Raw genomic sequence first — 72,089 nt, forward strand, 5'->3', positions numbered from 1 at the left:
AAGGACAATGCTTTGTCTGCCTATAACACTGCTGGATGTCAAATATAACCGCAGCTCTGTGGCTCGTAAAGCTGCACAAAAAGACAGAAATAGATCAAACTGGAGAACCACTCGGACCCTTTGCTCTATTTGATTTATTCAGTCGATTGTTTTCTTGACTGCTCATTTATATGATTCATCCGTCATTAGCCAACAACAAATTCAATATTCTGCAATAACCGAACAGCATATAACACCACGATATGTTGACCTCATACACAGTACTCGAGTTGTAAAAATAATCAGGGGGGATGGTGGATTTTAACGTTTAGGGACAGATCATGTTGTCATATGGTGGGAGACACACGGTGTACCCTTTTGATTATAAGAACAAAGATAATTATTATATTCTATTACTCTAAAACAACGTGCATGCTATGGATACCAGTATATTATGTGTCAGATGCTCCTGTCATTGATCTACATATTAAAAGAAAATATCTTGTAAAATATCTAATGTCTTGTGTTTCCTCCTTCCAGCTCGGGTCCTCTACCAGAGAACCGGGTTCTTCAGTATCTCAGCTGTTCTGAGCTCTGAGCTCTTCTGGAGGTCTGGGATGTTTTTCTGGACTCTGCTGGACCCACTGTCCCAGTTTAGCCCAGAGTGCTCAGATTACCACTGATGCCTTTACTCTCCACATCTTTTTTAGCTCCTCTTTCAGCTCTTGGTATTTTTGAGCTTCTGATGTTGCCGTCTCTTGTTGTAGCTCCATTTATCACGACTGCTGTTTGTTGGTTAGCCGTCACCAGTTCATCAGTCTGGATCTGAGAGTCCCACAGGATCTTAGCTTGGTCATTCTCAACCACCTTTGGAGGTGTCTTCCATCCAGCCCATAATACCCAGCACACATGTTCCTGTATAAACACAGTATGCTTTATATAAAATCCATGACGGCGACGGCCAAAATAGCGAACTCGAGGCTTCAAAACTGTAGTCCACAAACCGATGATGTCACGATGGCGACATCCTCATTTTATATGGCGTCCATGTTAACGATGCATACTAGTGAGTGACAAACGGGTCACATGACTAGCGACACTGATGATTCACGTGACTAACAGCTGATGTGACACGATGTCCACTAGACTTTAAGTTTCTGACAGGACGCCGGTCACCTGTCCTGTGTGAATCTCTCTTCACACACAGTCAGCTGCTGTCGCTGATGCTGCAGGTAGGCAGGTCGGTGCTGTTTGAGGCGTTGGGAGTGTGAACAGGTTGTATAGAGGAGGAGGAGTATGGAATGTGGCTGGAATCCAAACAATGTGGAAACTATCCCATTAACGTGTTTTATCTCTTACCGTCGATGTGGATTAGAGGCATAAACATGAAAGTCACCTTCTAAGCAGCAATACATCTCCAACAGGCACTTCTAGCATGTAATTACACACATGATTATCGTTGTGGTATCTCTCCTTATATGAGTGGATGTCCCTGTGACCTTGTGTTCAGATCAGATGGGCATAGAACAAACACAATCTTTCTTTTGTCCTCCCTGTCTCTTAGATAGTGAGAGTGTGAGACAAGACAGGTGGAATATTAGTCTCACCACTCCACTGTCACTGGATGAGATACGCTGCCTCAGACGCAAATGCCGCCAATCTGAGCGACGGTGGAAGTCCACTAACCTTCAGGTGCACCGTTTGTTTTTACAGGAGCTATTGAGGGAACTCAACAATAGTGTAAAGAAGGCAAGGGCCGCCTACTTTGCAACCCTCGTCAAAACTAGCAGGCGAAACCCAAGGGTCCTTTTCCAAACCATAAACACAATCGTCAGCCCCCCTCTCCCTGTAGTCCCAATTGCATCCAACCAGGACTGCAATGATTTCCTCTCATTTTTTGTAAATAAAGTCTCGGATGTGAGGGCCAGTATCACCCCCTCTACAGTCCCCCGCTTCACCTGCCCTGCTAGGCAGGTTTCTCTCAACAACTTTGCCTGTATTACCCTGCAAAACCTCATCAAGTTAGTCGGCTCAATGAAATCCTCCTCCAGCCCCCTAGACTCTATCCCCACCTCCCTGCTGAAGGAGGTTATTGGCTCTGTTGGCCCCAGCCTGGTCTCTATCATCAACACCTCACTGCAATCAGGTTGTGTTCCCTCCTCCTTCAAACAAGCTGTCATCAACCCACTTCTCAAAAAACCCAATCTAGACCCATCACTGCCTAAAAACTATAGGCCCATTTCCAAATTGCCATTCATCTCCAAAATTCTTGAAAAAGTTGTTACCAACCAACTCTCCTCCTTCCTGGCCAATCACGACATCCTAGATAAATTTCAATCCGGTTGCCGTCAGAAGCACTCCACTGAGACAGCCCTCCTCAGAGTCTCTAACGACATCATGATGGCATCTGATGCTGGGGAATGCTCCATTCTGGTACTGCTGGATCTGAGCTCAGCCTTTGACACTGTGGACCACCATATCATGTTAGACAGGCTTAAAGACTGGGTAGGTGTCTCTGGGAACGCCCTGAAATGGTTTACCTCATACCTATCTGAGAGAAGCTTTACTGTGGCTGCCGGCCCTCACTCATCTGTGCCCGCAGCCTTACATTGCGGCCTGCCTCAAGGCTCTGTGTTGGCTCCAATCCTTTGGGCTCTCTACCTGCTCCCCCTAATCAATAGTTTCAAATGTATTTCCTATCATTGCTATGCGGACGATATCCAGCTATATCTGTCTTTTAAACCAGATAACTTAGAAAAAATAAATGTTCTCTTAGAATGCTTAGCTGCCATTAAGAACTGGATGGCAGGCAACTCCCTCCAGCTAAACCCAGAAAAAACTGAGGTTCTCATTGTTGCTACTGATCCCGTCGTAGCCAAGGTGACTGCCCACATGGGGGCCTTAAGCTGTAACATCCGCTCCAGCCTGAGAAACCTCTGCGTTTTATTTGACCAAAACATGCTCCTAGACAAACACATCAAAACCCTATCCCGCACCTGCTTCTTCCATCTCAGAAATATTGCTAAACTCAGAACCATGGTATCCCACTCAGAACTCGAACTGGCCATCCACACTTTCATCTCATCCAGACTCGATTACTGTAACTCACTGTTTACCTGCCTCAATAAATCATCTCTGGACCGTCTACAACTAATACAGAACGCTGCTAACTCGCTCACAGAACTCCTGCCATATCACTCCTATCCTCCGCGCCCTACATTGGCTCCCCAAAGCTTTTAGATTCCAATTTAAAATACTGGTAACCACCTTCAATGCCCTGCATGGGTCTGCCCCAGCCTACATCTCCGACCTCCTCCAGCCCTACTCCACAAGCCGGTCCCTAAGGTCCTCCGACCAGGGGCTCCTCGCTCTGCCCCGAACCAACCTTAAAACGAAAGGGGGCCGAGCCTTTCGTTCGGTGGCCCCCAGACTCTGGAACGCTCTTCCCCCAGACTTAAGAGCCTCTGCGTCGATTGAAGCTTTCAAGGCGCAGTTAAAAACATACCTGTTTCGACAGGCCTTTGAACTGCATGGCAGTTAATTACTGTCGTTGTTTTATTCTTTGCTGCTCTTCATCTTTGTATATACTGTGTTGTCTTATTATGTTTGGTGAAGCAGTTTGTGACTTTGTGCTGCGAAAAGTGCTATATAAATAAATAATAATTATTATTATTATTTTTATTATTGGTCCCAATGCTAAAAAGAAAAAAGGACACCGCTCTGAATCCTTTAGGACACTTTGCGTCTCCATTCATCACCCATTATGACAATCTCAGCGTCTTTCTTTCTTTCTACAGAGATCATATCACACAGAGACTATATGCTGTCGTCCTGTGAGGAAACTGGATGTCAGTCAAAGATGATCGCTTTCTCAGTTCTTGGTACAGATGCCTGATGTGTGATATTTGTTAACTTGAGTTGGACCTTGAACACTGAATAGTTTGGATGCTCGGCGTCCCACAGACTTCACACGGATAGTTTTGTGATTGAGAGTATTTCAGAAAGTGAATAGTCCGTGTGTCACTTATAGAAATCAGAAAAAGACAGATATGAGATACTTTTTGAGTTTTTGAATTGAAAATAAAGGAAAATGAAAGCACCTTGATAATGTAAAAGCTCTTTGCTGAACCTGACGGAGTTCAAAAGAATCGTATTATTATAATCATTAATTATGGGCTGTTTGTGCTGTTATATAATTGAATTCTTCACATGTTGGACTGTAAAAGCTGCCAGGTTTTGGTTATTGGGGAACAGGAGGACGCCCAACTTCCTCCAGCATGTAAGCACATTATCACGGAGGCTCCATGCATCCCAAATGGCATGACAAATGCTGATGACTAACGATAAACAGCCTCTTAGACCTGCACCACCTGCTCACCGAGCGACTCCACAGAGGGCTCCTGCTTCAGGGAAGGAGGGATTTTGAGTGGCATCCTGTTGCTAGGTAGCCAACACATTCTCACCTGCTCGTCACATGGGATCCTTTCAAAATAAACTTTACATTTAGTTATCCACGGGACACAAACAGTGGTCTCCTACACTGTTTAATCTGCATGGAGTTAGTTGCTCTTCATACTGAACGTCTAATAATAATAATATTACGATTTGTTATTTCAAACATTTCAAGATGAATACAAAAAGCTATGTACATAAAACAAAGTATTACACAACTAGAAAGCATAGAGATTTATGAATACATTTGTTTTGACATGTCTGAAAAGGAGCTATACACTTATTTAATCCCACCCCTTCTCCATCATTCATATCCTCTGTTTTTAGTGAATTATTAGATTGTTTTTTAACTTCACTTAACAAGTATCTTACAAATAATTTTTTTTCATGTATTCCTATCAGATGTATATCATAGTTTCTTCCATATTCATTTATTTTGACAAAAAAAATATAAACGTATTGAGATATTTTAGTATCCAAACTATAAATTAATTCAGAATTTAAAATAAATAAAGTAATAACAAAAAATAACAAATAGTACGACGACGTATTAGTACGTTAGGGCCACTGTCGAAAAAAAAAAAAAAAAAACGGAGCCGAGAGAGGTGGGCAATATTCTGAGATTAAAAGTCACAAATTTGCTAGTTTTAAAGTGGCAAATTTGTGAATTTGCCACTTTAAAACTCCAAGTGTGTTGCAGAATTACGATAACGCCAAAACTCAAAACATCTTGAATTTAATCATTAATGTTTTAAAAAAAAACACACACAACCCTAACACACTCGACTGCAGACAATTAATTGTTTGGCTAATTAATGGTGATGGTAAAGTAACTCAAATATGATATTTAGGACTAAAATACTTATTTTACTGCTTTAAATCTCTCCTATCTTTCTCACATATTGTCGTATATGATGTCAATCAGAAGCTGATGATAAAAGAGGATATATATAAATAAAGAAGATATTTTTCTTTCTGTTTCAGCTCACTGTTAGAAGTAAAGGAGATGAACATATTTAAAACATTTAAACACAACTCCAGGGATCAGCCGTTCCACTGTGACACCACTTGGTTTAACCCATATGTAAATTCACAATGCATTAATTCAATAGTAAATCACAGCCACACAGAATAGGAGAGCTCAGTGCTGACTTTAAACACCTGTGTTTAGTTGCTGTGTCATGACGAGATAATCACACTGTCATTCCAACCATTCAGGCCGGCACACTACTAAACACTGTTGTGCCTGTTGGCATGGTTCTGTGACTGTGGGAAATAAAATGAGCCCAACAGTCCAGGTGGCATTTAGAGAAAAGTGTGTATGAACATTTAAAGTGGGCCTGCTTCAAAGCTCTGGGGTCCACACGTCTTCATTCGTGTTAATGCAGTCTTCACACTACGACGACTCCGTCCATGTGCCAGACATTTAATGGTTTGAAGTTCAAATCCACACTGGGAACGATGGGCGGCATAACTATGAAGGAGCATTTTACAGCTTTTGTGTGATAGTTGCCTTCTTGAAAATTAAGTCAATAACGGCTTGTCAAAATGAATATTATATAAATATATATAAAAATCATGAAAAGGTGTTCAGTAAGTTCTACAGAATACAAGCAGTGAATGGATGTAAATGGACCAGTGAACCGTGTGCTCCTGCAGCTGGTTTATATTGACAGTGACATTTAAAAGAAAGGAGTTGTGTGTGTGTTGAAAGGCAAAAGAAGCTAAGCCGTCATTGATAGAGAGCGCTTTGTGAATGTGCTTTCCAGTGCAGGGAAGAGAAGTTGATCAATAACGTTTATGATCGATAACCTTTCCTCCGGCACAAAGGATATCATTTGTTACACAGCATTGCATTTGTTTGCCGTCACAAAGCCGTGTTTAGGATGAAAAATAACGTCTATATGAATTGAAAATGAATCCATCATCATTAGAATGAAAGACCATGTTTAAGCTTAGTGTGTCATTTTTTCACTCGTTAATTATCTCAGTATCTGAGTCTATTTGTGTCCATCACACAGAAAAAGGAAAAGGCCCAACAGAGACCACATTCCTGCATCATTTAAAATGTTTTTAATGCTAACTAAATTTGATGGAGATATTTCTCTGATCTATCGCACAGTCAGTCATGCCCTCATGGATTTATTGATATGGGAATTTAAATGTTTAAATGCAACTTTATGCAACTTTGGCATCACTGGTGAGGTTTAGCCTCACATGTTAGCCTGCAGATCACATGGAAAGCGTGCCTACCAGACGAAATGTTACGTCCTGAGATGAATCCAGGGGATAAGAGGTGTAACAAAATAATGTAACCCCGGGGAAACTAACAAATCTTCAAAAAAGGAACTCATTTCTAACAAAAATATGATGAAAACGGTTCCAAACAGGGAAAACGAAGCAGACACACCTGCTCCTTTAATGGGGGAGTGGATTCAGGTGTGTGTGCCCCACAGATAGGGAGGGGGAGGAGAGAAGAGAATCCCAGCACCACACACACACACAACTAGGGCTGTAACACTATATATAAGACCAATAACAGAAAAGACACATATAAAAACCAACATCCATGAAAGCTCAGGAATTCCTTCATTCAGTAAACAGAGCAGGTGGAGCTGGTCCCCGTGGAGCTGGAAGGGTCTACCTCCCAGACCCTGCAGGAGGGGAAGGTCCATATGTTTGAGTTGGAACAGAAGCACAGCGGTTAAGTTAATGTGCTGATGCGTGGAATAACATGTGGGTTGGTGGTTCAGGACCAGAGGAGCACTGTGACCTGTGAGGGCTCTCCGTCACCCACTGCTGGACTTCTTCAGCCTGTTCACTGACCTCCATGATCCCTGTGGGTTCATTCATTAATGTGCACCAGAGTCCGTCAGAACGTGGTCCAGCTCACTGTTGAGAGACCATATACATAGGTTTTGCTTTGGCTCATGGGCACATGATTTCAATAAATCAGGGTCCTGCAGGTCATCTATTTGTGGTTTGGATTTTGCAGATCATCCTTGCGTGGTATACAGCATGGCTCACATGAACAACACTCGTGTTTTCACACTTGGTAAATGGAAGTGCATTTATTCAGCGCTTTTCTAGTCCTCAACCACTCAAAGCACTTCAAGCTCTTTCATCACAAACACACATTCACACAGTGATGGACGAGGCTGCCAGGCAAGGTTCACCTGCCCATCAGGATCTAAAACACATTCACACCCCATGGCACAGGCTTCGGGGACCCTTCCATATGTGGACTGGTGGGCCGGGGATCGAACCTACGATCTCATGACGGGAGGACGACACGCTCAACCTCTGTGTCTGCATATTAACTGGAGTGCAAATAAAGTTGATTTACATATAGCCTAATCTATAATTTATCTATATATATATATATATAGTCTGTTCTCATCACCCCTCACACGAAAGTAATAATAATTGTAAATGATTAGGAACACAATACATAATAATAACAACAACAATAACAATAATAATCCCAATGACCTCAAAACCATCCGTCTACAACCTAAAGATACTCAGATCAACAAGATAGAAAAAGAAGGAGGAAATCTCCACAGCTGAGAGGCTGAAAAAGCATCACAGAATCTTGCATGAAAACTTATTTTAAACGATCAGTTGATTAGCCAAACGACCATTAATCCCCTAATCGACCCGTCTGTATCAATAAGTAACACTAAAATACAACATGCCAGTGAGGTGTGTTGGTGAGGACAGCCCCGACCAGGAACAGAAACAGTCCAACAGTTGGTTCTAGACTTGTTATTTTTCACAAACGTGGACTGGATTCTCTGGATCCTGAGATACTGTAGTTCCCGCCAAAACGCTTTGCCATGCAGGCGTTTTACAGCCAGGAACCACCTCGATACCCTTCAACGTTTAACGTGTATGTTCACATCATTTTCTATGATAATGACATGAAAACGCTGAGAGTTCTTCCAAAAGATTACACCGATAACAAAACCATAAACCAGCCCGTGTTTCTCTTCTAAATGCTTCAAGAAATGAAAATCAAGGTTGTATTGCCATCTAGTGGAGACACGACACATTGCAGACAGACAGAGTGGTGGAGAGCATGGCACAGTGCACAGGTTTCACTTCTCTTCTGCTGCTATGTGTTGATATGTTTAAACACAGGGAGACATTTAAAGTTTGCTTCCATGCGATCAATGCGTTGACATGTTTATACATGGAAGGATTCATGAAGGTTCTTAACTTCTGTTTGTATTCTCAAAGGGCTCAGTCAAAAGTAGAGCTGTCCCTGTGTTGCTTTGCCTTCTGATCCTGATTCCTTAATATTGAATATTTTAATTCTCTTATATTTATCTAGATATTTATTGGAGTGTCTTGTTATTATGTGTAGCAGAGGGGGACATTCTGTATGTCCTGTATTCCCATTCTCTCCTAATCCATCAATTACCTCTAAACATTCTCTTGTTGGATTACATCCAGATTCACATCAGTACCTGTATGTGAAACTGTTTTGAACAATAGCCCAACTCAAACGTTTGAGCATAAATGCACACAGACAGCTTTTCTAATCATACTTTCCTTTTGACCTCTACCACACATAACACAGCTGCCCTTACAAACAACAATACCATAATGCAGAAACAGTCAGGGGCCTACTAGTGTTATAACATGGCACCTTGAACATTGACCCTCTTGCTCTTACATCTGCTGCAGAGGATTGTGGGTCAGAGTAGACAACATGCTAATAGATGATGTACATCCTGGTATCTTTTACTGCATACTGTATTTGACATACTATGTATTGAGACATGCTAAACGTTTGGTCTGTTTTATTTCTAAAGTTACTCTACTTATATGTCACATGTCGATCAGGGCAGGAAACGATTTTGGTGGTCATGGTGAAATGCAACAGGCTCATAGGAACCATTTGTGTATTATTGTGGCAAACACTCTAAAGCCTTTATGGACACTTTCCACGAGTCTGCATTTTTTACATTTTATTTTACTTTTGCCTTTATATTATGGAGAGGACGCTAAGTCAAAATATTGACTTAGTATCTAAAAAAGAATGACTTATTATCCCAAAATTTTGACTTAGTATCTAAACAATATTGACTTAGTGCCTAAAAAGTAATAACATTGTATCTCAGAATACTGACTTAGTTATTAATACTTAACATCTAAAAAATAATGAGTTAGTGTAGTATGTCATTATTCTGAGCTACTAAGTAATTGTTTTGGGCCGTTGAAGCCATAATACGCGCAGGGACTCCATTACCCAGAGTGCATCAGCCCTCGCTTCAGTCGGCAGGATTGGCTTGCCGTGACCCCGCCCCCTGCTACTCCCCCTAGGTTAACTGACATGTTGTACTGCAGAGAGGAGCCCCGGTCGGCCGCGGCGGAGCTCGGAGCTGTCAGAAAACAACAGTATGGCGACACACGCTCGCATGTGCTGCCGCTTGTTGGACACACGGAGCCGGTTAACGGCTTTCAGGAAAGTCGTGCGCGCTCCCGTCCTGCGCGGCGCCGTCCCGCGGCTGTACTCCGGCGCTACGCACAAGGAAAATGAACTTGAATTTGGAGAGTCGACCTCATCTGGAGCCAACTTCGCCTCATCTCTGAAAATGAGGTCCAGACAGGTAACGTTTACCGTCATAAACCGACACCAAGTAGTAGTCGGTGCCGCCGGTTTCACCGTGGAGGTCTCACCCCGTCTAGTTCAACCACCGGACTTATAGCTAGTTTTTACCTCGTTGGGTGAGTTGTGTCAGGTTGTGACGTAGCCATAACCTCTGTCCAGTTCTGGGCCTAATGGCTAAACAAGCTAACGTAAACTCTGTTAGGGGTTCAACACCCAGCCAGCACCGTAATGACTGTATTAAACGGTCATTAGGTAACTCAATGAGATTACAGCAGCTATGGCAGCCATGACAGCTGGTTGCTTTGTCTTTGAGAGTCTAAAGCATTCCTAAGAAGTCATGAATGAAGTGGTTGTTTGGAGGGAAATCCAGAGGACCGATGGATTTGAACTACAGCAGCTCTGTCTTTACACAGGAATACACGGGATGCATAGATATATTGTATCTGGCTTGGTGCTGTAGTTCAATGAAGTGTGTTTTTGCCATAGTAATGGCCCACTTTTGACAGTGTGGAAGAAAACTCATCAGGTCCAGTTCTGTGGCTGGTGGAGGTTTAATCAGTAGGTGCGTTTCCATCAGCTGTTTAGATGCGCATCTAGATGTATCGCATCGGAAAATGATGATGGAAACGCCGTGATTCGCATTAAAATCCCCTGATTCGCACAAAATGAAATACGCTCGCTATGGCCGGGTTTTGGTTGATTCGAATGGGATGGAAACAGCTGTATGCGAATCAAGTGTGACGTAGCGCACTTTCACCCCGACTGCTTCCGGTGTTTGACATTTAAATAGAGACCTCAACCACGCCGAACTGTCGGGACTCTCACCGTCAGAGCTTGCTGAAAAGCCCTCGGACATCGGTCAAACACCGGCCCGCCCAGCCCCACGCGAGTCCACACAGGCGGACTCTCCGTCGAACGCGAAACGCCAAGACGCGCAGCACGCAAACCAGCCGGGAGACAGACAGCTGAACACGGCCGAACTCGGGCCACTTGTGCCCACAAGGCTGTGTGAAAAGCCCATGGAGCTCGCCCAAGCACCGGCCAGTCCAGGTCCGCGCCAAGCCACAATTACGCACCGCGAAGCCGGACTTCGGCTCCGTCCATAGACCCGTAAACCCTCGTACGCGTTGCGGGGATTCCCGCGGGTAAATAGACGCAAAAACCCAGCCGAACTGTCGGGACTATCACCCTCAGAGCTGGCTGAAAAGCCCGCGGACATCGGTCAAACACCGGCCCGCCCAGGTCCACAAGAGTCCACACAGGCGGACTCTCCGTCGAACGCGAAACGCCAAGACGCGCCGCACGCAAACCAGCCGGGAAACGGACAGCTGAACACGGCCGAACTCGGGCCACTTGTGCCCACAAGGCTGTGTGAAAAGCCCATGCACCTCACCCAAGCACCGGCCGGTCCAGCCGGTGTCACCGGCAGGAAGACGACGGAATGTTTACAGGCTGGTTGCCATGCCAACCCGCGGAAAATCTCGCGTGACTTAGAAAACTCGCGCGAATTTGTAGTTTTCACCAAAGTCCGTTCTTTTGATGGAAACACACATGATTCCAATTTCTTTTAATGCGCATTTCCCAGTAATTCGAATAACTTTGGATGGAAACATGGCTACTGACAGCGTTTCCATGAAATCCTTTCTGACGAGTGTGGGGCTAGTCAGAGTTTTATACCGTTTACAGACAACATGGAGGAAGGTGTGATGAGTGGATCTGCATTGACTCAATAAATGTCTGCTTCCAAGAGGAAGAGAGCTGCTCTCCAGGCAGCCTGGTTTCTCTACACAACGTCACAACGGGCCATTCATCGGGCCTCGATCAATCAATGTGAGATAAGGAGGATATCAGGATAACAAAAGTTAACCACAGTCAGATAGGAGCAGCAGGACATTTGAAGTACAAGTACAAGAGAAAGGAATATTAGGATGAGATGAAAATAAAACTGTGAGGTAACACATTTTCTTCTACAACAGGTCAAAGGTCAAAGCCATCCACAAAGCCACGTGCAAACTCCCTGTGTGACTTTTCAGTGTGTTGATTTATTTGTTTATTCAGGATTATTTCACATATCTGCCTTTCCCCTCACAATTAGTGTTTCCTATCTTCCTATAAATGCACTAACATGAATGAGACATGAATACGGATCTAATAAATAATAATAACTGTTCTTTATCCCCAGGAGAGGCTGAGAGATGAGAGCGTACTTCCCTTCTCGGCGTTCTTGACTGACAGCTTCGGCCGGAGGCACAGCTACCTGCGCATCTCCCTGACTGAGAAATGCAACCTGCGCTGTGAGTAGAAGCTCTTATCCAGCTAACTGAAGAAACCACATTCAGTAATAAAAGCTACGACGAGCTACAACTCAGGTCGGAGATTTTGTAGACAAGACTGCAGGAGATTTATCATTTAAAGAATAACTGCAAACATCATCATCACCTGTTTAGAATAATGTGTACGTATTTAAATTGAATGAAACTCTGTATAGCAACAGACAAAAGTTCAGTCTATCCAAAATTAGTTCTTGTCTCTAGAGTGAATATTGAGTGCTGAAAATAAACCAGAAGAAAACATCTGTTATACAGGTCCAGCTTGTATTTAATGACAACCCGCCCATTAGAATTCAGTTGGCAACCATTATGGATCAGTGAGCAGGTTTCCGGCATGTTGTTCATCAATAGTTGCAGTATAATCTGGAGTATGATGATGACACCTGAGAACATGTCAATGAAAAGAAAAGCAGGGCTCATTTTTTTCTAAAACCTATGAAAGGTTGAATAACTCAATAAGATGCAAACATCTGGAACAACAGCATAATCATTTTCATACAATCTATTTATTTCTTTGTACTAATTGCTTTATAATATTCAGGTAAATGACAGGAAGACAAAAGGATACTACCATTTAATTTAACATCTGTAGTTTCATTTTATATTGTTATATGCTTATAATATAAGTAGATCCACGTCTGTAGGTTTCATTTCCCACCAGAGCCCCAATTATTGGACAATCCGTGAACTTGTGATGATGTAGGATAGAAACATCTTTGGTGTCTGGGTGTTTTCAGGTCAGTACTGCATGCCGGAGGAGGGGGTGAAACTCACCCCGCGGGGCCAGCTGCTGTCCACCTCCGAGGTGCTGACCCTGGCTCGCCTCTTTGTCCGTGAGGGGGTGGAGAAGATCCGCCTCACTGGAGGAGAGCCCCTCATCAGACCCGATGTGCTGGATATCATCGGTAAGCAACTCATGAGCCATTGTTTCAGCTTACTTAGTGTGTTAAGGTGCGTGTCTTTGGCGGTATTCTGGCAGGCAGTACTGGCAGTACTGGATATTTTCGGTACAGGTTGTTGGGTTTGGTATGGGAATGTTCTGCCCTGTGAGATTTACCCAGAGAGTTTTGGCAGTGCACCAGCTGTTGTTAGTGGTAGCATGCTCGTTGGTTTAGTTGGTTAAATCAGCTCAATGGACCACGATGTGCAGACACTGTTAAACCGACGGCACAGTAGAGAACACAGAGTTGGATCATAGGTCGCTGCAATGAGCCTTCACATGTGTATTTTATAAGTTACAGCCCAGTTCAGAATCAGCAGGTCTTAATCAGAGTCTAATGATGACGGTAACATTTACATTAAAGACATTTCTATTATTTCTTTGACAACATGCCCGTTTTTGAGCATCTTGTTAAAGTTAGAATTATGGCCAATGAGCTAATATTTTAGTTTTTCCCTGTTCCACCAAAAACTGTGAATTGTGGGAGCGTTCCTCCTCTCGTAGTGACAAATGACTAATACATAAGACTTACATACATAAGTAGTGATGCAGGCGGAGTCACGCTTGTTGATTTCTTCACTCACATAACAGCCCGTTTCCATGCGTCTCCACTATTTCCCGACGTGGATCAGTCACTGTGTTATGTAATGTGTATTCAGGTGTCACATGCACAGTAACGTTCCTGGTATTTAGCATGCTCCATGCTGTCTTTAAACAGTTCATACCTCCCCATTGTGATGCACTGATTTGCCTCTGAGCCGATGCTTTTGTGTGGAGATCCAAAAACAGTTGCTGAGGGCTGAAGTTGTGCAGTGTGAAGAGATTCACCATGCATGCTTTAAGGTTAAGACATATTTCTGGAAAGGAAAATGATTAGTTACACCGCTGCAACGTGCTTAGTGTAATGACACAATGTTACAGCCTGAACTGTAGATTAACCGTGTCAGCCGATCGTGTGAGTGCGAGCAACATTAATCCATGACATCGATGAACAAAGCAATGTGGTGTGACTGATGGGTAATGTCCTTGTAGAAAGAGGATCACAGGCTCCCAGAAAGAGCAGCAGTTATTTGTGTGTCATGTGAAAAGGCTGTGACCTCACATGACCCTGTTGACTGGAGTCTACTGGAGTGAATGATTTGCATCAACCAGACTTTTGATCTGCTGTTTGTTGCTTTTGTTTACTGACAAAAGTGTTCAAAATGAAGAGTAGAGATGTATTTAATGTGTTTAAGGGATGGTCTTCAGTGATGCGTCCGTGACATTAGTGGGGTTGGTATGTAAAGCTTTTATCAGTCATGAGATTAACGAACATTTAATGAGGGATTCTCTCCTGTGATGATCAGCTCAATATATAGTGAGTAGTGAGTGATTTTGGACACAGCCATAGAGTTTAAATCACTTTTTAGGAAACATCTGCAGCACCGTCCATTACAATGCATTTGGTATATAAACTCTAAGTGAATATAGAATCAGTATAGCATCACAAGCTGTAACAAAACCAGCTGTTTATATATATATATATATATTTTTATCCAGTCACATTGATGGTAATGCATGAAATAAAACGATATCTCTGGTTCTGCTGCATCAACTTGTGATTTGTTTTGCTCTGCCTCTACAGAAGAACTGAGGAAGCTGGAGGGCCTGAAAACCATTGCCGTGACAACCAACGGCATGAACCTGGCCAGACTTCTGCCTAAGCTGAAACATGCTGGCCTCGACCTGCTGAACATCAGCCTGGATTCACTGGTCCCTGCCAAATTTGAGTTCATTGTCAGGCGGAAAGGTACAGAAAAGTATTGAGTCATGAGGTGTGTGTGATACAGCCTGAAAGCCACCAGTGAGCATATCTCGGACTTTTACAACACGTGGTATTTATTGTGATTATGAGAACTGTAGATGATTAAACGTAAGCCTCACCTCCTACAGGGAAGGTCGTGTCAGCCTGGATGTGTGGGCTTTGTGCACATGAAAGAAATGTTGGTCTAACGTTGGCAGTTAAAAGGCTCCGGCTGCTGTTGAGGGATTAGTCGTGGATGTTTACATATCAGTGGTTTGTTGATGGTCTGATGTGAAAAGGCAGTCAACAGAGAAATGTGCTCTCTCACTGATTGGTGTATAGCTCCGTACATTTTTACCTCAATCTTCCCACCAACCACACACCATCTCTACCTTAGATTCATATTGGTAGCAGAGATTTAAATATCAAGGCGTAATGTATATGTTGATGTTATACAAGTTTGAACATTTTATTCATCATTCATTTCCATTTTAAAGGGTTCCACAAGGTCATGGAGGGCATTGATAAGGCCATCGAAATGGGCTACAACCCTGTCAAGGTATTCTGATCATCTTTTTATACAGCAATTTTATTTATTTTGAAATGTTTCTTAATTTCTATCTTTTAAGTGGCATTTGTACAAAACATAGATATCTAATATGGAGGATGGTTACTGCAAAACAAAGTATTGTGGTTACTGAGGCATACTTGGAATGGAAAACATGCCAAGAAGGAAAATAAATAAATGTGACTAAGAAGTATCTTCAGTAAAAGTGTCCCCTGGTTGTATTCATGAATGCGGTTTCAAATGTTGATATTTCAAATATTTATAGATAAGGCTGCTGGCTGTTACTTCCTTGATGCTGAAAGTGCTGTGGCAGCACAGTGTCGCAACAGAATAGCTGAATCTAATATTTCATCCATGTCCAGACACCTGATATGCTGTATGTGACTAATCACTGCATACCGTATCCCTCATTACACTTCACTGTGCACGGAGAAAAAACCCGTCTAAACAGGCTCACATAGCCTGGCTTCCATCCCGAGACCTAATACCACCGGACAAGTGTGATTCAGTTTGGAAAGCAATCGAGCCCAAACAATTACTCCAGTTACTGGATCACAAAAAGATTCAGGCTGCAGCCCTAGAAAGCAAACGAACCATCCCCGTGTTTACTGCCAAGTTGTCTCACGTGTTGAGGTGCGGCCGCGGACTGATAAGAGAGAAACAAACTGAGATGTGAGATTACAGCTGCTGCTGTTTTAAACTTTCACATTCTTTCAAATCCTGAAGAACACAAGACTGCAACATTCTGGAGGAGTCGGAGACGTCGGTCTAATTAAAAAAATAAAACCTGGATTCATCCGCCAGGTGTATTCCAGCAAAGTGTGGAACAACTGCTGTGTTATGTATCCTACTGAACCCACAGTGACCTAGTTTTCACAAACACTGTAAATATACTGCATGCACATTTGACAGAACTGGCTAATTTAAAAAATGTAAAGGTACATTTCAATCCATGCTTTAATGACGTCCTATGTTCCACTTTAAGTGCTCTGACCACATTTCTTGCATTTATATAAAGAAACTTGTGAAAATATTGTGACATAAATATCAATGTGACGTCTTTTATCACAGTAAGAAAAAATAATAATGCGCTTCTTTCAATTTATTTTGCTGATTGAATTGGTTTAATTTAATATATACATTCTGTTCTTGAACTCAAAGCACATTTAAACAAATGTACTAATTTCCAGCAAGTCATTTTAAATAGACAGATGCCTGAGTTGTTGTGTGGTTTTGGCCTTACAGTTGAGAAACAGGCCTCTGAGGAGAGGAATGTACGACTGATTAATCAGTGGCCTGTCGTTGTGCTGCCCCCTTTAGGTCAACTGTGTGGTCATGCGTGGGCTCAACGAGGATGAGCTGCTAGATTTTGTGGCGCTGACGGAGAAGAAGCCTCTGGAGGTGCGTTTCATCGAATACATGCCCTTCGATGGTGAGTCCCTCCACAATGTCTGATTACACACAGTTGGAAAGTTATCTGTAGAGCATTTTCATACATTATCTGTACGTTGTTTAAACATTCAAACAAATTCAATTTGTTTGAATGTTTTGGGGGGGGGGGGGGGGGAATTAACCAATCATTTAAGGGGATTAAAATGATTTAAAGTCGAGCTGAAATGATAAATGTGTGCACCTATTTAACAACATAGGCTAAAAAAAATTATCTAAAAAAATCTATTTCTTTGTATTTGGCTCAAAATGTATTTTTCACTGGCAAAATGAGACGTGTCAGCTTGTACCAACCAATAATATCCATCCATCCATTAATGAGTCTTTGGCTCTGCACAGACCTCGAGAAGGTCGTGAGCCGATTATTTCAACCATAAATCAAGTTCCTCCCAAACACTATGGAAAATGGCAAAGTAGTGTCTACAATACTTTATTACTTAACAATTTCCATGTTTTATGCTGGTATAATACTTGATGAGTCAGTTCGCCTGCTGAAACACTATAACACAATAACCTCTGACCTTCTCTCCTCTCTAAGGCAACAAGTGGAACTTTAAGAAGATGGTGAGTTACCAGGAGATGCTGGACGGCATCAGGCAGCAGTGGCCCGACCTGGAAATGCTTCAAACTGGAGGCACAGAAACGGCCAAGGTCAGTGTCCAACTGCACTATGTTTCTCAATTATTCATTTGCTGCTGTCGGGAGCTGCACCGCTGGTGAGGTTCACTCATTTAGCATCAGGATTTTCCTGAAAATTAAATAAGGAATAAATAAATTTACTGTCTATATAACAATTTACATGACAGCTGGACACATAAAGACAAATGCTCTGTGGCCTGTGTAGCCCGAATTCAGTAACGATGAGTCATCTGATCACAATCTAGAGAGACCACCTGATCGGGAATGTCAGCTGATCGGTGGCTGTACCTGCAACCTGATCTAAGACATTTAAAACACAAAATATTTCAAACTGGCTGGATAAAGCCCTTTAAAATGTAGCAGCAAAGCTCATTGAGTCAGTGGAGTGCCGGAGTAAATAGAGTCTCTGTATGTCATATCAATTTGGCTTTTTTTGTTGTTTTTTTAAAGGAAATTTAACCAAAAGTGACATTCTACTATAAACTTAAAAGCTCTATAAGTCAACAAAACATGGAAACACTGACCCCTGGTGGCGGCTGCTTGTGACTACAAGACATTGCATCAATTCAGCATCATAGAAAGAGCAGCGTCTGTATTTATGACGGCTTGTATGTCTAAATATTGTGCAATACTGTATTATTTCACAGATTCACAGTCTTCTTACATATCTAATTAATGGCTGGGATCATTGTCTCCTTTTCTTGGAACAGACTTTTAAAGTGCCAGGCTTCAAAGGCCAGGTGGGCTTCATCACCTCCATGTCGGACCATTTCTGTGGCTCCTGCAACCGCCTGCGTATCACTGCAGATGGCAACCTCAAGGTAAAGCGCCAGCTCTATGCTAGGCTCCAGTAGCGCCCACTCTGTGTGTATGTGTGTGCATTTATATTTATTCTGATCCTTTCTTTGGTTTGATAACATCCGTGAATCTGATTTGAGTGTCTTACCTCCTGCCTGTCTGTCTTCTCTCAGGTGTGTCTGTTTGGGAACTCTGAGGTGTCTCTGAGAGACGTCTTGCGTTCTGGAGCGTCGGAGGAAGAGCTACTGGAAATCATTGGATCTGCTGTGGGCAGGAAGAAGAAGCAACATGCAGGTAGACTTAGTGATCAGGTAGTTGATATGCATCGTTTGTACCCACAAGGTGACTGTAATCTCGTTTGTCTCCTCAGGCATGTTTAGTATCTCTCAGATGAAGAACAGGCCAATGATTCTCATCGGTGGGTGACGTGGCTGTACGTACAAATCTCTCGTCACAATTTATTTGTGATGCTACCATCACGGGCTGCTGTACCACCGTATCCTTTCTACGGCAGCTACCGATGCATTTCCATTTAAACCGATTACAAACTTTAATCTGTGAATAATGCATCATCTAAAGTCACCCTCTTTCCAACAGGCTCCGACTCCCAAAGGCCTTTGTCTCTGCCGAAGTCACAAGACAGCCAGAGAGCTTCCCCCATTGTTTCCCATCTTACAAACACCATCCTCTCTCCAACAGCAGCTCCTCACATGTGCCGCCCAGGCAGCAGGAGAGTCCTGAATAGAGAGAGTTTCTTGTGCCTTCCGGACTGCACCGCTTCCTCACATGCAGCCTTTGTTTGCTCAATGAGCAGGGCAGCCCATGTTCGGTCACATATCGACAAAGACCGACCCGACGCGACGGACGGCCTCCACAGTGCAGCGCCCCTTCACCCCTCTGAGTTTGGTAATAGCCTCCCTTTCTTCAGTGGTCACACTAAGACCGCACGCACAAATGTCATGAGCTACTCTAATGAAGACTGTCTCAGGTACGCACAAGCCGGGGGTTCGAATGCTCTGACCAGCCACCTACTCAGGACCCCAAGAACACCTACTCTTTGCACACAACTACTGAATGCCAAAATAAATCTTCAACGACACAACGTCAGACTGTTTTCCACTCAAAGCGAAGACCCCAGTGTCAAACTCGGAGTGAGTGAGCAGACACAGTCGGGCACAAACACTCATCCTGATGAACCCACCGAAGCCCAGCTGACACATACTGACGCCCAGGGCCGAGCCGCCATGGTGGACGTTGGGGGCAAAGTTCCCACGCGTCGGACGGCCACGGCCCGCGCCACCGTCATCCTGGGCCCCGCCGCCTTCCGGCTGCTTCGAGATAACCAGCTGGCTAAGGGCGACGCCTTGGCCGTGGCGCAGTTGTCCGGCATCATGGCTTCTAAGCAGACCTCGACCCTCATCCCGCTCTGCCACCCGCTCCCTTTAGACCACTCCTCTGTCACCTTTGACCTCAATGAGCCGCAGAACGCTGCGGTCGTCACAGCAACGTGTAGCACTACAGGCAGGACAGGAGTTGAGATGGAGGCTTTGACGGCCGTTTCCGTTGCTGCGCTGACCATCTACGACATGTGCAAGGCCGTGAGCCATGACATCATCATTACAGATGTGAAACTGGTCAGTAAGACGGGCGGGAAGAGGGACTTCCATCGTCATCCTCCCCACCATTAAACCCAACCCAGGAAAACCCAGCATTAATGGACCGTATGCATCATGAAGGCTTTCACCAGAATTGTAGTATTTTTGTACAAACTCACATTTATGCCAACAGAATCATTGTAACGATGCTCTTATCACATAGAAAATGGAAACTTAGGGCAACCTCTGCCAGTAGCTTACTTATTTCCAACTGCAGTGACATTTTACAAAAAGTTGAATCACGATATGAATCATTTTATCTCAACGTTTTTGTTAACTTAAATTAAGCAGTAATATCAGTGTCACATGTTCATGTTTATTTCCTTATAAGTGCCGGTCACTAGAGGGCACTCAAGTGTTAGATTCCCTCCCTGGAAGAACAAACTGAGGGCAGCCTCAGCGCTATGCACACCTTGATTGTATTATATTAGCCTACATCAGCTTCAAGGTTAATTCCATTTAAATGAAGGTTGGGTACAGAGGAGTGTAGTCTTAGTGTCTTTTCCCAGGTCTGCTGCTACACCAAGTCTTAACTGTGAAATACCACATACTCTCCATGTCCTCTGCTTGCTTGTGTTGCCGTAATTAATAGCACTATGAATGTGTTTACAATTTGAGTTTTTTGTTAATTCAGTCGCATGAAATGTATCTTATCAGATGTTGCTTTCATCAATTGTCACTGATGGTAACTGGTAAAGAATTTGCTCTCAAGTTGTGCGTTTACTGGTTTTCATTTGAGCTTTTATTATTTTCCTTACTGGAAACACTGGACATACACACTCAGTTACACACACACAGTAATAATATATCACTTTATTGATTGTTCTAAAAGTTGAAGGCCAAAAAGTAACCATGTAGATTCCCCAAGTTTGTCAAAATAACGTGTTTTGAAATTGTCTCACGTTTTCGTGAAGCAATATCTCTAATCTCTTTTTAAAGCACCATAATATTAAAAAGTCAACCTCAAATCTTTTAATTGAAGTGTTTGATTTTCAACATGGTTGTAGTCAGATAGGTAATAGTAACAATTTAGTGTAGTTTTCCTTTATATATACACTGCTCAAAAAAACACTTAAACAACACAACTCCAAGTCAATCACACTTCTGTGAAATCAAACGGTCCACTTAAGAAGCAACACTGATTGACAATCATTTTCACATGCTGTTGTGCAAATGGAATAGACAACAGGTGGAAATTATAGGCAATTAGCAAGACACCCCCAATAAAGGAGTGGTTCTGCAGGTGGTGACCACGGACCACTTCTCAGTTCCTATGCTTTCTGCCTGATGTTTTGGTCACTTTTGAATGCTGGCGGTGCTTTCACTGTAGTGGTAGCATGAGACGGAGTCTACAACCCACACATGTGGCTCAGGTAGTGCAGCTGATCCAGGATGCAGACTGATTTCATGAAGTGGCGTGTGTATGACATGCCAACTCGTATGCCATTATGGCGTGTTATCAGTACGCACAATCGCCTTTTCACGTGTTTATCAACGCCGAACCCTAACCCTAAAGGGTGTTTACATACACGCGGATGTGATGGAACGAATTGCGTACAGATAACACACCACAGGAAGTGGCGTGTATATTTACGAAAAGTCATGATGCCACGTTGATCACGTTCATCATCAACATGTCCTGTTTAAACGTCGGTTGACAGCTTCCCATGTTTTCCTAGATCGCCATCCCCAACAATATCCATCTGAAATGTGTCTCCTGGAACAAAGACCAGGGCTTCATTGCCTGTGGAGGAGACGAGGGTCTCCTCAGGGTGCTCAAGCTTGAAACTCAGACCGGTGAGTTCAGAGGTTGGAGCTAACAACCTGCACAGTCCTGGTTCACACGGTGCTGCACACCTGTCTAGCTGCCTGACTGCCTTAGATGGTAAAGACTCAAGTAAACAGCCTTTTGAATGAGAATAAGAATCTAAAAAAAATACTACACACAGAACAGAACAATTGTACACATAACATGCAAAGTTGACACAAAGTGGTTTACAACATATAAGTGTGAAGTCTGCTGCATAAAAACCAACCCATACGACTGGTTTACCGTCTCTATTTCATCCATTTAGTTCCTTACTAAAGGGTTGAAATACTTGATGACATCATTATAATTATGATTGTAATAATAGAAAAATGATGATTAATCAATGTTTATATTTTACCAGGGGTTAAACTGGGCTCGTGCTGATAGTCTTTGTAACTGTCACAGTATGCAGGTCCCTAGACCAGAATGCAGGTCTCTAAACCAGAATTCAGGTCTCTAAACCAGAATGCAGGTCTCTCAACCAGAATTCAGGTCTCTGAACCAGAATGCAGCTCTCTAAACCACAATGCAGGTCTCTGAACTAGAATGCAGGTCTCTAAACCAGAATTCAGGTCTCTAACCCAGAATGCAGGTCCCTAGACCAGAATGCAGGTCTCTAAACCAGAATTCAGGTCTCTAAACCAGAATGCAGGTCCCTAGACCAGAATGCAGGTCTCTAAACCAGAATTCAGGTCTCTAAACCAGAATGCAGGTCTCTAAACCAGAATTCAGGTCTCTAAACCAGAATGCAGGTCTCTAAACCAGAATGCAGGTCTCTAACCCAGAATGCAGGTCTCTAAACCAGAATTCAGGTCTCTAACCCAGAATGCAGGTCTCTAAACCAGAATGCGGGTCTCTGAACCAGAATGCAGGTCTCTAACCCAGAATGCAGGTCTCTAAACCAGAATTCAGATCTCTAAACCAGAATGCAAGTCTCTAACCCAGAATGCAGGTCTCTGAACCAGAATGCAGGTCTCTAACCCAGAATGCTGGTCTCTAAACCAGAATGCATCTTAGCCGGGTTGTCTAATCTCTAATAGTTCATCATAATATATTGGTGATTATATTTTGGGTTATTATTCTGAATCTGCAAAGTAATTAAAGTTATGAAATAAACGTAGTTCCATCACAATTGATCACCTGGAAAGTAAAGAACTTCTTTTTACACGTGTGTACCAACTTGTTAATTTTAAACTATTACAACGTCTCCTTTGAATGTAAATAAGATACCAGAGCTTGTTCATCAAAAACCTCCCATGGTGAGGACCTCCCTGGACCCCTCTACCCAACCAGGGCCCGTTTTAACCCCTGTGTGTTCCAGTCGAAGACTTTATGTAATACCCATGTGATTGAGATTGAACATAAGCTTTTGGCTCCGTTCTGGTGCCTCAGTCAAACCACTGCAAGTAGAAACCGTACCGCCTTGTCCACTCGGTCTGTTGGACCGACCCACTGGTGTTACGCTGTTATGTTGGTCAAAACAACCAGCAGCAAAGTGAAAGAAACAATAAATGCTGGTCTTAACTATAACCTCATTGTGAGTTGCTTGGGCATCTCTTTGACTGCTTTCTCAACAGATGACGCCAAACTTAAGGGTCTTGCTGCGCCCAGTAATCTGTCAATGAACCAGACTCTGGAGGGACACAGTGGTAAGCTATGTTCAGCAGTTACCAAATCATTGTGGATCAGAGACGTGACGTGAGACAGAAACATGAGCTGACACTGATTGCAGGCGCGGTACAAGTGGTCACGTGGAACGAGCAGTACGAGAAGCTGACCACCAGCGACCAGAATGGACTCATCATTGTGTGGATGCTCTACAAAGGTGAATACCGCCCTCAAATATAACAATGCAAGTTGTCTCGTAATCGATTAAAGTTGTTTTTCTTTGCCCCTTCCAAAGGCGCGTGGAGATGACCACCACCTCTGCCTTCTTCCACATGTTCATTTACTGAACAGGATGTTAGGAGACAGGATTTGTGTTAATCAGTAGGTATCTGTTGGTGGTAAAAGCTGCTACAAGCTGAAATATCCACTGAATAAACATTTACCTTGTTTAATATGCAGAATATTACTAAAACCAGAGTAGGGAGCAATCACTGAGACTGTTTTATAACCTATATTCAGGGTTTCACTTCAAAGAATAATTCAACTCAGAGTTCAGGATTGGGCTTTGAGTTTGTTGAACCTCCTTTCTGTATTACTCCTGTGATGTACTGTTCTAAATACTATGACTATGCTGTGTGACTTACATTATCTCGTGTCTATTCGATCAACAGACGCTGTTCTTCTGGAGTTTCCACAGGCAGGTGTCTGATGTCGCGCGTCCATCAGACGAAAGTGTAACAATGAGCAGTTCAGCCAAAAATAAGGAACATAATGTGTGGTGTGTGTTTCTGTATGGTGGGAGGGGTGATGCATGCAATATTAAGGAACGTTGTTTTTCATTGACTATTTTTCAGTGTTCTGTAAAGTTTGAGTAATGTTTAGGTCTACTGCCTGAAATGGACCTATTTGTACACGGTGTACTAAAGTATTAAATACCAATATTTGAAAATGTTTAAAAGCCATAATGTAAATGTTCATACATATGCTGTATAAATGTATTTACAATGTACTATTCTACTTAGGATATGTAACAAACACATTAAAATATATTTTTTCACCTGGAAGTATAGTCCCGCAAGTCTTTCAGCCTTAAGTATAAAGGTAATACATTTGCAAAATGTGCAAGGTAGAAAGTAATACAGCAAAATATATTGAATATGAACTGCAAAGTATACTTCTTTAGTAATTGGAATAAGCCAAAAGTACAACTACGCATATTCTTAGCACGGTAAGAATATACTAAATGTTAAGCTTATATATTTTTAAGACACTCATACATAATTTTTAATGTACTTATAATACAAACAAAGTACACTTTAATTTGACTAATTAAGCATATATTAGTACATATAAAGCCATATGCTTAAAGTATACAAAATATGCTTTAAGTTGTTCCACTATAGCACATAAAAGTACACTAAATACACTTCAAGTTGAGCTTTTCTACAATTGAATTACAATTAAAATTTATTTAGTACAACATTAGTTGTTCCAAAATAGCATGCTTCAAGTTAACTATTCATGAACGCACTTGTACACAGTGTAGTAAAGTATGCTACATTTTAGTACACTTACTACACTTATTTTTCACTTGGGAAACGATTCATTCTATTTATTTATTTTAGCAGATCGATTTAATTGAATATATAGGACTGACAATCGATTCATCGAAGTAATCGTTACACCTCTAGATAGCCTATTTGTGTTATTTTCGTATTTCTATGCCGTGATTTGATCCTTTATATTTCATGAAGGTTACTGTAATCACAGTGACGTCAGAGCTATTAAAACCCTCCACTGGGGAACAAGTTATACGGGGTGTTTCCAGCAGGTGAGTTTGTGTGTGAATCGCATGATTTAAAGTTAATCTAAGAAATAGTTTTTTATACTGACGTCCAAAGGGATTATGTATGTCACTGATGTAGTTGCTATTTGTTTAATTTAACGTAGAAACCTTGAATCTCTGTCAAACTTGAACCGTTGGTCCCGTGATTTACTAACGGCCATTGAACTCAGCACAACGCAAATCAACGATGAGTCAAGTAAGTTTCATTTGATTAGTGTTTTTATCTCATAACGAACCAGTTAGACCGGGCTGTTACCCTCCAGGTGATTATGCCGAAGTGCTTTTAAGCAATGAACCCTCTGTGAATCGCCGCCGTGGTACGTTAACGTCAACGCAGAGACGTTGACGGTCCGCTGTCATCGCAGCGACGAGCTGCCCGCTAATTAAGCTAAATGTGTTATATATTTCTAATCGTTTGTCATGTTTAAATACACGTTAAAGACACACTGTGAACGTAACGGAGCACAGTCACGTTGTGATTTCTTATAATGAGCGATATGTATGCGCATATCGCATATTGGTCATACTGTGATATTTTGCTATTTTCGGCTAGGAGTAGCAAGAGGGTGTCATGGCGGCAGGTAGCGGCAGTGGCAGGTGCTGCTGTTTCACCTCTCCCAAAACACGGGGAGACCGCCTGATTATCAAACTTTACGTGGTAGCGGGGTGCCATGGCGATATTACTCTCATGTCAAAACGGAGGAGTTTTTGAACAAGAGTTACTGTCATGTTCACTTTTAGAGCTCAATGCTCAGAACCCGATGATGTTAATGTGTGTAATGTTCACAGGTACTCGGACACGGGTATACTTTATCCGCATTTATTGTGGAGAACACACGGTCGTTATCACGGCTATGACCGAGCCGAAACTGCTGTTCATTGTTTTTAATAACCCGCGAACTCGGCAAGAGAGAGACGACAACACTCTAACTCTTCTATTGAAAACCTGGCATCCCCGCCCCCTGCCTACTCCCTGCAGCGCCTCTACAGGCGGTTAACGTAACATAGACCCAAGCACATAGACAACACAAAGCCCCTTAAACATTAACACACATGGGGCACATTATACACAACTTGAACTGCACACATCAAACACACCCAGGTTACATGTGGCTTAAAGTGATGCCGTATCCTCTCTCCATTAGATAAGCTGCAGGTCTTAAGAGAGTACTTTAAATACACCAGTTACTGTCCTGTAGATCGGTTCAATCACAGTGTGATTCTGCTCAGTAATATTTCTGTCATGAAGTATACAGCAGAATAAACCATGACTGGTTTTAAAGGTCATAAATATGAACTTTATCCAAATAACTGTATGTATTTATTCTGTATTTATTCCAGCAATATGAGGATACAGTGCCGGGTGGGGGGCTGGGGGGCTTAGGAACAATTAGGGGTAGCTCCAGCCTCCTTAAAATATGCCGTCACATCTGTATCAGAAGATCAGATTCAGAAGAAAACATTTTGTTGAATGCTGAAATGTGTACATGAATGAGACCCTATGTATTCCGTTTGGTTCAGTGTTTTAAATTGAATTTAAAGGGCCAGTGTGGAGAATTTGGCGGCATCTAGGGGTGAGGGTGCGTATTTCAAACAAATGGCCAGGAAACCAACTCCCAACTGAATTATGTCCTTGCAGCACTCGATAGTAAAGCCAGAAATCTCAACACAAAACAATTCTTTAGTAACTTGATTAAAAATGATCCCTTGAATACAGATACCCCGTATGAACCCCAGGGAAATATAAAAATGCAGCGGGGCAGAAAGACATTGATTTCTCCCTTTCTCTTGTTTAAACAGCATCTGAGAACTCTTAAAGTGCCTGGAAAGCAGATGGCAGGAGTCGGCTGGGAGGGAGGAGGCCTGCGGATCGGCCTGGCCGTGGACTCCTACTTTGCCAACATCAGACCCGACTACAAGGTACATGGACACACTTTGGCTGCTTTAATTAAGGCTTTTGGGAATTAAACAGGTCTTACTTATAAAAACAGAAAACTGAACTAGAGAAGTTGTGAAGAAGTTGCGGTTGTGAACTGTTGATAAGCTGAAGCCAAATGTGGATTTCTGCCTTTGAAAGCTTTGAAAAATGTCTAGAATATATAAAACCATGAAATAATGTAGGGTTTGTTGAAAAGCTAGTGATATATTTAAACTGTGACTGTTTAGTTTCTATCTGGAAGTGTGAATGACTAGATGAGCTTTGAAATGCTTGAAAAAGTTTGAATATTTAATGTTAATATAAATAATCTTTTGAAGATTCCGTAATCTGCTTGAATGGGAAGAAATGGCTGAAAAACGTAAAATATCTCTGAAATTATGAATTTTAAATGAGAAAACTAGACGCAGTCGATTCCCAATTGAGCTGAATATTCTGTGTTTGAATGGAGTGAATACGTTGAAAAATGTTTCTGACCTGGAAGATATAGTAAGAAAAATAAAGAATTCCATGTGCAGAAGAACGTTATGAATGCCTCCTGCATTCACAAGCAATAATAAATACCACCTGAGTAACCTGAGTAAAGTGCTGACCAGTTACTACCATGGTATTCATCAGGGCAGAGTAAATAAAAACAAATTAAATAATCACAGTAATAAATAAACCAGCCCTGTTTGTCTTTAAATATCTATGTTTGCATTTTATTGGAAATTGTTTACAAGTTCCATTAATTTGAAAGTGTCTAAAGGTTCTTTTGAATAATGGTTTTCTCTTTCATCTGGTTGCAAAAATAAGTCTGGTTGTATAGAAGTCTCTGAGAAAGTGTTTAAACTTCTCTCTGCTGGCCACCAGGGGGCGACTCCTCTCTGGTTGTATAGAAGTCTATGAGAAAATGGTCCTACTTCTCTCTGCTGGCCACCAGGGGGCGACTCCTCTCTGGTTGTATAGAAGTCTATGAGAAAATGGTTCTAATTCTCTCTGCTGGCCACCAGGGGGCGACTCCTCTCTGCTTGTATAGAAGTCTATGAGAAAATGGTCCTACTTCTCTCTGCTGGCCACCAGGGGGCGACTCCTCTCTGCTTGTATAGAAGTCTATGAGAAAATGGTCCTACTTCTCTCTGCTGGCCACCAGGGGGCGACTCCTCTCTGCTTGTATAGAAGTCTATGAGAAAATGGTCCTACTTCTCTCTGCTGGCCACCAGGGGGCGACTCCTCTCTGGTTGTATAGAAGTCTATGAGAAAATGGTCCTACTTCTCTCTGCTGGCCACCAGGGGGCGACTCCTCTCTGCTTGTATAGAAGTCTATGAGAAAATGGTCCTACTTCTCTCTGCTGGCCACCAGGGGGCGACTCCTCTCTGCTTGTATAGAAGTCTATGAGAAAGTGTTTATACTTGATGTATTATCTCAGTAAACATTGTAAACGTGATTTCATCTCTAGCTTCAAGTCTTCTTCAACCCAGCATGGTGTTCATTTAGTACATTATGGCTTTAGGGCGGGGCTACCTTGTGATTGACTTGTAACTGTAACGTTTACCTTGAATTATTGAAGCTCATTCTGGTAACAGCTTCGCTCCAGAAGCCAGATCATCCCGTCGTATCACTTCCGTTCACTAGTTCCAAAGATTGGAAGACGGCGGGTGATGTCATGATGACGACGTCCACTTCTTATGTTCGGTCTATGATACAGAACAGTGGTGTGATAGTTTTAACATCATGCATCCAAACGTCCAAAGAGCAGAGACACTTAAATAACCCCACTGCCTGGAAAACAAAGCAGACAGTTGGTGGTCTTCCTTTGGTCGTATTTCTTCCCGGCGTTTCGAAGCCGCACACAGGAGGTGAATGTCATCATCTTCCATGTCTCCTAACAGTGGGGCTACTGCTGCAGCACGGTGGTGTACGCCTACACCAAGCCGGAGCGCCAGGAGTACTGTGTCGTCTTCTGGGACACCAAAAACAACGAGACGTTTGTCAAATATGTCAAGAGCTTGATGTCCATCACGACCTCAGGGGACTTCTGCATCCTCGCCAGCAAAGCCGATGACACCCAGCCTCAGGTACAAGCACCCACCTCAATGAACCAGCACAGGTTGACTCAGATCTATTTCAACTTCTCCACACAATGGTGTTCAGTAGAAGAATGAGAGTGAGCCGTCAGAGGAAGGATCACACATGTTTTGTCTTACCTCCCGGTTTTTTGTTTTAATTCATTGCCACACAGGAGGATGCTGAGTTAGAGTCTGGGAGTCATGCAAGGGTAACGTACAAACAGAAACCACACACTCTAAATTCAAGACAATTTGTTTTTTATAAAGATCCATAATCGACCTGTAGAATATAATTGCACTACTGTGTGTTTTCCAGTATGTCCTGATTCTGTGTAACTCCATTGGGACTCCATTGGACTCAAAATACATCGACATCGGTGAGTTCATCCGGAAAAGAAAGAAATATTGATCTTGTGCTGCCACTTTGTTTGGTTTTCTTCAGACTGCATAAAAGCTTAAAACCAGCCATGTTCCCTGAACACTTGCATGCAGTGGGTTCACAGAAGTAAAGCTGGTAATAAACAGTGGGTTGATCAGAGTCAGATCTAATTTACCATAAGGTTGGTGTTTTTCTTCAAGCCAATGTGAGAGATCACACCCTATGTATGGAGAAATACCAACCTTCTTGTGTACAGAAGCAGGTTGGCGTTCTGCCACCTGCCGCCCACACTCCATCTTTCATCCACAGAATCCTATAGCGACGTAGACGTTGGCACTGGGCATCTTTATACCCCACAAATATTTAGCATGCTGTCTCTGAGAAGCTCAGGTCAGTTCAAAGTCTACGATTTGAAAGGCTCCATGGGACTGAATAGGTTTCAGATATATACAATATAATATAATAAATATAATATAAATATACAATAATAATATAAATATATTTCTATATATATATAATCTAATATAATAAATATAATATAAATATACAATAATAATATAAATATATTTCTATATATATATAATCTAATATATAATAATAATAATAAACGGGTTCATCAAGTGTGTGTCTTTGGAGTTGTCTCCTCCTGTTGTAGCCTAATGATGGCTTTATTATCATAAATCTGTTTGACAACTCACTGCATTATTTAGACTTGTCCTTAAACAAGATTTACAAACTTTAATTAGTGATTTCCTAATGCAGTCTGATATAGTTCACTGTCAGAGAATTACGTGTATTTTATAGGGGTGTGAATCTTTGGCTTCACTTCAATTCGATTTACGATACAGTAGTTGGTGATTCGATTCAAGGACATTTTTTTTGGTAATGATTCGATTAGATTGGATTCAGTAACTTGTAACCAAAATTATATATCCATGAAATAAACATGCAAGAATGCGAGTGAGACTATCTGTAGACATTTATTCTATAAAAAAAAAAGTCCTGCATAATATTTTATGCTGAATACAAAAATGTAATGCTCAGTAATTTGAACAGTTTCTACAATCGACTACATGCGGGCAGGGGAGAGAGTGTCTTAAACGTATTAAAACATGAATCATAAGAAAGAATCACGATTCATACGATTAAACACATTTATATGGATTATTGGTGAAGCCAAAACCATTCATTCTATTTATTTATTTTAGCAGATCGGTTTAATTGAATTGATAGGACTGACAATCGATTCATCGATTAATAGAATGAAACTTTACACCTCTAGTATTTTATGAAATCTTTTATCCTCCACATAGAGGGCCCTAGTTTCGTAGACCAGCGCAGGGCGGCGCAGTGCAAGTTTCGACCCGCGCAGCCTTGCGCACCTAGTCTGGTTTTCACTATACTAAGGTCAATCTTTTAAGATTGAACATTAGTCTGGGGAAGCTGCGCTTTGTTTCTACTGCTCAAGAGGCGGGATCAATGGGCATCGTTCAAATGACTCCGTACGCAATTGGATAGTCCTACAACCAATCAGAGCAACTTTCCGGACAACAACTGCTGCTTCGCGTCGCTTATGTTTCGTCATCGTCACGTCACCGGCCAATAGCGTGCCAGGAGAGAATGGCCGTTTCTGATTGGAGCCAAAGATTCTGGCAATGTAACAGCGAAAGTAAGCCTGAGGGTGTCCAGCCTAAACTGCCGAGCGAAATCCAAATTTCCCGGAAGTTTCAGGCAGGGTTCACCCAGCCTATTGCGCACCGTCAGTTTGGCAGTTTGGTAGATCGCCTGCGCCAAGATGGGTGTGGCGGCGCAGCAGGGGGAGGCGTCACACATTCAGCTTGGCGTAGCGGAAGTTTCGTGGCAAAAAGCCTCGCCGAGACTGCGCTGAAAGCTCGCCAGCTCCGACCTGGTCTACTTTCGGCGCAAGGCGTAAATAAAGTCCATTCATTCAATGCGAATCACAGCTGGCGGATCGGAAGTTTGGCTGACGGCGCGCAGTGCGCACACGTCACCGAGACCTCACAGGCAGGTTTCCACAGTTCCAGGCACATTTAAATGCAATAAATAATCACAACAAGCACTATTTAATGCAACTAATTGAATCAACACGTGAATTTATATCTATATAGATTGTCCCGTCACATCTGACGTCAGATCAAAGGCGGATGGCACGCGTAACGGAAACTCAGCCTCTCGGACCAAAACATCTCCCTCTCTCCTGTTTTTTTATAATATGGGCATTGTTATTATTATGATACGCGCGCACAGCGCGTGATGCGCGTGGTGGGAGCGGCGGCGCTGCTTCTGTCATCGGGTTGTCAAGTGACGGAACTTGCACTGAACCTCCCCTAACGCATTAAAGGAGAGGAGAGGAGTTCATTTGATTGGTGAAGATCTGAATCGGCTGTGTTTATCCCAGTCCACGCCTCGTCTCCTCCTCGTCTCCCACTCACGCCTTCTTCTCCTCCCTCTTTCCCACTTGCGCCGGTGGGCGAGACGGGAGGTGTGCCTGCGCGAGCCTGCGCCGGCCTGCGCGGTGCACGAAACTTGCAAAGTCCAGGCGGACACACCCCGTCGGCGTGGCACAGGTGCGCTGAAAGCTGACTGCGCCTGGTCTACGAAACTAGGGCCCAGAATGTGAATGCCTAATTACTTTTTGTGTAAATGTATTGAACCTGTGTGCTTTCACACAAACAAACTCAAGAATTTAAAATCAGACATTGGTAAGCTCTGCCTTTGAAATGCAATGCCAGAGGCCGGGAAGACACATAAATTCACTCAATGACACACTTTTATACACACTCTTCATTTAATCTTCATCTTTGTAATTATCTCTTCTTATTGGTCAGATCCACTTTTTGTCACCATGACAACAACACATGTGATCGCTGCATCCAAAGAGGCTTTCTACTTGTGGCAGTACAGAGTGGCAAAGAAATTAACTGCCCTGGAGATCAACCAAGTGACCAGAACGAAGGAGGGAATAGAGAGGTACGTTTAGAGCACAATGGAGCTGCATCTCAACGAAATGGAAACTTACCGTACACATCCAGCAGCTCGTGGAAAGTGACAGGGAGGCCAGATTAAAGGCTCCATCCTGGGAGTCAGAGGATGAACCCGTGCGTTTACTGGCTTCACTGTTGGGCGTTGCTGTTTACTGACAGCGCTATGAAAAGATGGCATTCATCTGAATCAAATGCCAGAGGTTCCAGACAGGCTGGCCATGGCCTGATGTTCTGCCAGGGCTCTCCTAGCACCCGGACCACAGTTCACCTCAGTGTAAAGGGAGGCCGTCTGTCTGTCTGGCTCTTTTTCATTTGTTCTCTCTTCCTGCCTTATTAGGGTCTATCACATTGACATCAACCCATCTGGAGTCAGTGAGAGCAGTCCAGATTTTGCAAAAGCCTTCACAGTAAGAGACGTTTTCACCTCACAGGTTGTCGTAACATCCAGGTTTTAGCACAAAATAAAAAAATAACCGTTTTTAGAACAGTAAACTGTGAAACTAGTACATTACTTTTACATTTTATCACTATATAAAAAAACATATTTTCTAGGGGGAATTGTCCTACTTTGAAATGTTAACATGGCAATATCATTGATTTACTAAACATATATAAACTACTCAATATCATTGATTTACTAAACATATATAAACTACTCAATATCATTGATTTACTAAACATATATAAACTACTCAATATCATTGATTTACTAGACATATATAAACTACTCAATATCATTGATTTACTAAACATATATAAACTACTCAATATCATTGATTTACTAAACATATATATAAACTACTCAATATCATTGATTTACTAAACATATATAAACTACTCAATATCATTGATTTACTAAACATATATATAAACTACTCAATATCATTGATTTACTAAACATATATAAACTACTCAATATCATTGATTTACTAAACATATATAAACTACTCAATATCATTGATTTACTAAACATATTGTCACAGTCTGGCTCATGAACTGGACAAGATAGGAGGACACCAGAGGGGTTGCAGAACAACAATGAATAATTTATTTACAAAAAATACTATGTACAAAATTGTAGATCTACAAACTAAGGAAAATAAGGCACAACACAAATAATCAAGAAGCCCCAGCCAGCATCTGGCCTGCGATCAGGCAGGGGCAAAGCGGGATGCAGGCATCAGGGTAGAGAGAGGGAGAAGACTGGCAGCTCCTCAGATTTAAACAGTTGGGTTACACCGGGCCCTTGGTGCAAGCCAATCAGCAGCCAGCTCTGCCTCCTCTCTAGACTCGGCCTGAAACCAAACAAGAGACCCCTAGTGCCCTGGAGGAACTCTGCACCTCCATGAGTGAGCAGTAACACGGGCACCCCTCTAGGGCCGTGACAATATATAAACTACTCAATATCATTGATTTACTAAACATATATAAACTACTCAATATCATTGATTTACTAAACATATATAAACTACTGTTACGGCTGAAAACATAAGAGGACAACACAAAGGGCTCAAAATCTAGGGGGATTTATTAACAGAAAAATGGTCGTATAACGAAACAGGCAAACAATTATGCCGAAAAATACAAATAGCGCTGGTAACGGCAACGAGAGGGGAATGGACTCGGGTGAACCGGCAGGTAACAAGGCGAACGCGTCCAGCAAATCTCTCGGTGAGAAGTCGCCGCCATGGCAGGTGTGTAGGGTTTTTATAGGGGAGGCCCCGCCTCCCACTCAGGACCTACACCTGGGCACAGTTAACAGATAATAGAACAGGAACAGGAGGGACACGTAACACTCCCCCCCTTAAGATGGTGACTTGTCGCCATTTACGGTACGATCACGTACAACATCAACAACAACTTTTTAAAGACTTCATAATTAAACAGATATCAAAAAAATATATATATACTGTGCACTGTGCCCATGGGGAAGAGCACGGCACAGGTCATCACTTTTCACTAAATCTATGTAGTAGCACCATTCAAAAACACCAAATATCGGCCCACAATACTTAACTGAGTTGCACTTGCAACTAGGCTCCACTTTAATCGTGATGCATTCATACTTGTGCCAATACCTACTTTTCAATTAATTTATTTTAACGAGTAGGCTATTCAATTTAACTCAAACTGCAGGCCACTGCCTGCGAGACATGTTATCAGTTACGAAAAAAATTTGAAGTCTCAAGCTAAGAAAAAAAAAATAAAACAGGAATGCATAGTGCATACTATACTTACAAGGTTTAAATAGTCTTATCTATTTAATGTTTAACAGCGCGTCAAATGTAAGGGTTGAACTAAGATTCTCTCAACAAGAGTAACGGAACTGAAATTTAACGTTGCCGCTGTTAATTACTACATCTAGATAACGCGTCAGCCAGTACGTTATCTTTTCCACGGACGTGGACAATTTGAAGAAAAAACGGCTGCAAAATTAAACTCCACCGCATGAGCCGTTGGTTTGAATTGTACATGCGGTTGAGAAACTTGAGTGGGTCGTGGTCAGTGTAGACCAAGATGGGATGAGACGACCCACCCAAGTAAACTTCAAAATGTTGAAGTGCTAAGACCAGAGACAGGGGGCCCTAGTTTCGTAGACCAGGCGCAGTCAGCTTTCAGCGCACCTGCGCCGCGCCGACGGGGTGTGTCCGCCTGGACTTTGCAAGTTTCGTGCACCGCGCAGGCCGGCGCAGGCTCGCGCAGGCACACCTCCCGACTCGCCCACCGGCGCAAGTGGGAAAGAGGGAGGAGAAGAAGGCGTGAGTGGGAGACGAGGAGGAGACGAGGCGTGGACTGGGATAAACACAGCCGATTCAGATCTTCACCAATCAAATGAGCTCCTCTCCTCTCCTTTAATGCGTTAGGGGAGGTTCAGTGCAAGTTCCGTCACTTGACAACCCGATGACAGAAGCAGCGCCGCCGCTGTGCGCGCGTATCATAATAATAACAATGCCGATATTATAAAAAACAGGAGAGAGAGAGGGAGATGTTTTGGTCCGAGAGGCTGAGTTTCCGTTACGCGTGCCATCCGCCTTTGATCTGACGTCAGATGTGACGGGACAATCTATATAGATATAAATTCACGTGTTGATTCAGTTAGTTGCATTAAATAGTGTTTGTTGTGATTATTTATTGCATGTAAATGTGCCTGGAACTGTGGAAACCTGCCTGTGAGGTCTCGGTGACGTGTGCGCACTGCGCGCCGTCAACCAAACTTCCGATCCGCCAGCTGTGATTCGCATTGAATGAATGGACTTTATTTACGCCTTACGCCTTGCGCCGAAAGTAGACCAGGTTGGAGCTGGCGAGCTTTCAGCGCAGTCTCGGCGAGGCTTTTTGCCACGAAACTTCCGCTACGCCAAGCTGAATCTGTGACGCCTCCCCCTGCTGCGCCGCCACACCCATCTTGGCGCAGGCGATCCACCAAACTGCCAAACTGACGGTGCGCAAGGCTGCGCGGGTCGAAACTTGCACTGCGCCGGCTGCGCCACCCTGCGCCGGTCTACGAAACTAGGGCCCAGGGTCTCTTTCTCGATGGTGGAATAATTTCGATGGGCACTGCTGAACTTTTTGGAAAAGTACGATACAGGGTGGTCGAGGTCATCAGCGCCGCGCTGTAAAAGGACAGCTCCCGCCCCGACGTCGCTCGCGTCCACGGCCAAACTAAAAGGGCTATTGTAATCGGGAGCGGCGAGAACAGGGGTAGAGAGCAGAAGACCTTTAACGTTCTCGAAGGCTTTCTGACATGCCTCAGACCACACATAATCCACTTTGGGACTCAGTATGTCAGTGAGAGGAGCCACAACAGACGAGAAGTTAACGCAAAAGTCACGATAATACCCGACCATCCCAAGAAAACGTTGCAGCTCATGACGGTTAACAGGCACTGGGTAGCCTTGGACGGCTGCTACCTTGGCCATCACGGGGAGTACATGGCCATTACCAACAACCCGACCCAAGTACTTAACGGTGGCTTTGCCGAACTCACATTTCGCGAGATTGAGGGTGAGGTTCGCTTTGGACAGTCGACAGAAAAGCTCCCTAAGCTGCTGGAGATGAACAGACCACGATTCGCTGTATAGAATCAGATCGTCCAAATATGCTGCACACTCTGTCATGCCCTGCGTTATGATGTTCACCAGCCTTTGGAAGCAAGCTGGTGCGTTACGCATCCCAAATGCCATGACTTTGTATTGCAGGAACGAGTCAGGAGTGACAAAAGCAGAGATCTTCTTAGCTCGGTCCGTCAGTTGAACCTGCCAGTAACCTTTTAGGAGGTCCAGCTTAGTGACGAACCTCGCGGAGCCAACACGGTCAACACAGTCGTCCATTCGCGGCAGCGGATAACTGTCAGGAATGGTTACAGCATTGACGCGCCTGTAATCAGTGCAAAAGCGGTGTGATTCATCACTTTTAAGAACTAAAAGACAAGGAGAACTCCATGGACTCGAGCTGTGTTCAGCGATATTATTGGAGAGCATGTAATCAACTTCTTTTTTTAACAGGTTACGTTTCGCCGGATTAACCCTGTACGGATGCTGTTTAATAGGAGCGGATGTCCCGACATCAATGTCATGTTTTAACACTGAGGTTACTGTTGGGACATCTCCTGTTAGCTCGGGAAAATCACGAATCAAAGCAACCATGTCATTCTTTTGTGTGTCGGTTAAATGCGGTAGCTGTTCCTCAAGGACAGCCAACATTCCGGAGTTTTCCAAGCGACCCATGATAATCGACCGTGAGGGGGCCGCAACGCTGTCTTCGTTCGCGGTCAGCGCAGCGAGCAGAGTGGCCGAGTCGTCGGACACAGACTGGCTGGGCGACTCACGACCGAAATATGGCTTAAGCATATTGATATGGCACACCCGAGTGGGCTGTCGCCTGTCTGGAGTGGACAGTACATAATCGAGGTCCGACAACTTCTCTTTTATTGTATACGGCCCACTGTATCTGGCCTGAAATACAGCGCCAGGCACAGGGAGCAGCACAAGTACCTTGTCACCAGACACGAACGAACGAGACCGTGCTTTTCGGTCGTACCAGGCTTTCATCTTAGATTGCGCCTCCTGGAGGTTCTGCCGGGCGAGTTCACGAGCTCTGTGTAGCCTGGAACGAAAGTCATTAACAAATTTAACAACACTACGAGAGCTAGGTGCACTCAACCACTGTTCCTTTAATACCGCTAACGGAGTGCGCACGTTATGGGAAAACAATAATTCAGCGGGACTGAATCCCAGTGACTCTTGCACTACTTCCCGCGATGCGAAAAGCAGCCAAGGCACAGCCTCCTCCCAATCTCCACCGACTTCAAGGCAATAGGCCCGCACCATGGACTTGAACGATTGGTGATAACGTTCTAAAGCGCCCTGGGACTCCGGGTGGAAAGCGCTAGAAGTGTGATGTTTAATGTGGAGCGACTTCATCACTAGTGAAAACATTTTCGCAGTGAAATTCGTTCCTCTATCACTTTGAATGACCCTTGGCAGACCAACGAATGCAAAGAACTTTAATAAAGCCCTAGTCACGGATCGTGTAGTAATTTTCCTAAGAGGAATAGCCTCCGGGAAACGAGTGGCAGTGCACATTACAGTTAATAAATATTGGTAGCCGCTCCGCGACCGCGGTAGCGGACCCACACAATCAATTATTACATGTTCAAAAGGATCACCAATGGCAGGTATTGGTTGCAAGGGTGCAGGTGGAATTGCCTGGTTCGGCTTGCCACTCACCTGACAGATGTGGCACGATTTACAATACCCGGCAACGTCACGCTTCAAACCTGGCCAAAAGAAGTGTTGGAGTATCCGATTATATGTTTTTGTCACGCCCATGTGACCGGCTAGACCATCATGCGCAACACTGAGAATCTCGGTCCTATACTCAGTTGGAATCACAATTTGATACACCGTGCCCCAGTCTTCGTCAAGGCGCGGTCTCCACATTCTCATTAGAACACCGTCCTTAATGAAGAATGCGCACGGCCCCGACGCACCTTTAGGATCCGATAGCGCAGCCTGGTGACAAGGTACAAGAGTGGCATCAGACTTTTGCAACAATATCAATTTATCACGTGACAATGAAATATTAGCAGTGTCATTTTGAATGATTTTAACTTTAGGAACAGACTGCTCTAGCTTCTCAAAAAGTCTGTCACACTTTTCAGGCTGGGCTAGAAAGCTGTCACTTAAGTCAATGTCAACGGGAGAAACTGATTGTAACTTTTTACGGGCAGGAAACACATCTGGGAACTTTTGTGCACAATCATCTATGCCCACTGGCGCGGGTGGTGCAGCAATCACTTCAGGCAGTACTTCACCTCGACTCCACACTTTCGAGCCTGCAATGTCGTTGCCCAGTATAAAGTTCACCGAAGGAATGGGAAATGAGGATCTTACCCCCACAACTACCTCGCCACAGACTAAATCGGACTTCAGGCGCACGCGATGAAGAGGCACCTTCATGATCCCCATCTCAATCCCTTGGACAAGAACACTACTGCCAGTGGCAGTTTCCTCAGACAACGGCAAGAGGTCCCGTAAAATGAAGCTTTGGGCCGCACCCGTATCGCGTAAAATGCGCACAGGCGCAGAATGACCATCAGCGACTGATATAATCCCATCAGTGAGGAAAGGCTCGTAGGTAGACGGAGCCTTCACGAGTGCAGTGCCGACGGGTTTAAGAGAGAGACTATCTTGCCTTGCTGTTGCGACTAAGCCAACCGATTTTTCCTGCCTCCTTTTTAGTTTAAAACATTCGGATTTAAGATGCCCGGAGTTTTTGCAATAGTTGCAAAATCTCTGCTCCGCTTCGACTGGAACGCTTGGACTCTTTGAATCAGATGGACTCTGAATTCTCGAATCGAATGGCCTTGTTTTGTAAAAAGAATTAAATGCAGGAGATTGGCTCTTACCACGATTTCGATCCTTATACACACGATGGGTTAACGCATATTGATCCGCGAGACAGGCCGCTTGTGAGATCGTCTCCGCTTTCTGCTCGGCAACATAAATAGACACATTATCAGGTAAACAGTTCCGAAAGTCCTCAACTAGGATTAACTCCTTGAGTTTGCCCATGGAATTAACCCCTTCTGACTGGCACCATCTATCAAATAAAGTTGTCTTCTCTGCAGCAAATTCCACATAAGTCTGTCTCTCGGTTCTCTTATAATGACGGAATTTCTGTCTGTATGCCTCTGGTACTAATTGATAGGCATCTAAGATTGCAGCTTTTACTTTATCATAATCCGCACTATCCTCAAGAGGAAGGACAGAGTAAACCTCCTGAGCTCTGCCTTTCAGCACACACTGCAGTAGGAGCGTCCAATATTGCTTAGGCCACTCTAAAGTTATTGCAACCCTTTCGAAATGAGGGAAATATTTCTCCACCTCTTTACCAGTGAAGTCGGGTACCATTTTAATGTACCGACTGACTTGAAACTCATCACGTGGCACCGCTTGACTCCACCTTCTAGATTCATATTCCATTCGTTTTAATTCTAAGGTGTTTTTCAGCTCTTCTTGTCGAGCTGAAACACGCAATTTTTCATGCTCATGCTCAAGCTCCTTTTCACGTAAGGTGAGCTCCTGTAAACGAATTTGGAGCTCAAGCTCCTTAGTGCATTTTGATACGCCAAATGTCATTAAATTAAATAAGATTCGATAACTAAATATTATTAGAAAATCGAATATCAATTTTGAAAAACTGATTCAAAGGCTACAAAACGAATATCAGTTTCAAAATTCAAAAAGTGGTCACACAAAATATAACCACAGGTTCACCTACAAAAAGCCTTGTAGAGCACGAAATACCAGCACGGCTGGAATAAACGAATAATAGGCACGAAACACCAGTACTAGGCTGGCAAGACACCAAATATCGGCCCACGTCTTCAATTGTGCAATTCAAACAAAGTTCATAGAACTTATAAAAAAAACGACTTGTATTATAAAACGGCAATTAGAAAGCTTCCACACCCAGTAGATAATTGGTAACTTCAAAAAGAGGTAAAGCAAAACAAAACAGCCCTAACTACCTCACTGTCTAAAGTCTTCAGGTGGTTCCGATACCTAGCGTGCAGGCCCGTCCGCTCAACAAAAGACCATGATCGATCAATCATCAAACCCGGGCGTGCTAAATAGGGCTACCACCCAAAAGTAAAGCAGAAAACAAACAGACTATCTAACTAAGGGTGTATGCAAAAACAGAATTGCCAAAACCTGCAAACGTCGTTGGATCTTCTTGAAAAAAATGCCTCGCCAAACGCCAAAAATAGCCTTAATAAAAATGGTCCAATTAAAGAACGGACGAGCCCCCAATTATGTTACGGCTGAAAACCGAACATAAGAGGACAACACAAAGGGCTCAAAATCTAGGGGGATTTATTAACAGAAAAATGGTCGTATAACGAAACAGGCAAACAATTATGCCGAAAAATACAAATAGCGCTGGTAACGGCAACGAGAGGGGAATGGACTCGGGTGAACCGGCAGGTAACAAGGCGAACGCGTCCAGCAAATCTCTCGGTGAGAAGTCGCCGCCATGGCAGGTGTGTAGGGTTTTTATAGGGGAGGCCCCGCCTCCCACTCAGGACCTACACCTGGGCACAGTTAACAGATAATAGAACAGGAACAGGAGGGACACGTAACAACTACTCAATATCATTGATTTATTAAACATATATAAACTACTCAATGTCATTGATTTACTAAACATATATAAACGACTAAATATGATTTGATTGTTGGCTCCAAAATAAATAATATCAATGAGAATAAAGAGATTTTTTTACTAGATCATTGAATATGTCGTCATGGTTCCCGTGTGTTTCTGTTGTGTTTCAGGCAACTCGAGATCCCATTTGTTGTATTACAGCAACAGATAAGAGCCTGATTGTGGTATGTACCTCTCTGTTTCCATTCTACTATTAATCATGCAGCTCATGTACAACAGTGTGTGTGTGTGTGTGTGTGTGTGTGTGTGTGTGTGTGTGTGTGCCTGTGTGTGTGTGTGTGTGTCTGTCTGTGTCTGTGCGTGTGTGTGTGTCTGTTTGTGTGTGTGTGTGTGTGTGTCTGTGTCTGTCTGTGTCTGTGCGTGTGTGTGTGTGTGTGTGTCTGTGTGTGTGTGTCTGTGTGTGTGTGTGTCTGTGTGTCTGTGTGTGTGTGTGTGTGTCTGTGTCTGTGTGTGTGTGTGTGTGTGTGTGTCTGTGTGTGTGTGTGTGTCTGTGTGTCTGTGTGTGTCTGTGTCTGTGTCTGTGTCTGTGTGTGTGTGTGTGTGTGTCTGTGTCTGTGTGTGTGTGTGTGTGTGTCTGTCTGTGTGTGTGTGTGTCTGTGTGTCTGTGTCTGTGTGTGTGTGTGTGTGTCTGTGTGTGTGTGTGTGTGTGTCTGTGTCTGTGTGTGTGTGTGTGTGTGTGTGTCTGTGTGTCTGTGTGTGTGTCTGTGTGTGTGTGTGTGTGTGTGTGTCTGTGTGTGTGTGTGTCTGTGTCTGTGTGTGTGTGTGTGTGTGTGTGTCTGTGTGTCTGTGTGTGTGTCTGTGTGTGTGTGTGTGTGTGTGTGTGTGTGTGTGTGTCTGTGTGTGTGTGTGTGTGCGTGTGTGTGTGTGTGTGTGTGTGTGTGTGTGTGTGTGTGTGTGTGTGTGTGTGTGTGTGTGTACAGGGCCGTGAGTCTGGCACCATCCACAGATACAGCCTCCCAAATGTTGTTCTCATCCAGAAATACACTTTGAACAACAGAGCCTACTATCTGTCCTTGAACTGCAACTCCAGGCATGTATTGATGTATTCATGTATTCATGTATTGATGTATTGATGTATTGATGTATTGATTGGTGTTATGATAATTAAACTCTTTGCTGTACAGAATTCTTTGAATGCTGTTGAATTCTTCATATAAATGATGGTATTATTCTCTTTAGTCGTCTGGCCATAATCGACATTGCAGGCGTGCTGACGTTGTTGGACCTGGAAGTCCGTGCCTCCACAGATGACGGCGCAGGGAACCAGGCGTCTGCAGGCCCTTCCAAGTTTGAGCGGAAGGATGTTTGGGACATGAAGTGGGCGCACGATAATCCTGATCTGTTTGCCATGATGGAGAAGACCAGGATGTACGTCTTCAGGAACCTGGACCCAGAGGTGAGGGCTCAGCAACATTTAGTGAATCAATTTCAATCCATTTAATTTATAGTGTCGTATCACATCAGGACACTTTACACATTGAGCAGGACTAGAACACACATGATTTCCACCCAGGAACAAGCAACTCTTGTAACCATGTATTGTATTTAAATAAACAACAGGAACCCATCCAAACGTCTGGATACATTTGCAACTTTGAAGACCTGGAAATCAAATCTGTCCTGCTTGATGAAATCATGAAGGTAAACCTTTGACAGAAAACAGCCCAAAATAATCGCCTGTACATTTGTATATCAGTTACTCACCATGTGTTACCTTCAAAACTCTCTTCATGCCTCCACGTAACCCAAGAATCCAAAAACAGAAAATTCTTGGTGAATTAAAAGACCAAACCCTCCCACCAACGGATGTTTTCATATAGCGTTGCTGTATTCATTTCATCAAAACCTTTCTGCTTTTTTTCTCCAAGGACTTTTCTTCCTTCACTGCATGCAAAAAGAAAACAATATTCTAGGTAACACGGGTTCAGTGATTGATATACAAACTTGTCCTAAAGATGGTGTATTGACATATTTATATAAATGATAACTTGTCTTGATATTTTCTGTTGACAGCTGATTGCAAAATGAGAACCCCTTTATAGTGTTAACAGGCATAATAGGAGGCTTTTTCACAACTCACTTGTTGTACCTTGAAAGTGCTGACGATGCAGTTTGTACTCGTCAGGATCCAGAGAGGCCGAACAAAGACAACCTCATCAACTTTGAAATCCGCTCCCTGAGAGACAGCCGTGCATTGATTGAGAAAGTGGGGATTGAAGATGCCTCACAGTTCATTGAAGACAATCCTCACCCAAGACTCTGGTACAACGATTTCATCCAAACTTTTCACTCAAAAACATGACTTAAAGTTTAAACGCTGTCCTTTCATTATACAAGAACATATGTGGGCGTCTCGTTTACAGGTCATCTAATCAATCAAAACGAAGCAGCAAAATCAATTCTCGATTCCTAAATCGTGTGTTGAAATGATCATTTAACTTTGTTGCCGGGTCAGGTTAGTGTCAGTGAATTAGCCTTTTTCTTGTGAGCTCTCTCCTGCTGATCAGAAGATCAGTCAGTTTCCAGGAGCCAGTTCAAGTCTGTGATTTAAAGTGATGGTTTGGAGTAAAATTTCCACCATGACATCCAGCCAAACACCCCCTCAGAAGCATTTTAGTGATGGTCAACAATGGGTAAGATAGGGCTATCAGCCGAATGGCTTAGTACTAGCGCTATGGTACATTATGTATATCTGGTAAATTACCCCACTAATAATGCATGGAATGTTACCAAACCTCTGCAGTAGTACACATAGAGTCTGTACTCACAAAACCAGGCATGTGAAAGTTTGTAAGTACATCAGGAGTTTATTTAAAAGAACACTTGTCTGATAGCTTCTATCCTCGGATGCTAACGCTAGCGCCGTGTTTACCAAGCTGTTTCTGTGACGCGAGTTTCATGCGAGAGTATGAAAAAGTTTAGCTGAATTTTTATAAATGATTGACTTACAAACTTACAAATGCCTGGTTTTGTGAGTACAGACCCTATGTGTACTACTGCAGAGGTTTGGTAACATTCCATGCATTATTAGTGGGGTAATTGACCAGATATACATAATGTACCAGTACTAAGCCATTCGGCTGATCGCCCTATCTTACCCATTGTTGACCATCGCTCAAAATGCTTCGGAGGGGGTGTTTGGCTGGATGTCATGGTGGAAATGACCTAGGGTGTGTTTTACTCCGAACCATCACTTAAAGGATAACCGTTGTATCGGTCTCACAGGGTTATAACGTCCTGGATCAATAGATTACAGACAATGATTCGGTTAAAAAAAAACATATATGGATTTACATTTAACTGAGTCACGGATTGTTGAATGACAGCAGCTTATTAGCTAAATGAATGATATTAGAGAGGGTATTAGGATTCATGCCATGCAGCACCAGCGATGGCAGCTGACCTCCCCCTCGCCGTTACGAACCCGCCAGGCGTCTCCTGGCTGAGGCAGCCCTCCAGAAACTGGATCTGAAGACGGCTGAACAGGCCTTCGTCCGCTGCAAAGACTATCAGGGCATCGAGTTTGTCAAGCGACTGGGCAACCTGCAGAGCGAGCCCATGAAACAGGCGGAGGTGGCGGCGTACTTCAGCAGGTTTGAGGAGGCCGAGCGGATGTACCTGGACATGGATCGCAGGTAACGTGATTCATTCAGCTCTTGTTTGCGTTCATTCCGTTATTCTTGAGGCGTGATGATGATTCCTGTCTCGTAGGGACCTTGCCATCAGCCTTCGGATCAAGCTGGGAGACTGGTTCAGGGTGCTCCAGCTGCTCAAAACCGGCTCTGGAGACTGTGACGATGCTCTGCTGGAACAGGCATACAATGCCATTGGAGACTACTTTGCTGACAGACAGAAGTGGTATTGAAATTGAATTCTTCGGTCGTTTAGAGTATTGAGTGCAGAAACAATGTACACACGTGTTGTAATACAATCACATAATCAAAGCTGCAGGTTTAAAGTATGAATCCTTTCTGTTTAAAGGGTCAATGCAGTGTCGTACTACCTCCAGGGTCGTAACCAGGAGAGGCTGGCAGAGTGTTACTACATGTTAGAGGATTATGATGGCCTTGAAGAGCTGACCTCCATGCTGCCGGAGAATCATAAGCTTTTACCGGTGAGTTCTTTGAGCTTTACGTAGAAACTTTAGTCTTCACTCTGAATCCTTAAAGCCGACGCTCCGTCGTCTCCATGTCTGTGTTTTAGGATATCGGACAGATGTTTGCCACGGTGGGCATGTGTGAACAAGCTGTGAAGGCCTACCTGAAGTGCAACCAACCCAAAGCTGCTGTCGACACCTGTGTCCACCTGAACCAGGTGAGACTGAAAACCAGCCACACACACTTTGACTGTTGTGTACCTCAGCAGCCCCACACACACACACACACACACACACACACACACACACACACACACACACACACACAGAGAGACACACACACACTTTGACTGTTGTGTACCTCAGCAGCCCCACACACACACACACTCACACTCACACACACTTTGACTGTTGTGTACCTCAGCAGCCACACACACTCACACTCACACACACACACACACACACACACACACACACACACACTTTGACTGTTGTGTACCTCAGCAGCCACACACACACACACACACACACACACACACACACACACACACACTTTGACTGTTGTGTACCTCAGCAGCCACACACACACACACACACACACACACAGAGAGAGACACACACACACTTTGACTTTGAATCGTTTCCTGGTCTTTTGTGCTGTGACTGTGAGAGATATGCAGCAGAGTCAATCAGTCATTTTAATTAAAAAAAGCTAAATTCAAGCAAATGTTACATTTATAACCCTGGCTTTTGTGATTATTGATTCTGATTGGCTTGACAAATGACCTTTTTAAAAATCTCCAGGCAGAAGTTGTAATTTTGCTTTTGAATGAACGCCGTCGTTTCCTCACAGTGGAACAAAGCAGTGGAACTCGCCAGGACTCACAACATGAAGGAGATCAAGTCTCTTCTTTCCAAATATGCATCACATCTTCTAGAGAAGAATAAAACTCTGGAGGCGGTGGAACTGTATCGGAAAGCCCACCATTTCCTGGATGCAGCCAAACTCATGTTCAAGGTAGGCTCAGGTTTTCATGCTCGTTACGTTTGAGGAGCTTCATGAGAAATTCAACATTCAAATGAAGCGTTTATAATTGTTTGAGCTCCCATCAGCCCCCTCAGAGCAGCATTTTAATGGTTAATAATGTAAATAAAGGTCAATCACACTGGGACCTTCTCATTACAGGCCAACGTTTAGGTTACAGGGAAAATACTATGACTGTAATTATTCTGTAATCTCCATGTTTTATTCAGACATGCAGCTAATCTTCTGGAATAACTTGTTTGTGGGCATGATTTCTACCACTCCTGTCACGTCTGTTCCAGATAGCAGAGGAGGAGGCGAAGAAAAGGACTCAACCCCTGAGGGTGAAGAAACTTTATGTGCTGGCAGCGCGTCTGGTTGAAGATTACCACGAGCAGGTGAAGACGTCACAGCAGAGCAAAGGCACCGGGAAGAAGTCTGAGGTGATATATTAGTACTAAAACGTTTATACGTCTTTACACGAGGATGATGTTTCCTTCTAATGAAAGCCTTGAAATATCACACTGCTGTAATCAGGCCACATCTGCACTGGCTGGGCTGCTGGAGGAAGATGCAACCTCTTCAGACAATCGTGTGGTGGACGCTGCCTGGCGTGGAGCCGAGGCGTATCACTTCTTCCTGCTGGCTCAGAGGCAGCTCTACAAAGGCTTCATGGAGAACGCCATGCGTACAGGTACCAAGTCATCTGGGACCGGAGCATGTCATCATTACTCACTCAAAGAGTCGATTCTGTGACATATAATATAGTTTATATAGCACATTCCCTCTGTCCACAGAGGGAATGTGCTATATAAAAAAATAACATAGTATCTAACATAGTATCTCAAAAATATTGACTTAGTATCTAAAAAATATTGACTTAGTATCTCAAAATAATGACTTAGTATCTCCCAAAAATAACATAGTATCTCAAAAATATTTACTTAGTATCTCAAAAATATTTACTTAGTATCACACAGTATTTCTCACAAATCATTTTCTTCACTTTGATAGTACTAGGGTCATTCCGTGTCATTTATCAAATTTCTGAAAATCTTCCCACCTGACCATCTCAGAATGTCCTGAAAAAATTCAAGTACAAAGACACACTTGTTAATAGGACAAATCCAAAATATTAGGTCTCTACTGTCAATAGTTTTCTCATGAAACCTCATTGAATGAAGGGTGGTTTAGATGGTTTTTGGCATCATACTCTGAAAAGCCATTTTTAAACAGTAATATCTGGAAAACTATCTCACCTGTGGCCTTCAAATTTTCTACAGAGTATATCTGTTACTAATAGCCTCCAGACATGAAATATCAGGGGTGTAGCTCAATGATAACCTAGTATGGTAGGTACTTAAAATGAAGCTTTTTGAAATAAAGTAGTACATTTGAAGAGTGGCTGAGCTCCCATTTTTGCAGATAAAAGACTTCTATCACTTCTGCCTCTATCTCTGGTGTTAGCTTAAACATTCTACAAAATATGGTTTCTCTTAGATTATTAGTTTCACAGATATTAAGGCTCAAAAATGGAAGTAAACACATCTTTGCCCAACTTCAGAGTCATATTCCAAAAAACTGACAACACGTATCAGGTCCAAACTTACTTTTTTTGAAAGATCATATTCTTGTTAAAATCATATTAAAAAATCAGGAGGGTGTTTTGCCTCATTTTGTCGCAGTGATTTTTTAACATCCTGATATTGGTGGGGTTTTTGTGGCCGTTTTTGGTACTGCATGTCCTAACAGCCCACTAATAAACATCACAGCAGGGCAATTCAATTGTGTTTTTTACCATTTACCAAAGACTTACATGTGACTAAATGCTACTGATAAATTTAGCCTTACGAAAACATTAAAATGTAGCACAGTTGTAGTTACAGAGGGAATAAGTCCTTGAATGTGAGTTAAACATGGTGAAAGCAGCTTTTAATGTCTTGAACCATGAACAAACATAGCATAATATTGAAGACTGTACATTTTGTCATACTTTAAGTATATAAATTACACAACCAAATCAAATAATAATCTTAATTTGAGCATAAAGATTTTACATTACAGTAGAAAAGTCTCCAAAGTTTGATATTGAATAACAGTTTGTCTCTGTGCTCACTATGAGACAATATGTGAGTTGTGTGTATGATCAGAAATGGTGGATAGGAAGTATCAGAGATGTTTCAGATGAAGATGTAATGGTTCAGTTCATGCACCCACATGGCCCTGCCAAGAGTTTCTACTGGCCAAGAAGAGAAGATGTGCAATGTCCCACTGCAGCATAGAATTGCAAGGATTGACATTCCCTCTACAGAAACTGGGTGCATGTATGCCATCAAAAAAGATGAGCACAACAGAGCAGAGATGTACATTAGACAATTTGTAAAGTGACTGACAAATTAATGAATGTGACAAAGGAATTGGATCTAAAAGATGAAAAATGTGTGATCCCTCATAGTGAGCATAGAGACAAACTGTTATTCAATATCAAACTTTGGAGACTTTTCTACTGTAATGTAAAATCTTTATGCTCAAATTAAGATTATTATTTGATTTGGTTGTGTAATTTATATACTTAAAGTATGACAAAATGTACAGTCTTCAATATTATGCTATGTTTGTTCATGGTTCAAGACATTAAAAGCTGCTTTCACCATGTTTAACTCACATTCAAGGACTTATTGCCTCTGTAACTACAACTGTGATGCATTTTAATGTTTTCATAAGGCTAAATTTATCAGTAGCATTTAGTCACATGTAAGTCTTTGGTAAATGGTAAAAAACACAATTGAATTGCCCTGCTGTGATGTTTATTAGTGGGCTGTTAGGACATGCAGTACCAAAAACGGCCACAAAAACCCCACCAATATCAGGATTTTAAAAAATCACTGCGACAAAATGAGGCAAAACACCCTCCTGATTTTTTAATATGATTTTAACAAGAATATGATCTTTCAAAAAAAGTACGTTTGGACCAGATACGTGTTGTCAGTTTTTTGGAATATGACTCTGAAGTTGGGCAAAGATGTGTTTACTTCCATTTTTGAGCCTTAATATCTGTGAAACTAATCATCTGAGAGAAACCATATTTTGTAGAATGTTTAAGCTAACACCAGAGATAGAGGCAGAAGTGATAGAAGTCTTTTATCTGCAAAAATGGGAGCTCAGCTACTCTTCAAATGTACTACTTTATTTCAACAAGCCACATTTTAAGTACCTACCATACTAGGTTATCATTGAGCTACACCCCCGAAATTTCATGTCATGCTATTAGTAACAGATATACTCTGTAAACATTTTGAAGGCCACAGGTGAGATAGTTTTCCAGATATTACTGTTTAAAAATGGCTTTTCAGAGCATGATGCCAAAAACCGTCTAAACTACCCTTCATTCAATGAGGTTTCATGAGAATACTGTTGACAGTAGAGACCTAATATTTTGGATTTGTCCTATTAACAAGTGTGTGTTTGTACTCAAGGACATTCTGAGATGGTCAGGTGGGAGGCATTTGATGAAATGACACGGAATGACCCACTATGTCCTTTATCAAGTTAGTTTCCTATCACAAATACAAGCAGAATCACTACAACTCTCCCTTTTCTCAAAGCCCTTCACCTGCGTGAGTACGAGGACATCATCCCCGAGGTGGAGATCTACTCTCTGCTCGCCCTCTGCGCCGCATCCAACAAGGCCTTCGGCACGTGCTCACAGGCCTTCATCAAGCTGGAGTCCCTGGAGAGTCTGGGCCCGCAACAGCGGCAGCTTTATGAGGATCTGGCCCTGGAGATCTTCACCAAGCACACCCCAACGGACAGCCACACCATGGAGCTGTACGGATCATCAGAGGGGTGAGTTCACATCAACGTCTCAACAACATTATCGGAGCACCCTCAAGTGTTCAGACTACAATAAAATAACAGATAATAGATGACAAGTAGAAGCCATCTCTTTCAGCCAATCCACATCAGTTTGGATCTAAAAACAAGTCAAGACTTTTGCTCACGTTATCAATAGATTTTCTTAGGCGTCAATGTCATACTTCTGTCCATGCCGTCACACAAGAAAAGTCCTCATTAACAAACATAATAGTGCTATGAAGACAACGTAAAGACAATGTATAACAGTTGAATTGGCTCGTTGTGTGAGTAGCTGGCAAAAGAGGGCTCAACACGCTTCGTTGCTGTAGCAAGATCCCTGATTTCAACTCATTCCATTGTTTCCTTTTAGGGCGGAAGAGAAATTACCCAGATGCACTGTGACGGGTCTGCCGATCCAGGAGTACCAGTTCTGGATGTGCAGTGTGTGTAAACACTGTGCTCAAGGGCAGAAGATCAGCAAGTACAGCTACTGCCCACTGTGTCACAGTCCTGTAGGATGACTTCCTCCAGCCTATAGGATATATCTGTATGATACAGTAACTGCACTTGGTTTCAACGTAATGCTAACAGGTTGTATCCACAGTCAAAACATAAGATCTTTAATAGTTGAGTTAAATGTAAACACAGGTTGTATCCACAGTCAAAACATAAGATCTTTAATAGTTGAGTTAAATGTATTTCTTGTAAAATACTTGGATGAACATAAATACTTTAACCGCGACGCTATGGGGGAAGAATGTCGCACAAATGTGGAGGCTGCTTCCAACAAGCCCAGCGTGGAGCAGCAACACGGCGGGAATGAGGGGCATCGGGCGACAACCAGCGTGAAGCTAGCCTGGAAGCTAACACGTTAGCACCATGTGGTCCCAGAGGCCGGCTCGCTGTCGCACTCATGAAAAACAACTTTCCTTCAGACGCTAGTCGCTTAAACTACCATGGGCCACGCCCAAATACACACGGTTCAAGTGTATTTAACAAATCCTAGCTCCGTCCGACCTGTGAGCCTAAACTACCGTGAGCTAACGCTAGCTTACATTACGATGAATGCATTACGTAGTGGTGCGAATGTCATGACAGAAACAACACGTTGAGAAAATGTACGGCATTCTTCCTGGAAAACAATAAAACTCTTATTGCGTACAAAGCCGGTTTGAAGAGTATTCTGTTTCCCGTTGTAACACCTGACCTCCATCCTCTCTGCTGGGCGCCATTTCCATCGTGTGTCTGCGTGAGCTTGAAAACCTCTTTGCTGGTCCCGTCCACTTTCTCTTCTTCTGCTTTTGGGTTTTAACTATCCTGTGAGTGGCAACAGCATCTTCTGCTTCGGAGCGTGGATCAGTGATTATTGTCTCCTCAATTTACCAAGTTTCTATACGCTGCACTGTTTCCATAACAACGTCCTAAAAAACCCAAAACGAACGTTGAGCATCTGCAGTCGTAGCATTTAGCTCCCTGATTGCCAGACGTCTCATTCTTTCCCCTGGAAGGAACGAGCACCTCCTAACTTCACAAGATGGACTTGAGAAAACCAGGAAGGTTTGGAAAGTTTTTAGAGTATGTAGAGCAATTGCAAATACAATTAAATAAGGAGAACTAGAAATTCAATGCTAGAATGAGACGACAGACTCATTGGATGAGGCAAATTCAAGAAACATTTCTTTAGAAAGAGTGAGATATAAAAAGTGAAACATCATATGTTTGAAAAGGTTTGGGTACACATGCCTCACATGTATTAATGTACAAATGGTTCTATGTCTGAGAAGACATGATGTTCTCATTGTTTATTTGTTGTTGTGTTGCCTCTGTGTGACTCTTCATTGTGACTCTGCTAAAAGCTCCAGCAGCAGGAGGGGAGGCCTCCGGTGCAGAAAAGATTGATAGTGGACGTCGGTATATCAATATAATATTGACAAAAACATTGCAAAACTATGATGCATCGATGTTTTCCCCTGCCTCTGTTTCACACAATTGAGATCCAAACCTGCAACAATTTCTTCCCGACATGTTTTGTCCTCCAACTACTTCTGCAGACTTCCAACTACAATTCAATAACTTAATATCTCTCTTAACATACCGCATTTCCTTCCTTTTATGCTTTTTTCTTTTAAATATTAGGCCTTTTTGCATTTTTCATAATGTAGATCACTGGAGAGAATCTTCAACTTGGCTTCAACCTTCTCCACCTAGAACTTCAACGCCTTCTGCATACTTACAGACACCATTTAACCCATAAATATGTTACAAGACTCTGAACTATTGAACTTGACTCATTCTTTTTTTTAAATAGTTCTGACTGTTATGAGTGATCAGAGTTTATGTTGTATGCCCTTTTCAGACCTTTTCTGAATGTATAATGGTTGTGTATTGAACTGCTTGAGTGATTTGATAGTTCTGTCATCTCATAGGTTAAGAGTCTGGAAGACGCTCCAATCAGGCATAAGTCAAATAAAATGACAAGTCGTCATGAAGTACTGTCCCTTTTGTGTTTCTACCATTTCAAGCCATTGAAGCCTCTCACACAGCCATCTAGCAGGACGTCATTTCCCCAGATCAACGCCTACTCAAATGCACCACCTACTGGTGGAAAGAGTGCAACGCACTCACAAACCTAGAAAATGCATGAAGGATAAAACATCTTGACAAGTCAGCCCACACACTTATTACACAGGCTAATTTGTAATATCATGAACATTTGTAATATGATTGCATTCACGTTAGCAAAGACTCAATAAAAATGTGATGAAATTATTAAACAATTTAAAAAATGGTCTCTTATAGAAAGAGTACATTTTAATAAAGTGAATGGGGAAATCATATTTAATACATTCTTTGGAAGAGTTGTCTAATGTAATTAATAGCCATTTAGAATAAGTCATATCTTTTTTATACATGTTGAAACTATTGTATTATTTATTTTTATGTATTTATTTGCACACATAAAATACATCAAAATCAAAAAGAATGAAATCAAGAAATACACATTCTACAATGTAAGACGTTCTCTTGTCCAATGGAAAGCTTTATAATAGGAAATATCAACGAAACTATGGATTAATTCAGCCATGTTTCAGTTAAAGCTTCGACCTTCAACCCTTTGTTGAACAGAGAGCGCTATCTATTGGGCTCAGAAAATAAAGGAAATGCTTCACGAAGCTTCATTTGGACATCACTACTATACAGTAAAGTAGTATCTGCTGACATGGTTGATAATGCTCTGTATGCCCTCAGCTGTTCCACAGCGAGGAGCCTGAGCAGAAAGCTCGCCCCCCATGGTGAAGCTTGGTGGGGGACCTGGAGGAGCAGGATGCTGCTGGCCGCTGACGCATTTATGGGTGAGCAGCAGAACTTTGTGGTTGATCCGGGATGAGACTGGAAGCCATTGTAGTGAGTGGAGGACGGGGCTTATATGATCTGTTCTGGATAGAGTGCAGGTTTTGGATGCTCTTGCCAGGAACCCGGATGAAGAGCCCATTAAAGTAATCCAGCCTCCTCCAATGTGTTCTGCTGCTCCGTCTCTTTGCTTGGTCCTGCGTCTGTGACCTGCAGTGGACAGACGACACAACGGACCCCTGTGACACGTGATATGATGCAAAAGGCCCAACAGCTGTCATTCATAGCAGCCAGACGTCCTAGTTGTTCAGCCTCTTTGTGACGTCACGTGTCTCCTTGTCAGTGCTCTGTCTCTTTGTGGCTCGTTGTGTGGAGACGGAGCTGCAGAGCTTCCTGGAAGAAGTCAGAGTGAACAAACGCTTTGCTGCTGATTCACAGACATTTCACTTCAGACACAAGAGTCTCACTTTTAGTCCGTTTTTGCGGCTGAAATGACAATCGCTCGATAGTTTCACCGGCTGTGGCGAGTCGGCGGCGCCGTTGCCTAGCAACCGCTGCAAACCTGCGCTGTCGCCAGACGTCGGGTGGAGCGCGGGAGTGCTGTGACGTCACAGCTGCCTCACGTGCTCAGATGTCGGAGACAGCTGTGACGTCAGTGGAGCTTTGAACTCGACAGTAACGTTCCATCTGGCTTTGATCTTGAAAGCGACGTTCCATCTGGCTTTGATCAACCTGTGACGTCACGTGACCAAAATGTTATATAAAGGAGTAGAGCACATTAAAGGGTATACAGTCCCAGAGACAGTAAGAGACCTAGCGAAGAAGCAAGGAACTTAGCATCGACTCATCAACAATCAACAATTCACCTCAAAGATTCAGAAATGTCTGCAATGGGGGAGCAACCAGACATCTCACACACCATTCGTCCACTGATCAAAGGCTTCTTTGAAAAGCTGACACCGCAACAGTACACAGTGTTGAAATCTGGTCATCCAGATGTCAACACTCAACTCCTGCTGGCAGAGCTGCTGCTGGACATCGTGAGAGGGGTGTCATCACTGTTCCTGTCAGCCATGAGGAGCATGAATGCAGGGGAGACCGGGAAAGGGATTCATGCTCCACAGAGTGGGAATGTCAGTCCGACTGAGGAAGACATCAAGGCCAACCTGTGCGACAAAGTCACACAGACCTTCAAAGATATCATGGATGTTGGTGACGACCTCAGTTGTGCCAGCGGTCAGAGCTTGGAAGACTTGATTGGGAAAGATGTCGCAGTCAGCGTCAAAACTGCCCTCTCAGAGAATCAAAGCCCTGAATTCATCCTGCACAACACTCCACCTCGCCGACTCAACAAAATGGTCAGTCACGCCGCCACCATGATAAAGGCTTTCATGAAGAAAATGAAAACCTCGTTGACACCACGACCACGTAGGAAGGGTCCAGGTCTGAGAGTCTCTGAAGAGGATCAGTCCTCTCTGTCATCAAAGCGGGAGTCTGTAAAAGTGGAATCTCTGCAGGACAAAATTGAGACCGAGATGAGGGATTTCATGCAGCCTCTCTTGGATAACTTGCCAGAGTCTGACTATGAGTCGATGGAATCAGAATGTTCTCTGCAGATTTCAATCGTTGCAGGAGAAATTGCTGAAGAACTGAAGAGTTTGGAGGCATCAGAAGCTTCAAGTCCTTCATCAAAAGCTTCAAGTCCAGCATCGAGAGCTGCAAGTCCACCAACAAGAACTGCAAGTCCAGCATCAAGACCTGCAAGTCCAGCATCCCAACAGAAGAGTGAAGTGGCCACACAGGAAATCCAGACGAAAATCAAGAAGTGTTCTGCAAAGCTCTTTGCCAAGGTGATGCTTGCACGGATGCTGGCACAACTGAGGAACCCTTTTCTGTGCTGTACACCACGCAGTCACACACAGTCAAGCAGCTCATCAGACATACCTGAGCTCATCAGCCAGTTTGTGGAAGGGACTGCTGAGGGAACCCAGGCTATAAATGTGCTCTGTGAGATGCCAAGCCGCATGAACACTCCAGCATGTGGAACCCTGGTTATCACACAGGAACTGAGTGATTTCCTCTATCGTCACTTGAGACCCGGACAGGCACCCGGCTTCCTCCCAAGACCAAGGAACCAGCGAAATGCCCAGTACCTTGAGATCTGCAACAGAGTGCTGACTTTCCAGGGAGTCATGATGTACTTTTTAAGCATTCTGGTCAACACACACATTGACAACGTGGTGTTGGGTATAATGGGCCCTGCAACAAGGCTACCGCTGGCTATAATGGGCCCTGCAACAACGCCACCAGAGGTCACTGAGGTCAGCATAGCTTCGCCAACTCCTGCCGAACATCAGCAGGATGCTGCAGCGCAGCGGAGAAGGGAGTGTGCCGTGGAGTTAATCGTGCAAACGCTGGTTTCCCAGATATACCGGAAAGCAAATGTGCTCATCACCCCAAAACAAATCGAGGACATCATCGAGCGCCTGACCGAAATAACATTGCTTAAAGTCGAGGGCGTCGATTTTGATATTGACCGAACAATATTCAAAAATCTCACACTGCTTGTCCAGGATCTGTGTCGTGGGCAGAGCTGTGTGAACATGTTGCTGCTCAACTTGTTATCAGGTGACCCAGCACTTGAAGAACGCTTTGCCCGCCTCGTCAAACATCACTTGGTGACACCACCAAAAAAGCGTAACGCGGTCTGCAGGTTCTTCCTGTCAATAGCCAGAGCCTGCAGAAGGTGCTCCAGATCGGTTTCACCGGTCTAAACGCATGACAAACAAAAAGAAAAGGGTTTTCTCCGGGGAGCTCCGGTTTGCCCACATTTAGTGAATGAAAAAAAAACATACAGGTAGAAGGTGAGGGTGCTGGACCCGAGGCTTTCTGAGCTTTATTTGTCGGCTACTCTGGTAGCACTTTTGGGTTTTCTCCGGGGAGCTCCGGTTTGCCCACATTTAGTGAATGAAAAAAAAAAAATACAGGTAGAAGGTGAGGGTGCTGGACCCGAGGCTTTCTGAGCTTTATTTGTCGGCTACTCTGGTAGCACTTTTGGGTTTTCTCCGGGGAGCTCCGGTTTGCCCACATTCAGTGAATGAAAAAAAAAACATACAGGTAGAAGGTGAGAGTGCTGGACCCGAGGCTTTCTGAGCTTTATTTGTCGGCTACTCTGGTAGCACTTTTGGGTTTTCTCCGGGGAGCTCCGGTTTGCCCACATTTAGTGAATGAAAAAAAAAACATACAGGTAGAAGGTGAGGGTGCTGGACCCGAGGCTTTCTGAGCTTTATTTTTCGGCTACTCTGGTAGCACTTTTGGGTTTTCTCCGAGGAGCTCCGGTTTGCCCACATTTAGTGAATGAAAAAAAAAACATACAGGTAGAAGGTGAGGGTTCAAGTGCTGGACCCGAGGCTTTCTGAGCTTTATTGGTCAGCTACTCACATGTCCTGTATTATCTAAATATTCAACATTTAACCAATGCCCCGAATGCATTTGTATGGAGGCTTAGTACGACTCATGCAAGCGCAGAACGTCCGGTAAAGTCTCTAGTCATCTATATGTGTTCTTTGCACTTCGGCGAGACTGGAGCTAACTAATCTTCCGACTCCATTTTCCGGCGATGATCGGTAGTCGTCTTGGTTTGTCTTCGCCTTAACTCCTAGTCAGTACGTTTTTTGGACATGTATATTTTTTTCTGCTAAAACACAGACTCGACATTCAATTTTAAAGCTATTGCACCCCAAAGTAACTGACATTGGAGTAGTACCTTGAATTAGCCTGAAGATAATACATATGCCTCCTAGACCCTAATCAATCAGGATTCAGGACTGCTCACTCCACTGAGACGGCCCTCCTCACAGTGACCGAGTCCCTGCGAGACGCCAGAGCGTCGTCCCACTCCTCCGTTCTCGTTCTCCTCGACCTATCTGCTGCATTCGACACAGTCAATCACCAAATCCTCCTCTCCACTCTGGCTGAACTTGGCATAACTGACTCTGCTCTCGCCTGGTTTACATCATACCTGACAAATCGCACCTTTCAGGTCACATGGAATGGCTCTATGTCCAAACCCTGTTCTCTGGACACGGGTGTCCCTCAAGGCTCAGTATTAGGACCGCTTCTGTTCTCACTATACACCAGATCACTAGGTTCTGTTATCACATCGCATGGATTCTCCTACCATTGCTACGCAGATGACACCCAGCTGTTCCTCTCTTTTCCCCCGTCCTCTGACACCCACATTGCAACTCGCATCTCGGACTGTCTGGCTGACATCTCTGTCTGGACAACTGCACATCACCTCAAGCTTAACCTGAATAAAACCGAACTCCTCTTCATCCCAGGGAAAGACTGCCCTCGCATGGACCTGTCGGTCACTGTCGAGGGCATCACAGTATTGCCGTCGTCAACTGCGAGGAACCTGGGTGTAATCCTCGATGACCAACTATCCTGCACCCCCAACATCACTGCTGTGGCCCGATCCTGCAGATTTGCCCTCTACAACATCCGCAGGATTCGGACCCTCCTCACAAAGGATGCAACGCAACTCTTGGTCCAAGCACTGGTCATCTCCCGCCTTGACTACTGCAACTCTCTCCTGGCCGGACTCCCGGCCTCTGCGATTAAACCATTGCAGCGTATCCAGAACGCTGCAGCACGCCTTATCTTCAATCTACCCAAATTCTCCCCTCCTCCGTGACCTCCACTGGCTCCCTGTTGCAGCACGCATCCAATTCAAGACGATGACACTGGCCTTCAGGGCCATCAATGGAACGGCACCCATCTACCTTCAAACACTGGTCAAACCTCATGCCCCGAAGCGAGCACTTCGCTCCTCTACTTCAGCTGGCCGTCTGGTACCACCATCGCTGAAATCAAACAAATGTCGCTCAGCAAAGTCCAGGCTCTTCTCTGTTCTGGCGCCTCAGTGGTGGAACGAATTTCATTTGCCATTTTCCGAAAAAGGCTCAAGACTCACCTGTTCAGAATTCACCTCGACTAGCATGACCCACCAACACACTCCCCCCCCCCCAAAAAAAAACGAAACAAAACAAAACAAAACCTTACCTATAGCACTCTGATCGTAGCACTGTTGCTCTTGAACTACTAGTTTACTCAGATGACGACCTAACACTTGTTCTCTTACTTTATCGGCAATGATTCGTTGTGGTTTCCTTGTTTCCTTCTTTTGACAAATGTACTTATTGTAAGTCGCTTTGGACAAAAGCGTCTGCTAAATGACCTAAATGTAAATGTAAATGTAAATATGCAATGAATCTTCTGTAGATGCTTTTGAGGATACAAGTGGAGTTATACTACACCCAACAAAACTAAATTCATTTTATTTGTCATTTAGCATGTTCAGCAAAAATAAATTCCCTCTCACGTTAGCATAAAATAGGTTGTGAATAAACTTGAATATGGCTAAGAAACATCAGAGCATCAGCAGTCCATAAAGTGCAGCTCTTAGGAAAAGGGATGGCAGCAGCAAACAATTAAGTTTAGTTGAATTCAGAAGACAATGGAAAAGAACACTGACATTTCATATTGCTTGCCTCATTTAAATGTTGTTGGCAGCACAGTGTAGGCCTATACCATTTAGCTCGAACAAAAATCATCCTTGGATACCTTAACCAGGATGAGAGGTTGAGATTGTGGGACCAAGTTTTGTTTGGCAGAAAGAGTAACGATTCACTTGCCTCTTTGCGGTACAACCTTTTTAGCAAGAAAATTGTTACCGCCAATTAATTTGTTGCTCCAGAACTTCTGCCTCCACTGTGTCCTCAACCAAATACCACTGCCAAAGAGTTCACTTCCAGATCATGGTGTGGATCGGAAAGGAAGGTGACATGAACACAGTGGATTGGGGATGGAAACTGGTGGAGAACCGGTTCCTGGGAGTTTTGACTGCTGCCCCAGAAGGCCTCCTGCAGATGATCCACTGCAATTGCACAACTGCCTGCCGAACACAACGGTGCAGTTGCAGGGCATATGGACTACCTTGATGCCTGCTTGAGGACCATGCCAACTTGAGAATTGTGATAATCACAATAATCCACCTCTATGGGACGAAGAGCGTGACAACTAATGGTAAATCTAGTGAAGGTCACAGTGCAAAACAAATATAAAAAAATAAACCATAAGAAGATGCAACACCAAATGCAGTTGGAACCCAAGGGCCTGGGCTGCACGCGATTTCTGCCTAAAAGCCTATCAAGGCTGTTTTTTCTCGCCACTGTCGCTGTAAGGCTTGCCCCTGGGTGATGTTGGGACTTTGAAATTATATTGACGTTGGAAATCTTGAGCGTATTCTAGTCCTGCTCAATATGTTAAGTGTCCTGAGATGACTTCTGTTGTGATATGACACTATAAATATAATCAAATTGAGTTGAGAGAGGAAACAACTGAACAAAATAGTAAAGATATGTATAAATAAGAAAAATATATATGTATACAGTGTTATGCATAAGTTTAGGCATCCCATGCCTAAGTTATGCTAAAGAGGAATAAAAAAATCATCTTTTGTGAATTGATCTTAATGCCTTAATCAAAAAAAAATGAGGAAAAATCCTACCTTTTAGGACACCAATCTGAAAAGCACCATGATTTTCTCTAGGTTTGTGAAGGGTATGTGAAGATTTGGATTTTATTTTAACTCCAAAGACCCAGGTGACTTTATCAGAATGCATAGTATCCTGGATCCATGTAATAACTGGCATTTAAAAATAAAAATCTGCCTGCCTCTATGGGAGTTTAACATAGGGGTGCCCATACTTATGCACCCTGTATTTTAATGAAGAACATTTATTTCTTTACAATACATTATTCATTCACAAAGAAAATTGGTGTCCTAAAAGGTAGGATTTTTCCTCATTTGTTTAATTAAGGAATTAAGATCAATTCCAAAAAGACGATTTTTATTCCTCTTTAGCATAACTTAGGCATGGGGTGCCTAAACTTATGCATAGCATATATATATATATATATATATACGTATATATAAAAGGCAACAAAAAAATATAAAAATATTTAAAAAAACAAAAAAAAAGGGGTTAGCGGTACTGAGCCTTCACGTGGCAGCCCTGTTTTCACTAATTTTACAGTACCACGGTGTTGTAATTAATGTATTCTTTGTTGGAATCAAAAGAACCACAGAAACCATAAATACAAGGCAAAACGATACGAGAAAGGAGAAATATGGAATTACTTCAGGGAAATTGTGCTTATTTTTGACATAAATATGCTTGTAAACAATCACTTTAATATATAATTGTACTTGTAATCACTTATTTATCATGCACATATGCTAATTAGAATATTAAATGTCTATTATTTTGTCTATCTATTATCTATTTGTGATCATTTTTCTTGTTTTGGAAGTTCAACCTCAGCTCCTATCATACGTATTTGTATTAAAACAGTCTTTAGAGCCCTGAGGGGTATTCCACCAAATTAGCTAATTAAAGCGGCGCTTACCTGGTTAAGCCTGGTTAGAACTAACGCCAACTTCCACTTGCGGCTAAACCCGTTCCATTAACGCATTTCAGCCGCGCCTTGTTGAGGCTAATTCAAGCCAGGTTAAAGTTGTCATGTGTTACGCCGTTCACGGGATATGAAGCCAGACCAGAACCGTGAATGTCGAATCATCGAGAAAATGGCAGAAAAGACCAGAGCAAAAAATATTGATGGAACTGTACGAGGAGTACAAACCCATCATAACCAAAAAAGGGAATACTGTAGTGATAAATAAAGATCGCGAGGCTGCTTGGGCAAGAATTGCCGAGCGATTAAATACGGAAGTACCGTTAAGAGTAACATGTTCTAATATAACACTGACAACGATTTCTCTAATGTGAGGATAGTGTAGAGGTAATGCGCCTTTTTCTTTCTTTGGCCGGAACTCTCTCTCTCTCTCTCTCTCTCTTTCTCTCTTTTTTTTTAGATAGGCCTAGTAAATGCATCTACATTGACCAACTAATTTATCTCAGCAATTCAATGAATCTATTAATGAACTCACCTGAAAGGAATTTATGTGGCTGAAAATTGCATGCAGCAATGCCTTTTTCATTGGGATCTATAACATGCTATTAATAATAACATCTTTATGCCTATCATGTTTTTGCAAGTTATATTTGGGCTCTGGGGAAATTGTATGACATAATTATGTTGGTCTAATTCTCTGATCTAAAGACAATTATGCAATCAAAAAAAAATTATTTGTAAGACGTCCTGGCCAGGATGTGAACACGGACTGCCTGCACCTGGGGGCAGGTGCATCACCAGTCACCCAACTGGGAGACTAGCAACACAAGAAATAGATATGTATTTAGATAGTCGGTGTTCAGGAAATAAACGATTTATTCATATTTTTGTAATTGCAAGCATGTATTCTTAGACACTTGATGCAAATATAGTTTGTACTTCATATATGTAATTTTTGGTCTTTCACGTGATGAAATCACGAGGACTAGACTTGGCGGAACCTTCTGCTGGTACAGTTGTTTCCGACAGACGGCCTTCTCTGAAACCCCCGCTAAAGTAAGCCTGATGGTTAGCCTGCCCCGGAGCAGGCTAGTTTGGTCGGGTAAATTCCCATGGTTACTTAGCGGAGAGTCCCTCAAGTCACGTTGATGGAACGCAACTCTCGCTAAAGGTAGCGGGGCTTATCGAAATTAGCCCGGCTTTGCGCTTAGCGAGTTTGATGGAATACCCCTCTGGTTTCTAAATTAAGTTGTCTGATTTTTAACCAGGTTGAGCCATTTTCTCCTGTTTGTCCTGAGTGAAACAGCTCTGTTGGAGTCGGCCATGTCTTTGGGGGTGGTACTGTGCTCTGTTGCACCCTCCCTCATCACACTCTATATCAATATGGCACATTACTATTTTATTCTATTGTTTTCCTTTGGTCCAAATGTTCATTTCGGCTGCATTTTATTAGTTTTGCAATTCATTTTAAATAAAGTTTAACATTATTTGAGACAAAAAGGCCCCCAAAATGAAAGCACATTTCTGCCACTGAAAAAAAAGAGTTAGTTTCTCAGAATAATGACTTAGTTTCTCCCAAAAATAACATAGTATCTGAACATATGTACTTAGTATCTCAAAATGATGCCTTAGTATCTCCCCAAAATAACACAGTATCTCAAAATATTTACTGTTTGGGACATGAAGTGGGGTCCGTTTCACAAAGCAGGTTTAGTGAAAACCTTGAGTTAGTTAACCCTGAGATGAGGGAAACTCTGGTTTTTCGGTTTCACAAAGCCAGTTCAGCATAAATCTGAGTCAGTTACCCGGGTAACATACTCCGTGAACCTAACCTGCTCGCTAGCAGGTTTGCTTCAACAAACCCTGAGTTTCTCCTACATGTCTCCGCCTTTTTCCGGAATCTGAACCAACTCTGAAAAAATGTGCCGTCCTTTCATCGTCAACCTAATCGATATGGAAATAAAAGTGATTCTAGCAGCTTTGCGTCGGGAGAGGATTTTGATTACCTTTCCTTTCAATCACATTAGATATTATCTAAACAATATTCTCCGACATTTTCAACATTTCATATCGCGGACATAATCCGCAACCAGATTCTTTGCGGAGGTAGTGTTTTTGCGAACGGGAGATTTATGAAATGTTTAAGTACATTTCTGTGTGGAAATATCTGCTTATATTTACTGTTTAATATGTGAAATTTGATTAAAATCATATGCCTTAGTCGACGTATTTGCGCATTTATTCTTCTGCTTAATTTTCAACTGAAGCCACTTTCTTTCTGTGCCTGGGTGGATTACACCCAATAAAAATAATAATTTATTTGTTGCGCTACTTTGTGAACTACGGGAATAGAACCGCTGTCGCCTGCACCATAGGCAGAGTTGCTAACCATTACACCACAGTGTCGCTCTGCAAATCTGAAAATAAAGACTTATTACCTTTAGATCAATAGACTGTTTCATTCAGTTATACACATTAGATCGGGCAGTAATTGTCTGCCACGCAAACTATCGCTACTTTGCTGCAGTTACGTTGCTCCGCTTTCTCAGGATGAGCTCGTTTTCTACATAAACACTCGGTAATATCTAATGACGCTCTCCCCGTTGCCATGGTGAATCGTAGTATCGGAGATCCATTGATGATGGCTTTGTAGAGTCGGCAGGCACGCGCGTAACTCAGAGTTTACATACTCAGAGTTGACTGAACTCAGAGTTCAGGGTTAGGTTCAGAGTTTGTTGAACCTGTGTGTGAAATAATCCTGATCTGATCTGTGTACCTCAGCAGCCACACACACACACTTTGACTTTGAATCGTTTCCTGGGGCCCGTTTCACAAAGCAGGTTCAACAAACTCTGAACCTAACCCTGAACTCTGAGTTGATCAACTCTGAGATGGGCAACTCTGAGTTTTCAGTTTCAGAACAGTGGTTTTGAATTAGTTCAGTCAACTCTGAGTATGTAAACTCTGAGTTACGCGCGTGCCTGCCGACTCTACAAAGTCATCATCAATGGAGCTCCGATACTACGATTCACCATGGCAACGGGGAGAGCGTCATTAGATATTACCGAGTGTTTATGTAGAAAACGAGCTCATCTTGAGAAAGCGGAGCAACGTAACTGCAGCAAAGTAGCGATAGTTAGCGTGGCAGACAATTACTGCCCGATCTAATGTGTATAACTGAATGAAACAGTCTATTGATCTAAAGGTAATAAGTCTTTATTTTTGGCCTTGCAGAGAAACACTGTGGTGTAATGGTTAGCACCGCCGCCCACGGTGTAGGGGACAGGTGTTCAACTCCCGTAGTTCACAAAGTAGCGCACTGAATGAATTGTCATTTTCATTGGGTGTAATCCCCCCATGCCCAGAAAGAAAGTAGCGTCAGTTGAAAATTAAGCATAAGAATATTGCGCAAATACGTTAACTAAGGCATATGATTTTAATCATATTTCACATATTAAACAGTAAATATAAGCAGGTATTTCAACATAGAAATGTACTTAAACATTTCATAAATCTCCCGTTCGCAAAAACACTACCTCCGCAAAGAATCTGGTTGCGGATTATGTCCGCGATATGAAATGTTGAAAATGTCGGAGAATATTGTTTAGATAATATCTAATGTGATTGGAAGGAAAGGTAATCAAAATCCTCTCCCGACGCAAAGCTGCTAGAATCACTTTTATTTCCATATAGATTAGGTTGACGATGATGAAAGGACGGCACATTTTTTCAGAGTTGGTTCAGATTCCGGAAAAAGGCGGAGACATGTAGGAGAAACTCAGGGTTTGTTGAAGCAAACCTGCTAGCGAGCAGGTTAGGTTCACGGAGTATGTTACCCGGGTAACTGACTCAGATTTATGCTGAACTGGCTTTGTGAAACCGAAAAACCAGAGTTTCCCTCATCTCAGGGTTAACTAACTCAAGGTTTTCACTAAACCTGCTTTGTGAAACGGACCCCTGGTCTTTTGTGCTGTGACTGTGAGAGATATGCAGCAGAGTCAATCAGTCATTTTAATTAAAAAAAGCTAAATTCAAGCAAATGTTACATTTTTAACCCTGGCTTTTATGATTATTGATTCTGATTGGCTTGACAAATGACCTTTTTAAAAATCTCCAGGCAGAAGTTGTAATTTTGCTTTTGAATGAACGCCGTCGTTTCCTCACAGTGGAACAAAGCAGTGGAACTCGCCAGGACTCACAACATGAAGGAGATCAAGTCTCTTCTTTCCAAATATGCATCACATCTTCTAGGGAAGAATAAAACTCTGGAGGCGGTGGAACTGTATCGGAAAGCCCACCATTTCCTGGATGCAGCCAAACTCATGTTCAAGGTAGGCTCAGGTTTTCATGCTCGTTACGTTTGAGGAGCTTCATGAGAAATTCAACATTCAAATGAAGCATTTATAATTGTTTGAGCTCCCATCAGCCCCCTCAGAGCAGCATTTTAATGGTTAATAATGTAAATAAAGGTCATATCTTTTTTATACATGTTGAAACTATTGTATTATTTATTTTTATGTATTTATTTGCTCACATAAAATACATCAAATTAAAAGAATGAAATCAAGAAATACACATTCTGCAATGTTAGACTCAAAAGTGCCGAGATCCCCTCTGCTGATGAACTGTTTATCTTTGAGATACTCCTCCAGTTCTTATTTCTCCTGTCCAATGGAAAGCTTTATAATAGGAAATATCAACGAAACTATGGATTCATTCAGCCATGTTTCAGTGAAAGCTATGATAGAAAACTTATGATCCAAGCATTAAAGATAATGGTTTAAATCTTGGATAAGCTTCTGACATTGATATGAAAACTTTAAAATGTTTTAGATTTGTTTTAGAATCTGATCTTTTGTCTTTGTTATACAGTAAAGTAGTATCTGCTGACATGGTTGATAATGCTCTGTATGCCCTCAGCTGTTCCACAGCGAGGAGCCTGAGCAGAAAGCTCGCCCCCCATGGTGAAGCTTGGTGGGGGACCTGGAGGAGCAGGATGCTGCTGGCCGCTGACGCATTTATGGGTGAGCAGCAGAACTTTGTGGTTGATCCGGGATGAGACTGGAAGCCATTGTAGTGAGTGGAGGACGGGGCTTATATGATCTGTTCTGGATAGAGTGCAGGTGTTGGATGCTCTTGCAGGAACCCGGATGGAGAGCCCATTAAAGTAATCCAGCCTCCTCCAATGTGTTCTGCTGCTCCGTCTCTTTGCTTGGTCCTGCGTCTGTGACCTGCAGTGGACAGACGACACAACGGACCCCTGTGACACGTGATATGATGCAAAAGGCCCAACAGCTGTCATTCATAGCAGCCAGACGTCCTAGTTGTTCAGCCTCTTTGTGACTTGATAAGATTCTTCTACCACAATATACATATCAAATATACAAAATACACACAATTAGATCCGATTCTGTGAACACACATTGTTGGGCGTCCATCAAAAGGCCACTTGAAAGCCTGGGGAGGACTATTTTGGACTCAGCTTTTTCAATATGGTTGGTTGCAGCCACACAGAAGAGGAATAGGGAAACTAACGTGACCCCAGCAGAACCCTGCCCAGCATCATGGCTCGGTGTTCCTGTCACTAACAGTCTTCGACATGCAGACTGGAGGAGCTGGGGCTCGAACCTCCGGTCTTCTGGTTGGAGGACGACTCGCTCCACCTCTGACTCTGCACCTAAACTGCGGTGCAGATGCTCTGGAAGGGTTTCCACAGGAATTACACGTTTATAAACGGTCATCTGCTGCCACCTTCAGGAGTGTTGCAGTAATTGCACACAGTGCTTTTCCAACCAGCACAAATGAAGAGCTTTACGTCAAATCAAACGTATAAATACAAAAAAAAGTGCATACTTGGCATTTTATTTAGTTAACCCAAACAAACAAAGGATACGTGTGGTCTGGTTTCCTTAGTGATTACAGCTCAAATGTATTGGAGGAACTACAACAAAACATCTTCAAAGGAAATATCACTATTCTTATCTCAAATCTATTGCTATTATTACTTTATCACAGTCGTTATTCTTTTGGTGCAAATAGAGATAATTACAGGTATTAAAGCCACATGTGAAACTTTTATTTTTTTAGTTCTGAGTTCAAAGTCTTTTAAAGCCAGAAATCTGAGAAAAAAAGACAAAAGGTATAAATAATGACGATTTCAAACATTCAAGAAACGATTCCGAAGAAAAGAACAGAATCTGACGTAAGGGACAAAAGTTTATTGTAACCCTACAAAAGACACAGGGTGAGAAAAAAATACAAAACAAAAATAAAATTATAGAAATGAAAAAAAAAAAAAGATTCTCATTCTTATACAAGTCTCAAAACTATCCATCATACACGGACCACAGTTTAATTATTCATATTTTTAATATAACATCTTGTAATGCTGTGTGTACATACAAAATATAGCAAACTAAATAAGGCAAATAAATAGAGGTACAATTTACAGGAAAATGGAACATTCCCCAATGTTTTAATCTTTTTTTCTTCTTTTAAATCTTATCTCAAACATCAAGGATGGTGTACAAAATGCTTCTTTTTTTTTCCAACTGTACATCTTTCGGTGGAGGATACATTGTTTTCCAACCATAAAAATACTGACTCCTCCACAGTTATACAACCTCTGAAACCAGGTGCAACTCTTCTCAGGCAGTACAAATTGTCGTGTAACAGGTGTGCTCTATATTGCAAGCGATTTAAGTTCACACATCACACTTTGTGCACCCGTCTTCGGGCATGCAGGTCGACGCCAAGTGCATGGTCAAAGCTCAAATCTCATCTCTGTCATCCTACATGTGTTTCCAGCGGCCCAGCCGGAGTCCCAAACCTCACTTGCCCCCCCCTCCCCCCTCTTTCTTCTTAACACCAAGTTTTTTTCATTGCACCCTTCTCATTCCTCGAAGGATCCTAAACCCTCATAATGACGCTGCGAATGGAAATGTCCCATAATAAAAGTGCATTGAACAAGCTACTAATTTCATTCCTCGGATTTCCACCTGTACACTCCACAATCAGCCAGTCAATGGCCAAAATAAACATCCAAACATGGAACAACATAAACGCGTGATAATACTGACAATGCTGCGATACCCCTCGGTAAATAGTCTGCACTACGATACAAGTTAAAGCTCTGGATTAAGAGTTTAAAGGGTCTGCCAACGTCTCGTATGCGGATTAATTTGAAAGACGAAAGGAGCCGAGGTTAGGAAATGGAATCAAATATACATGAGAGGCTGGTTAAAGAATATCACACGTCTTTTTGGTTTACTGGTTAATCTCTAGAGTGGGACGCGGGAACTCAAAGATCCTCTCTGCACTCACGTTGCCTTTTCAGCCTCTCTGTCAGGTCAGCTTCTCTCTGCTTCAGTCTGAGGAAACGTTTACACCCCCGGTAGGACGGGGTTTCTCTGAGAAGCCTCCCATTATGATACATTCAACACTGAAGTGTATATAAACCTTCCTCTCAGCAGACTCTGGGGGTCATTGTGCCTCGAGCTGGGGGTCAAGCGCTGCATCATGTTACATTTTGGAGAGAACCACAAACACAAACATCTGAAGCCACAAGATGGCGCCAATTATTCCGAACCAGAGCAAACACACTGTACGTTTCTTTGGGGGGAAAGACACACCAAATACACAATAATAGGAATGGTACAGAAACAGAAAGGTGAAAACAGAACAGAAAATGGCAGAATGGAGGACGAAGACAAACGTACAGCAGCGGGTGTAGAGTATAAAATAAGAACGGACGACAAACATCGGAAAGGTTGTTTTTGTAAAGCAGGAGATTCATGTGTGCGTTTCCCTCTGCTTGCCTACATAAAGACGTATCTTCATATCTGATGTATGAGTTTGAATGGATCCACGCTTCCTGAGAATAGAGCGTGAGCGGCTCCTCCCTCACCCCAGGACGAGGGCCATCTCTGGGTACCGCGAGGTCCCCCGTCCCTCTACGGAACGACCATCTAAACTTTATCATCTCTACTGCGTAGATTTTACAAATGCATGTTTCAAACAAATATTTCAAGAAAAAGAAAAGTGACTTGGCTCGGCTTCAGGATGTGGCTGTGACTATTGCCTGGCAACAGTAACTAGGCAAACCTCAAACGTTTCGGAGAAGCTGCAGGGACAGATGGAGGTACAGATTGTTTTCTGTGAGGCTGTTAGTGTCCCGCTGTATTTCCACCTCCACACCCGTTAAGTGCTTTTTTTTTGTAGCCTGATTTGGAGACTCATCACATGGTGCAGTCGAATAAAGGACACATTAAAACACCCAGAAACACAGCCTGATGAGCCTGGAACTGGGTGACGATAGTTTAAACCGGGCCGATGGCTCCGTCCTGAGACGCATCGTCTTTGTTAACTGAAGCTCAGAGAGGATTCGCCCAGCGGAGGCTGCCCATCGAGTGTAACGTTGGTCAGAAAAGCTACAGTGCAAACGAGACATACAGGTGTGAAAAGGACAAGCATCTTTTTTTTCTTCTTTTTTTTAAAACATGAAGCGCAAATTGTATAGAAATTCACTTCCAACACCAATGTGAACTTGCAACACCAACAAATGACGCGTCGCGTGTACAAAACCCCCAAAATGCCATGAAAACATAAAAAAAACCCTCTCCATCTTTGCAATTAGCTTGTCTGCATCTAAATATAAATATATATCAACGCCTAATTGCAGTATGTTTTTTTTTTTTTTTTTTGTATTAACATGTTAGTTTTCTCTTCGCTTTGGCACTGGGTAATGCCAGAACAATGTGGCGAGCGTTGGCGAGTGTTGGCGAGGCTCGACCCCTCCTTCGTGGCACCGTCATCGTTTCGTCAGGCGGATCGAGCCGTTCTGCCCTCGACGAGAGTCGGACCCCCTGAAATCGTCCGTTGGTCCTCCCGTGCCGCAGGGAGTCTCGCGTATCACCACCTCACGCTTTCAGAAGCTTGCAAAGCATTCTGGGATTGGCTGACTGCACGCCCCTCCTTCCAGGCGAGGAGGCTCATCCATCCCTTCCGTTTCCGGGGGCAACCGTGACCGTGGAGGTTATGGCTTACTTCCACCACATTTTCCACCATCTTTATTCAGTTTTTGTTTTCTGGTTTCTTGGCCTGGAGTCTATGTACAGTGTGACTGGCTGATCCCAGTCCTGTGTGGCAGGAAGGGAGGGCTGCTCCAGCACCGAGGAACTGACAGAGGAACAGTGAAGAAAAGAAAAGGAGCCGTGAAAAACACAGGGTTGGAAGCTTGAGCACAGTGTTAGAGGACGCGGGGTCACAGTGGTCCGTCCGTCCGTCCAGCTGTCGCACAACGCCCAGGACAAAGGGGTCGGGAGCAGCTTGAATGGACCAATCAGAGGAGGGAGTCGATCCTTCAAAAACGGCGTGGCTGCCCACACGTCCAGTCCAGCCATTCTTTACATCCTCTCCAATGTCGGAGGTCACGGTTCGAGGACCCGGACTAAAAAGGTGTTGTGAGATCTACACCGAGCAGAATGTAGGTGTCTAGTGTTTGGTTTTTGTTTCCTCCTTCCTGTTCCCGACCTAGTAGTTGACCTTGGTGACGGCTCGCTCGCGGCCGCCGCCACCGCCCTCCACCAGCTGGTTGACGGAGCGCTTGCGGTTCCGCTTGAATTTGTTCAGGTCCTTGTCGAAGACCTCGCCGGAACGCAGCGCCGACACCAGGTCGTCGAACTCCCCGCCCACCTCGTCTGAGGCCCCGCCCTTCTTGGCCCGCCGCTCCCGCTCCCTCTGCTCCTTGAGCTGAAGAAAACAAAAAAAGGAGACAGGAAGTTAGAGCGACGCGTGTTTAAAGTAGACGGCGTTGGCTGATCCCTTAGGTTTGTTCTCACCATGGCCTCCATCCGTGCCCGCCTCTCCTCCTCGTCTTTACGCCGCTGCATGTTCTCCAGGTCCTGCCGCGCTTCGCCGAACGACTGCAAGAAGGTGTCGAAGATGCCGAAGAACTCGTCGGGCTGCATCCTCCCTTCTTCCTCCCCAAAGTGCTTCAGAGATTTGGTAAACTGTGAAGACATAAGAGCCTATGTGAACACGCTGACCTGGGAACAGTTTCTGGTACATAAAGCTGATAAACACAATAAGACCACATCAGGACATGGACTGGATTCTCTGCTCCCAGATCCCTCACACTTATAGTGACAGGCACACGTGAGCCTGCATATGCATGGTGTTCTCTCTCTCACACCTACACACAGTGGGCGAGCGACTGCGTGACTTGACCGCCGTATGTCCGCCTCGTTGCGTCCAAGCGGTCCGGCGCTCCGTGCCAAGACGCCGCCTGCAGCCAAACCTCCTCGACATTCCTCCACACACGGAGCTCTGCAGCCGACGAGGGCCGCCGGCCGTAAACATGATGTACAATATTATCGTCGGTGTTTCCATATAAACTCCTGCTTCGTTTATTCTGGAACTAGAATTACAGCCTCGTGGTCGTGTGCCTCCGCCAACCAAGCTTCTTTTTCTTCTTTCAGAATTAGCATATGAATTCTAACGGTCCAAAACGTGTTTTGTGACCTTTGACCACCAAATTCTAAATCAGCTCATCGTTGGCTCCAAGTGGACTCATGTGGATCTGTGCCATATTTGAAGGAATTCCCTCAGATGTCACGTTCCCTCTCGTGAGTAACCACGGCTGCCGTTGCCATGGAGACTTAAGATGCACTATGCGTGTACCGAGTCCAACACCGACACTGGA

The 72,089-nt window shown here is 43.2% G+C and overlaps 4 protein-coding genes and 1 pseudogene across 9 annotated transcripts in view; 3 read left to right on the forward strand and 2 right to left on the reverse strand.

Annotated features, from left to right (window-relative positions):
• Positions 1-952, forward strand: part of LOC311015927 (stonustoxin subunit alpha-like) — an 8,789-nt gene extending 7,837 nt beyond the window's left edge. Inside the window, exon 2 of the transcript XR_014597416.1 lies at positions 520-952. The gene's annotated coding sequence lies outside the window, so the exon portion shown is untranslated. The remainder of the gene's footprint in view (positions 1-519) is intronic.
• An 8,816-nt stretch (positions 953-9,768) lies between these two features.
• Positions 9,769-20,918, forward strand: mocs1 (molybdenum cofactor synthesis 1). 2 transcript variants are annotated; one of them, XM_084014374.1, is made up of 11 exons: positions 9,769-10,049; positions 12,234-12,345; positions 13,119-13,286; positions 14,946-15,110; positions 15,602-15,663; positions 16,993-17,104; positions 17,660-17,772; positions 18,471-18,581; positions 18,732-18,852; positions 18,929-18,976; positions 19,156-20,918. In XM_084014374.1, exons 1-11 carry the CDS (start codon positions 9,840-9,842, stop codon positions 20,244-20,246), a joined length of 2,313 nt encoding a protein of 770 aa, XP_083870500.1. In that variant the 5' UTR covers positions 9,769-9,839; the 3' UTR covers positions 20,247-20,918. The 2 variants fall into 2 exon arrangements, with proteins under 2 accessions (XP_083870500.1, XP_083870501.1); XM_084014375.1 differs by having other exon boundaries at positions 18,929-18,991; positions 19,156-19,296.
• A 632-nt stretch (positions 20,919-21,550) lies between these two features.
• LOC311015857 (WD repeat-containing protein 35-like) lies at positions 21,551-51,734 on the forward strand (the record flags this gene model as incomplete). Its single annotated transcript, XM_084013298.1, has 25 exons — positions 21,551-21,586; positions 21,893-22,010; positions 23,601-23,672; positions 23,756-23,848; positions 26,623-26,672; positions 27,278-27,397; positions 29,286-29,471; positions 29,636-29,671; positions 29,779-29,839; positions 32,691-32,832; positions 33,184-33,253; positions 41,690-41,743; positions 42,500-42,609; positions 42,759-42,975; positions 43,140-43,220; positions 43,705-43,841; positions 45,011-45,214; positions 45,291-45,437; positions 45,561-45,693; positions 45,783-45,893; positions 46,529-46,693; positions 47,002-47,142; positions 47,237-47,393; positions 50,305-50,545; positions 50,925-51,734. The coding sequence occupies 25 exons, from the start codon at positions 21,551-21,553 to the stop codon at positions 51,073-51,075; spliced, it is 3,033 nt and encodes a 1,010-aa protein (XP_083869424.1). The 3' UTR covers positions 51,076-51,734.
• LOC311015827 lies at positions 41,786-42,488 on the reverse strand (annotated as a pseudogene). Its single transcript has one exon. The product of its transcript is annotated as an uncharacterized misc_RNA (transcript).
• A 15,856-nt stretch (positions 51,735-67,590) lies between the features above and the next one.
• Positions 67,591-72,089, reverse strand: part of daam2 (dishevelled associated activator of morphogenesis 2) — a 94,558-nt gene continuing 90,059 nt past the window's right edge. For all 4 annotated transcript variants that reach the window (XM_084013736.1, XM_084013735.1, XM_084013733.1 and 1 more), the window contains 2 exons: positions 71,227-71,397; positions 67,591-71,137 (listed from right to left, as the gene is read on the reverse strand). In XM_084013736.1, coding sequence (XP_083869862.1) covers positions 70,919-71,137; positions 71,227-71,397 — 390 coding nt within the window. In that variant the 3' untranslated portion in view covers positions 67,591-70,918. The remainder of the gene's footprint in view (positions 71,138-71,226; positions 71,398-72,089) is intronic.

Source organism: Eutrigla gurnardus, assembly GCF_963514095.1.
Source record: "Eutrigla gurnardus genome assembly, chromosome: 7".
In the NCBI taxonomy this organism is placed as follows: domain Eukaryota; kingdom Metazoa; phylum Chordata; class Actinopteri; order Perciformes; family Triglidae; genus Eutrigla; species Eutrigla gurnardus.

What these genes read in the sequence shown, in the direction of transcription:
- mocs1 (XM_084014374.1), top strand. Translation starts at nt 9,840, where the DNA reads ATGGCGACACACGCTCGCATGTGCTGCCGCTTGTTGGACACACGGAGC. An exon ending in TGGGCTACAACCCTGTCAAG is followed by an intron (nt 15,664 to 16,992) that starts GTATTCTGATCA and finishes TGCCCCCTTTAG; the next exon opens with GTCAACTGTGTGGTCATGCG. An exon ending in CTGCAGATGGCAACCTCAAG is followed by an intron (nt 18,582 to 18,731) that starts GTAAAGCGCCAG and finishes GTCTTCTCTCAG; the next exon opens with GTGTGTCTGTTTGGGAACTC.